We start from the raw sequence: 60,948 nt of genomic DNA on the forward strand, positions 1-60,948 counted from the left end.
TAGAAATTTGCTAAAAATCCAAATTGTCTTCAAATCCATCAAAACTTATGCCTTTCAAAGCTCAGCTTACCAAGCTCAGTGCTTCCAAAATTTCAATTGAATCCAATCATAAGGCACTAAGAAATGCCTTTCCAAACTTGACTAATTCCAATTATGAAGGCAGTTGACTCCCTCATAGTCGAAATTTCACTAAAAATTCATTTCAACTTCGTATTGAGCAAGATTCATCTTGTTGAAAAGCTAAAAAAAAAAGCTATAATCACAAGAAATTTCACATTGAAAAGAAAATAAACTAATTGACTGATCGAAGGAAATCTGAGGCTATTGAAATCCTTGGAGTACTTGGGAGGCCAAGGGAGCCATCTACGACAATGAAGCATGTTTTAAAACTCCATGATTATCATTTACAACTAAAAATCCATGCACACCTGCCCACAAAGTTCATAATGAGAACTAAAAATCTAAATGAAATTAAGATTAGGATTTTTGGCCAAATTTTGGCATGGCTTTGTCCTTCACCAAAAGAGGAGAGAAAGAGGGTTTGGAAAACCAAGCCTCTCTTATACAATTGAGTGGAGGCTCATAGAAGGGTGGCTACATCTCTACCCTTGATTTCTAAGATCCCTAATCTAGATTTAGGGCCTTCATTCACCCAAAAGCTAATTTCGTTACCAAGGCTGATGGCTATTGTAAGTGGTCAAAAAAGAAATTTTTGGTAAATGTAACTTCACCATTGTATTCAAAACACCTTTTTATGCTAAGATTGACTATTCACATGCCTCCATCTATGTTTATTTGCAATTTTTATGAAAGTTTTTATTTTTTAAGCTTTTAGCAATTATTGTGAAATCCTTCAAAAATGAAAATTTCAGTGCTCCACTTGTATGTTCGAGGAGAAGGTGCTGATCTTGTTTTCTTCACTCCATGAGGTGAATCCAATGCTACCATCACATTTGAGAGCCTCCATTAATTGAAAAAAACTACTTTGTTGCTTGGATTTATTGAAGTTGAAGAAAAAGCTTCAAAATCATCATTGCTAAACTTCACTAAATCTTTTAAAAAGTTCTAATTCTAATTTACTCTAAATCATATGAGATGATTGTAGGTAAATTCATAGGCTCACAATCAACCCTTGTAGCGTTGACTAACAACCTCTAAATTATTAAAACTAACCAAATTATTATTCTAATTTCTAATTCTTATCATTTTGGTCTTAATTAACCTAATTCAAGGAATCAAGCTAGGATTTATACCATCAAAGGTTATAATCCTAAAAATTTAATAAAACCAAATTCTACTTATATAAATCCTAATCTAACATGCTCAATTATTATAAAATAAGAAAAATTTAAAAAATAAAATTTTGGAGCATAAATAAGAATTCACATATACTAAGATAATAAAGTATATATTCTATACTATTGAAGTTAAATTTTTAGAATACATTATTTTCAATGAAGGTATAATGATAGATCCAAAAAAGATCTAAACTATCATAGATTAGAAGATTTCAAGAATAATGTATAATAATTATTACAAGACCATCATTAAAAAAAATTTTGAAATTGTGGTTTTTTTAGATGTCTGACATATAAATATAAACTTGAGTAGAGAAAAGAAGCAAAAGCAACTTTTGAAGCTTTAAAGATATCATTTATTTCTACACTAATCTTATATCATGTTAATTTTTTCAAGGTATTCTTTATGGAAATGAATGCATCAATCTTTGCTATACATGTAATTTTTTAACAAATGGGAGCAAATGACAAGCTCTACCTAATAGTTTTCTATTCTAAGAAATTTTTAGCAATCAAAATTAACTATGAAATTCATCACAAAGAGTTTCTTGCAATAATGAATTTATTTCAAGAATGGCATCATTATTCAATGGACACATGTCAAGGATAAGAATTTGATAAAAATAAATAAACAAGTGATAATTTTCTCAAAGAAAGATGACAAAATAGAAATAACTAAATATATATATTAAGAAAGAAACTCAAATGGCTATTTCCAAAAGATAAGAAAATTAGAGATCCTTGAAACTAGACTAGAAGCAAGAAAGGAATTGACAAGAGTAAAGAAGGCTTCACTCTTGCCTTTATATATACTATCTATCTAGAAGCTACATGGAGACATTTTATAGAACCTCCAAAAATGTGTTGACTTTGCACAACACATATTTTAACTTGCAAAGTAAGTTTTCAACGTAGGTACCACATAGTAAGCTTGTTCTGCAAGTTACCAATATGTGTCACACATGGTTAACTTGTTGACCAAGTTTCTAACCTACCAATCAAGTATAAACATATGTAAAGTTAAAGCAATATCTATGAAGCTTCTAGGAAGCTCATCTAGAAGATATTATAAAATAAATCTACTTTTACATATTTCTACCTATTCATATCACCTAAACAATAATTACAATAAATAAATGTCCATGACATTATCTCCCCTTCTAGAGACGAGTTCCATGATAAGCGATGATCATATGTCAAGGAAGTCTAAGATGCGATGTCGTATTGTAATTTATTCGTAAAGTAAAAATAATGATTATTATATTGATTTGATTCGTTTCACAAGGATGGAATCAACATTCAATGTTGATTTCATTATTCGGAGATGATAATGCTCTAGTTTCAAGAAAATTATTCTTTGTTGATCAAAAGATGCATCTCTTTTAATCTTGAATGGACAAGTCTTATTTGTATAATTAAATTCTTTTGGTTATGGTTTTGATTAATGTTGTTGTTGTTGTTGTTGTTGTTTTATTTTTTATTTTTTTATTTTTTTTATTTCATATTTAGTATATCAAGTTGATTGTTAATCTTTATTCTATTATATGTTATCTTTCTATCTTGCATGTAATTGTTAAATTTCTATTATATTATCTTATAAGTTATTTAAATTTTTTCTAATATTATAATTAGCTTATTTATTTTTTTATACCTAGTAATTTTATACATTGCTGTTGGATTGCAATATTAACTTTAGTTGTTAGATGATTTAAATCTTCAAAATGTTTTATTACTTTTAGTTCATATATGTGGTTTGTTGATCACATTTTAAAATAAGTTTATGTATTATTTTATTAATATTATGATATAAATAGAATCATAGTAAATAAATAAATAAAAAAAACCATCACATTATTATTTTATATGTATATATTTATATATTTTTTTAATTTAATGTTTTAATAAATAATATTCTAAGCTAAAATAAAATTTTAATAAAATAAAGATAGAATTTGAAAGTATATTTTTGTATCATATTTGTATTTTATAAATATGTATAAGAATTTTTTTAATAATTATAAAATAAGAGATGTATTTTGATAATTTTTTAATTTAGAAATTAATTAAAGCATTGTATTATTTTTATAAATTTGTTTGTTATTTTTGTTTTTTTACTTAATAAGTATTTTATTTTATTTTATTTTTTACTAAATACTAACCACATTAATATTGTCACTATTTTTTCTTATGAGACTAAAAATATAAGTACAATTTGTTTTTTTAAAACTACAAGTCAATTTGATGATTCACACTCTTGTTGTTTGAGTTTTATGTATCTTCTTTCTTAATCACTATTCACATGGTGTATTCTTTATTACCTTGATTTACAGCCATATTATTAATAATTAGAAGTAATAAAAAGAATTCTAATAGTTATTTTTTTTATTTTTTTTATTTTTTTTTCCTTTTGTACGATAGAGGTCTAAGTTCAAAACTTTTTTCCTTTTTTTTTGTCATTTTTTTTAATGCTGAGCAATATTGCTGACAAATTATCAGTCAACTTCCAATTAACTATGGAAAATGTACCTTGTCTTCTATCATTGTCAATTGTGGTGATTGTTGCATTATTTTTGAATTGGATTATTCTTCCTATTAACCACAAAAAAATAACAACACATAGTATTTTTTCTATTTTTAATGATTTGAATGGTATTACAAATTTTTGATTCTTATGTTTGATATTATTTGATTAGAGAATCAAAATTCATGGCTGGTTGTTATAGACATATATATTTATTTTATATATTTATCTATATGATTAAATAGAAGTAAATAAAAGTTAATTTATTTCATGATATTTTTTTAGAATAGCTTCTGAGAAGTTTTATAGACACTAATTTGATTTTATATATATTTATAGTTAATTAGTAGGTTAGAAACTTCGTCAACAAGTTAACCACATATTGATAGCTTGCGAAATAAGCTAATTATGTAGTGCACATATAAAAAACTTGCCTTCCAAGTTAAGATATGTGTCTTGAAAAGTCAACACGTTTTGGAGATCCTATAGGATACTATGATAAGAACATGAACTAGAAGATGATGCACAAATCAATGAAATCCGTGTCAAGAAAAAAGTAACAAAACAGAAATAAGGAAGTAGGTATATTAAAAAGAAACTAGATTGGCTTATTGCCAAAAGACAAGAAAACTTGAGACTCTTGAAATTAGACTAGAAGTAGGAAAAGAATTGACAAGAGTGAAGAGGGCTTCACTCTTGCTTCTATATATACTATCTAACTAGAAGCTATGTGGCAATGTTCTATAGGACCTCTAATATGTGTTGACTGTACAAGCTACATGCTTTAGCTTACAAGATAAGTTTTCTACGTGTGGGCTACATACTTAGCTTATTCTTCAAGCTATCAACATGTGTGGCACATGGCCAACTTATTGACCACGTTTCTAACCTAGAAAATCAATTAAAGACACCTATAAAGTCAAAGCAACGTCTATGAAGCTTTTAGGAAGCTTCTTTAAAGGATATTATGGAATTGACCTACTTTTATCTACTATCATCTAAATCATATAAATAATTATTAGTTTACATGTGTATGTTCGTGACATTACTCTCCCTTCTAGGAATGAGGTCCACGAGGAGTGGTTTTCATATGTTGAGGAAATCTAAGATGCGGCAATTGTATTTGCCACATACTCCGATCTTTATTCTCTTTGAAGATAATTGATAGGCTCTCTCAGCCATTAATAGTGTCCTATATTAAGGCTGAAAGACCACCTTGTTATTTGATCATTTTTAAGGCCTTAATAATTTCTTTCAATTAAAATATTTTGAATACTGTCAGGAATTGTTTTTATTTCTAATAAAATTATCAAACATCAAGAGTGTCTTCCAAGGCTGTTATATCAAACGCGTTGTATCTCACCATTTATTTGAGAGAGAACATGTCGATCTTGAGGATCTTCATGTCAATTGCATCATCTTGAAGGTTAAAACAATCGCAATGTCTTAACCAGCAGGTGAGCAAACAAAGGCTCTTCAGTCAAATCCATTGGTTTTTGATACTCCATCTTTTCACGCATCACAAATTCAAAGAAGCTACAAACAAGGATTGAAAGTAAAATATTATCTTGTCTAGATCTTATTTCTTTTATAGCTAAGATTTTCATCTTGATTTTGATAGACCTCATCGATAAAAATCCTCCTCCTTCTTTGTTGCATTTATAATATTCTTTTTTGGCTCCCATATATATATTCACTAATATTATATCCGTGCCAATGAATAAAATATTTCAACTTATTTTGGTACTACCTTGAATCTAAGACTTTTTTCACTTCAAATTCTCCATTATTGTCTACTTTTGCCAATGGCAAAAAAATTGTCCAATCATCTTGTTTGTAGTTGATGGTACATCTTAAATACTGCTCGAAAACTTAATTAACACACTCTGTTTGTCCATTAGTTTGAGGATGGAATACCAAAGATAGTTTTATATCCACTTTTAGAATCTTGAAAAAGAATCCACCAAATTCTTGATAGAAACTAAGTTCTCATATTCAATATAATATCTTTGGATAATCCATAATAGTGTTAGATGTTGTGAAGAAAGAATTTAACTATTTCTTCATCTATAATAGATTTTATACATGGTACAAAATGTGCCATCTTGGTAAAATGATCTACTACTATGAATATAGAGTCATAAGAACATGAGATTGGAAGATCCATGATAAAATCCATAGAAACAAAAGACCTTGGTTGTTTTGAAATGCATAATGATTGAAGAAGTCTATAAAGTTGATGATGGAGAGTTTTTGATCTTGAACAAATGTTTCATGGTTGAACAAAGTCTTTTACACCCTTCTATATTTGTGGCCACTAAAAATCTTTGGATATAAGTTCCAAAGTCTTATTGTATCTAAAATGCCGTGCTCCTGAATACATGTGACGTGCTTGAAAAACACGTAATTATGCTTCTCCTTTTAGAACATATAATCAACCTTTGAAATAGAGTAGGTTGTTTTTGAACTCAAACTTAGAAGTATCTAGAGACTTAGAAGAAAGATTCTTGATATTATAAATAAGAGGATCTGAAGACATACTTGATTTGATTCATTTCATAAGCATGGAATCAACATTCAATGTTGATTTCATTATTCGGAAATGATAATGCTCTAGTTTCAAGAGAATTATTCTTTGTTGATCAAAAGATGCATCTCTTTTAATAATAAACTTAAAAAATAATGAATTATTTTCTATAGAATTTCATGGTTTATAGAAACTTTGATCTGGTACCATCAAAATTCTTGGGTAGGACAATTCTTGGCTCTTTAACATTTAGAAGGTGTTCCACTATAGGAGAAGAGTCATGATTTAGTACAAATATTGAAGCAGCTCTAATCATTTCTATATCTTCACTTCCTACCAATCTTGTTACTCCTTGTAGTGGTAAATTGAGTTAATGCATCACAAGCATTAACTCCCTCAATTGTTCTAGTCTTTGTACCATTGCACTCTTTATTTCAGCAAGTTCTGCCATGATAATACTTAGAAAAGAAAAGATGTCTAATATCGCTCAAGACAAATAGAAAAGAGGACTTGAAAACAAAAAAAATACTAAGAACAATATCAGTTTAGAAGATGGTAATCCGCAACTACTAATATGCTTATATCTTATCAAGAAAAAGGAATAATCCATTCTTAATCAAGATTAAACAAAGCTCTTATATTGTAAGTGCATTCTTATCAATCTGTCAAGGACAAGAATTTGATAAAAATAAATAAATAAGTGAGACTTTTTTCAAAGAAAGATGAAAAAATAGAAATAACTAAATATGTATATTAAGAAAGAAACTTGAATGGCTATTGCCAAAAGACAAGAAAACTACAGACCCTTGAAACTACACTAGAAGCAAGAAAGGAGTTGATAAGAGTGAAGAAGGCTTCACTCTTGCTTCTATATATATTATCTACCTAAGAGCTATGTGGAGACATTCTATAGGACTTCTAAAAATATGTTGACTTTACATAATATGTATCTTAACTTATAAGGCAAATTTTTTATGTAGGCGCCACATAGATAGCATGTTCTAGAAGCTACCAACATATGTGGCACATGGTTAACTTGTTGACCAAGTTTTTAACCTACCAATCAAGTATAAACACATGTAAAGTCAAAGGAGAATCTATGAAGCTTCTAAAAAGCTTCTCTAGAAGATATTATAAAATTAATCTATTTTTATCTACTTCTACTTATTTATATCATCTAAATAATAATTATAGTAAATATATGTCTCTGACTATATTTCAATTCTAGTGGCCTCAAATATAGAAGGCATCAAAGACTTTGTAGAATCACGTTGCTGTATTATGTGATTTTATATATAGAAATATATTGGATACTTAGCTGTAGAGAGTTTAGTTTTAACTTATTGGCCAAGCTCTAATAAGTTATTTAATCTTTAAAGTAGAAGACAAATAAATACTACAATATCAAAAAGATATTGTACTAGTAAAACTTTTTAAATTTAAGGAGGTTTGTACATAAGGCTTTCAAAAATATCTAAAAAGTCCCTAACATTCTTGGTTGTATCAAATCATAACTAATCATTTCCTGATAAGTTAGATTTTTAATAATTTCAAAAAAAATCTATAATCTCTTTTCAAAAGTTTACTTTTATATCAAAATTTAATCATAGCTCCATATATCCATTTTTAATATATATATATATATATATATATATATATATATAAAGTCTTAACTTCTAAAAATCCCTTTACTTTATATAAAATATTCAAATTATAATAAAATTCCTTCAAAAATATAATATTTTTGTAAAAGATTTTTTCTTCTCAAATTTTAGAAATTTATATTTTTTAATTCAACTATTCAGCTTTTGTCAAATTTACAAGAATTATAGAATTTATCCTTAAGCTTTACTTTAAAAAAAATCAACTGTAAATTTTCTACCAATCGTATGGCATCTTAAAAAGTCTAGTAGATTCTTTAAAACCATAATTTATAAGCATCTAAGTACTATTGTCTTCATATCTCACAAGTCCAAAATCCAAATGCCACAAGACTTTTGTATAAAATTTAGTAATATAAAAATACACATTCTTAAAAACTTTTAGCCAAAATTTTGTCAAATTGCATAAGATATAGCTCAAAACACAACCTATAGCAATTTGAGTTATTTACTATTATTTAGATTCGAAGTATTGACTTCAACTTCTAATATCTCCTTCATTCTAGCTTAAAATTCATCAAGTAGTATATATAAAGTATAGTCAAAAAAATTTCATCTCCAATCCTAGTTGCCAATCCTTAATTGCTTTTTATATATGTGTGTTATATCCAAAGAAGTGACAATAGGTACAAAATCAATACCTTGACTTTGAGCTCCTATATCTCTTTCATAAAAATAACAAATGACTCAAAATTTATACCAAAATCATAGCCAAATACTTGAACTTGCGAACTCTAGCCTTTGATATTCAAATCCCTACTAAATGATTAATCCTAATTTCTAATATGGGCTCGGGCAGCCTCCTTAAAGGCCATTGGTTATGATTTTTGACCAATAGGAATGGAGATTTATATCATCCATCTCCATTCATTCATATGGGTGCCCTAACTACTTTTTTTGCTACCAAAATCCTTCTTCAATCCCTTTTCATATAATATTTACATATTATATGCCTTAAATATCAAATAAAAGAATCAAAATAAAACTTCAAGGATCACCAATGTCTAACAAAGGTGACTCTAAATGTATAAATTTACTACCAATAAAACCAACTTCAAAAGTCACTATCAAAAGAAAATAAAGTTATACAAATTTTAATAGTAATCCTTTTAAATAACCTTTTTTTAAAGTAGTAATTTAACCACACTCTACAATCAATTAAAATTCAGTAATATGGCTCTCACTATGTTGCTAAGTAAATTATATATTAAATATATAAACACATTATTTTTACATGATAGCCAAACCACAACACGACAACGTGATATTTATTCAAGATTCAAAACTCTTAGTCATTGACCTTGTGGACTTCTTTAATTGTTACCTATTCCAAAACAACCATGATCTTCTATTTCTATAGATTTTATCACAAATCTTCTAATCTAATGTCCATTTGGTTTTATATTCATGATACTAGATTATTTTATCAAAATAGTATATTTTTTATTATGTATAAAATCTATTATAAGTAAAAAAATGACTAAATGTTTTTTTGATAATATCTATTACTATTATAGATTTTTAAAGATATATCAAATAGAGAGACTCAATTTATATCAAGATTTTGAAAAATACTTTTGAAGATTTTAAAGATAGATATAAAGCTCTCTTTTGCTTTTCATCCATAAATTGATGGACAAATAGAATGGATGAATCAAGTTTTGGAGTACTATTTGAGGTATACTATCAATTATCATCAAGATGATTCGACTATTTTTTTGCCATTGACAAAGTTTATGCACAATAATTTGATCCATTCTTCTATTCAACAAATATCTTTCTTTATCAGTTGTGATTATCACCTATGACTTGATACTTTTGAGTTTTCAAAAGTTGATAATCTTATGATAAAAGATTTAAAAAATTATTTGTCAAAGCTATATGCAATAATGAAGGCATAATTAAAAGAAATTCAAGAACAACAAAAGATCAATGTAGATGCCAATTGCAATTAACTATAATTTAATGTAGATGATAAAGTATGATTATTTTGTTACAATATTAATACTATTCATTCTTGTCATAAGCTGGATTATTATAGGCTAAGATCTTTTTTTATGTATAAATAAGTCAATCTTATTTCTTATCAATTACATCTATCAAAGCCTATAAAGATTCATCTTAAATTCCACGTATCTCTTTTTGAGCCATATAAGACAATGAATGTTTCGAGAAGAAGACAAATGCCACATCTTTCTATAGAAGTAAATAACAATTTAGAATTTGTTGTGGAAGAAGTCTTAGATTCAAAATGACATTGAAATAGATTGGAATATCTTATTAATTGTTGCATATATGATATTAATGAATATACATGGAAGACATCAAAAAATCTTACAAATGCAATGAAGAAAGTTGAAGCTTTTCATTAATAACATCTATCAAAAGTAAGATAATAAATAATAAGATTCATGAAAAATGATGACTGTTCTTTATGAAATCTTTACTTTATCTAAAAGATGAAGTAATATTATTAACATATATATGTATTCTAATAATTACTTATAAATAAAAAATTATAATAATTTCATAATATATTTTAGACAAGCTTCTTAGAAGCTTTATAGATACTGCTTTGATATTATATGTGTTTATGGTTAATTGATAGGCTTAAAACTTGGTCAAAAAATTAGCCACATAATACACGTATTAATAGCTTGTAAAATGAGATAATTATGTGGTGCATACATAAATAACTTATCTTGTAAGTTAAGTCATATGTCTAATAAAGTCAACACAAGTTGGTGGTTTTATAGAATATAATCACATAGCTCCTAGTTAGAGAATATATATGGAGGCAAAAGTGAAGTTTTTTTCACTCTTATCACTACCTTTCTAGTCTTAGGTCTTATTTTAAGACTTTTTAATCTTCTTATCTTTTGCAATAGCTATTCTAATTCAATATATTATCATCTTTGAGTGATTTTCTAGTCTTTTTGAATAACACAAGAATATATTGAAATTTTATTTTTTTAAAATTTATATCCTTGATGCAAGCTTTAGAACAAAAAAAGACTATTATAGATGCTTATAACAAGAACCACCCTCAATTAAATGTTAGAAATAATATATATTTACTTCAACACAATATTAAGAAATTTGATGTTTTTTATTGATGACATCCATCAAAATTAAGATAAAGAATAGCAAATCTTTGTGACAAGGAAAAAAAAATCAATTAAAATAAATAAACAAGTAAGATTTTTTTATATAAATATGAAAAATAGAAATAAAATATATATTAAAAAGAAATTAGAATGGCTATTGCCAAAAGACAAGAAAACTAAAGATTTTTGAATCTAGACTAGAACAAGAAAAGAATTAATAAGAGTGAAGAAGGCTTTACTCTTGTCTTTATATACACTATCCACCTAAGAGCTAAATGGCAATATTTTACATGACCTCCAACATGTGTTGACTTTGCAAGCCACATGTCTTAACTTGTAAGGCAAATTTTCTATGTATGCGCCATAAATTTAGCTTGTTCCACAAGCTATGCAAACATGTGATATGTGATTAACTTATTGACCAAGTTTCTAATCTAAAAGTCAACAATAAATATGTATAAATTCAAAATCATATCTATAAAGCTTCTGAAAAACTTTTCTAAAAGATATTATAAAATTAATCTATTTTTATTTATTTTTACATATTTTTTTTAATCATATAGATAATTATTAGAATAAGTATCTATGTCTATGATACTTTGCTATAAAAAATAAGATACATGAAAGATAATATTCCACCTTCTATCTTTATTTATAGTTTTTATATATTTTTGGCACCAAAGAGATGGAAAACCATTAACCAATAGATTTAACTCAAAAACTATCATTTATTGACTTATTAAACAAGGCATTGTCATTGTCATTGTCATTGTTATAACCTTTGAGGCAATAGAATATAGATAAAGATCATCAAAAATAATATATTCTTCTTCAAATAAATAGCAAGTTTCAATACATTTGATATCACAATCTTAGAAGAAAGTCTCAATGTTTGATGATTTTATTAAAAGTAAGAACAATTCTTGATGGTATTTCTAATATTTTATTTAAAAAGAGTTACAAAAGCATCAACAATGATCAAATAATGAGATAATATTTTTGCTATAGTATGAATTATTGTTAATGGCTGAGAAGAACTATCAACTACTTTCAAAAGAAATAAAGATCAAAGTATATAATAAATATAATTTGGCATATCTTGAATTTCTTTAACATATAATAACTATTCTTTGTAGAACTCGTCTCTAAAAAAAAAAATAATGTTATAGACATATATATTTATTCAAATAAGAAGTGTTAGATAGAAGATAAATGTAGGTAGATTTGATATTATTTTATAGTGAAGCTTCTTAAAAACTCTATTAACATATATTTGATTTTATATATGTTTATAATTGATTGGTAGGTTAAAAACTTGGTCAATAAGTTAACCATATATTACACATTTGGATAGTTATTGCACAAATTAATAATGTAGTACGCATATAAGAAACTTATCTAATGAATTAAAATATGTATCTTGCAAATTGGACATGTATTGGAATTCCTATAGCAATATATATATATATATGGAGGCAAGAGTAAAGTCTTTTTTACTTTTATTAATACTTTTTTAGTTTTTAGTCTTGTTTCAAGACTTTTTAGTCTTTTTGTCTTTAACGATAGCTATTTTAGTTTAATATTATACCATCTTTAAGTGATTATTTAGTTTTTTCAAGTAACAAAAAAATGTATTGATCTTTTAGTTCTTTAAGATTTATATCCTTGAGAATAAAGAAAATACAAATAAATATGCTAAAAAAGTTTAATAGAATAAGATTAAAATTTTAAAGATTTTTACAAAAAATAAAGATTTTTTTAAAGTTGCATCTTTTCCAATATCATGATGGATTTACTTAAGTAAAATTTATACGTGCATTTTTAACTAAAAGTGCTTTTTTAAAATTTATATATTTGATAGAAGAGATTCATAATTTTTTTATAATCTAAATTTATTCTTTGAATTATTTTAATATATTAAAAAAAATAATTGAAAAAATAAAGTAGAGACAAAATTCCTATCTTTGCAATAAGAATCACATTTAGCCACCATTTATACTATTAAATTCTAAAACCTTACTTGTAATGTGGATTGAAATAATAAAACCTTATTCAATCAATTTTGATATAGATTGAAAGATAATATCAAAGATTTATTGTTGAAAATGCCAAAAGAAAATTCATCAAAATAATTTTATTTGTTCAAGCGATTGTATGTAATAATTGACTTTTTAAATGATGTTAAAAAAAAAGTTTTGGTTGGAGAGGTATAAATCAAGTTATGACAATAATTTTTAAGTTTTTAGAAGCTTATTTATCAAGGCCAAAATATATAAAAATTAATATGATATGTATCAAACTTCTTACTGAGCAAAAAAAAGTTGTGACATCATTAAAAATATTAATAATATAAAAAACTAAAATATTATACTCAACATTATTCAAAAAGGCAATATAAACATAAAATGAAGAGCATGGTTATTAAAAAAAATGTTGTATTGAAAGGCAAGTTTTTCCAACTACAATAGGGACTATGTAACTAGGATCTTGTGTAATGACTAATAAAGATTCTATCCTTTCTTTAGATCTCTTATCCTTTTTGTAATAGAAATTTTTATAGGATCAAAAAATCACAAAGTTTTTGCCTTTTTAGATTTAAGAGCCTTAGCTTGTTTTATAAATAAAGAATTTGTTAAAAAATAAGAAATACCTTTAATCAAAAAAAATAAATCTATTCATGTAAAAATCATAGATGATTATTTTTTATATTTTGAAGATATTACCTATAAAATTGTTCTTTTAAATATAATAATTAAAGATTATAATAGCTTTATAGAATTTAATGTGATTAAATCTTTCTTTAACCAAGTTATTTTAGAATTATTGTAGCTAAAGAAGTATAATTCTTAGATAGACTAAATTTCTTATAACTTCAATTATTCTTGTAGTTTTTTTTTAAAATTTTGTTAGTCAAGTAGAAATCTATAAATCCAATATAACTAAATCCTTAATGATAGGTATAAGAGCTTTCATGCATGATATAAAAAAAATATATCTTTTGATATATATGCCACATCTATTTCTAAAAATAGAAAGACTTTAAGACTTTTAAATTAATTCAATCAAATAAAGATTTATATAAAAATAGATCTACAAAGAAAATATAACCTAATACATATCAAATAAGAAGATAAATAGAAGATTATTATTTAAATAAGGTATGGACATTTCAAATATAATGTCATATCTTTTTGACTCATAAATATATTAATTACTTTTCAACATTTAATAAATGATATTTTTTGAAATTTTCTTGATTATTTTTTTATTTTTTATTTAAATAATATTTTGATCTATTTTAAAAATATAAAAGAATTTTAGAACAATATTTGAGAGATACCATTAATTACCATCAAGATATCAAACATGTGATGTAAGAGTAGATTTCACCGATCAATTTAAATTACAAGGAAGCATTAATTAAGAGTTGCTTATAATTAGTGGTGTAAAGAAAAAGAAGCATATAACAAGAACAAAAAGAAAAATAAAAAATAAGTAAAATAAATAAAATTGAAGAATTATACTTTAAAACTTTATCACAATTTGTTCACTAATTTTTTAATTAATAAAAAATAAATATAAAAAATAAAAATATATATTTAAAATGATAATTTTTTATCTTTTTAGAATATAAGAAAAATAAAAATTCGAATTAATATGAATAAATTATGATAATTATTATAAATAAGTTATAAAATTGAATTACTACAAGTAAATAAATAAAAAATTAAATAAAAATATATTACCTCAAAAGTAATTTAATTATAGATCAAGTATTTGAACCTCATTAAGGCTCACATGTACTATATTTGGATTTCTTAGACAAGCTATGAAGCCTTACTCTTATCTTCTATACTACATTCAAGGTATAACAAATCATATGAAACTTGTGTACTTTCCTTCTTACAAAGAATAGACTAGCTACTAGTAAAACTAAATAAAACTATAATTTTTGAACTTTATAGTTTTAAAATTTATAGTTTTTATTTTTTAAAATTTAAATATAAACATAAAAAATAATAATTTTATAATATTAATCTTTAAAATTCATTTAATATAACTTCATTGATTTAGAATTTCATTATTTTTTGCCAAATTATTCAATAAAAATAAGGATTTGTAATATAATCTTTTTAATTTAGTATCAATATATTTGTAACATTCAAATTTTTCTAATTTGCAATATTTTGAAGACTTAGGCTATAATCACATTCCAAATTATTATATGTACATCTATTATATCTATACATACATCCAAAGCCTTTGATTGGCTTATCTAGATCTTATTTTCTTTGTCTTAATAGGTCTCAATAATTTTTTTTCTTCCTTGTTCTAGCAAGAATTCTAATCTCCTTCCATCTTTTCTTCTTTATCCTGGTGCATATTCTACACTTCCTTTCTTTCTTCTATATTGTAATACAGGTATCAATCTTGGTCTTAGCTCCCTCTTCTCTTTCTCTCTTGTCATGGCAATGAGACCAATGCCAAGGTAAAGAAAAGAGGGAAGAGATTTGGGATCCATGTTGAGATAAGAAATTAAATTAGCTAATTGAATTAGCTAATAATATGCCTTAGATATAGATATAAATATAATAGATGTGAATATATTAATTTGAGGTGTGCTTATAGCGTAAGCCTATTTTGAATTGTTATTGTTGAATTTTAAGCTTGGTTTAAGTTATTGTAATATCAATAATTTATTTTAAGTCTATTTAGTTAATTAATTTTATAAATTTATAAATTGAGTTATTTAATTTTATAATTTAGAATTTTAATTTTTCTAGCTTATATTTTTAAAATTATTTTAGATATTTATCTTTCATATTTTTTTATTATAGTTGATAATTATTTATTTTATTTTTATTATTTATTCTTTGATTAATTAACATACATCTATGTATTCTTTGATATTAATATAGATTATTATATTTTTTTGGATTTTAATGAAATTTTGTCATGTTTATTTTCACAAATCTATATATTTTTAATTTTTGATTAATTAATTAAAGATTCTTAATATAAAATTATATAAAAAAATTGATACAATATCTTATTTTAAAAAAAATACTAAGTGTGCCACAAAATAAATCAGTTTATTTTTATTTTTATATTGATTTATTACAAATAAATAATATATTTTAACTTGGATTTTTAATTTTTTTTCTTCTTCTACTATAATATAAGATAATTTTAAAATATATTATTATCTAAAATTTAATCAAATGTTCAAATTATACATTGATTCATTGTTATCTATGACTTATTAATTCAATCAATTTTACAGATTCTCCAATTTATTAGAAAAAAAAAACATATTTAAAAACATTATGATCCATACATATAAAAATGTTACTAGAATACACCACTAAGATAGCATGATAAAAAAGACTTTCGTGAGTTAAAAAGGGATTGCACACAAGTTTGGTGCTTGAAGAATTAGTATCCTATAAAGGTGTATATAGCAAAGATCTTCCTATCACAACTACTTTGCTCAACCACAATGCATATATGAATTGAACACTAGCAATGATGACACCAATTAGCCACCACCACTGAAATGCTTTTATACTGCAAAAACTTTGCATTAATTGAGATGATTCCAAGATTTCCAAATCATCATTCAAATTCCATAACCAAAAGGATGAAAATTTAACACATAAATTATTGACAATAACACTCTTTTGCTCAAGAATTGGGAGTAAGGAAAGAATAATAAGAGAGCATTTTATCACATTACAATCCATTGCAACCATCCAAATAGAATCCATAATCTTTGTTGCTTTGAAGCAAAATCAATGCCATAGATCCACTAACTAAAAAATTGTAGAAGGCCAGATTAAATCATTTAATTCCATAATAATCCCATCATCAACTATCATCTTTAAGCCAACACTGTACAAGGAGATGGAACAATATACCTAGAGAAAGATGAGATGGCTTCTTGACTACAATTGTAGTTTGAAAATTGATGGCAAAAACTTTACCAAATCGCCTTTCCAATTTTTTATTTTTATTTTTATTTTTTATTAGATATTTTAAATCAAGGATTCTACTTCCACTTTTAACTTAATTTGAATATTTTAATAATAATAAAAACTACTACTATCAAATCAAGATTTATATTAAATAAATTGAAGAGAAATTATCTACTTTGGAATTCTTTCTTTAAAAAATTTATAAGAGATCCATTCTAGCCATTGACATTCTATTAATTGCTAATTATTTCAAAATTCTTACATTAACTTCCTAAACTAGTGAAGTAAAGTACCATAAGTATTTTTTTTGTATTTAAACATACTAGTAAAGTAATTTGATGACCCACACATGGCAACCATCTGGATTTACTTGTAAAAGAGAAGAAAATAGAATTAATTGTGTAAAATCTATTACTTGAAAAGCAACTTGACTAAAGAAGTTATTGAATTTTTTTATTTTATTTTATTTTATTTTTTGACTAGAATGAATGAACTATTGTACTTGACATTTTAAACTAAAGTTAGATTGTTTTAGAGCACTATCAAAGAAAGGCAAAGGAAATAGATATCTATCTTTTAATTAAGATTTTAAAGAAAGAAAATAACTAAAAAATTAAAAAGATAATTCTCTAGAATCTTCTTCAATGTGAGAAGATTATAGAATCAAGCCTTATAAGGCCTACATATCCATTGAATATTCAATGTTGATCTTTATTACTTTAAGACTAGCTCATTGGAATAACTTAACGTTTTTTTTTAACCAAATTTAAATCCAAAATACTCAATCAAAAATCTCTTATTTTACCAATACTTTTGCAATCCATAGATGGCTAACCTTGACTTATATTAATAAATCCTAATATACACAATTTTATTTTATTTTTTATTCAAAATCATGAGAGTCAAATCAAGTACTTTTTTCCTTTACTTAGAATATCTATGATAGTTTGGTGAAGGAAAGTAAATAGAGAAGAATTTAAGACTAATAAATAATTCTATCACTTAGTCTAATATTTACTTCTTAGAATGCATCTAGTTTTGATGATTTTTTCATCTTAAAGAATTAAGTAAGAATGAATACAAGGATGAAATAATTAACCTTGTGTGTGATAAAAATCACACTTGATATTTATTACATTGATTTCTAGAAGTTCTGGGAGAAAAATCTTCTTTATTGAGGATTTGTAAACAAACTAAATTTTTTAAAAAGACTTCTTTAACTAGTTAAAGATCAAACCAAATGGCATCAAATTTGCTTAAGAAATCTAATTTTCTAGTATCTTGTAAGAAGACCAATATGCCATGCCTAAGGATTCTAACCTTCTATTGTTTGTCAAAGGTAATTTTTTTTCTTCTTTGAATTACTTTTGTATATTGAGTTTTTTATCTTTTGGTTTTATTTAAATCTTCTGATCATTCTAATTTATCAATTAAAGATTTTTTACTTAAAAATCTTTTTGTCAAGGCAATTTGAAGGAAAATAAATTCAAACTTGATTGATAAAATAGTTTTTATGCCAAAAATCAAGGAAAATAGAGTTTCCTAGGTCGTCACCTTAAAAATCGTCTTATAAGCCTATAAGACTGTAAAAAGCTTTATATCTTAATTCCATTTGGATATTTTTACTATTTTCTTTTGAATATTAATGAAAATTTGGTTGACTCTTTTGGTATACTTATTAATTTGAAAGTAATAGGGAGTAGTATTCCTATGATCAATTTTAAATTGATTGGTCAAGTCTTCTATCACCTCATTTAAAAAATACTTGTTCCTATCACTAATTAGGATTTTTAGACATCCAAATCTAGTGATAATCTACTCATTGAGGAATTTGATAGCTTACTTGGTATTGTTAGCTTTAATTGTCTTTGTCTCAACTTACTTAGTCAAGTATTCAATTGCTATGACTATATGTTTATTCTACTTCATGTCAAATTTTTTATTACTATTCTAGAATTTGTGATATTATTAGCCAAATAAAATATTATATCTTCACTTCATTAATATCTTTATTTTTGAGTTGATTAGCAAAGTCCATCATTGAAGATGGAAGAGAGCAGCCATTGATGGAGTTTCTACACACAATTGTCCATGTCTAAGAGTATTTGGATATGTAAATAGATATTACAAATAAGGTGACATGAGTATAGATTTAAAAGCTTCATTCAATTGTAAAAAATATTAACATAATACAATTAGAAGTGATGGTTGAAAACTAAGTCTATGTATTTATAAATTTTTTATGCCAAGGTCCTAATACAACAAATTTTTGTACTTATTTGTCTATTACGTGATTGTAGAGACATACCTTATAATGAAGATAGTGTCCTTCAAGACATAAGTATTAGATTTATTCATGTTTATTTGTTTATAAATAGATTTATTACTACATTATTTGTAGTATTCTTAATATCACTAATTTTTTTGTGGATTTTAGAAATCGTAATAATCCTCTTGTAAGAATCAAAGTTTCAAGAGCAAAAACAAACCATCTCAAGAATTCATGTTTTTGGAAACAAATCAAACAACCAATATGACTATTCATTTGATGAGGTGTATTGATACATAAATTGATACATGAAAAATAATAATTCTAATCATTCACTTGTTCAACTCTTCTGAATAATACAAAAAACATATAAAATTTGTAATTAATTCACTATGTTATTGATTTGTCTTATTTTTCAAAAGTCAACATAATTTTCTTACAATTAGAAATCATCAATAGTCATTAGTGTGTAAAATAAAGGTCATTAATATGTAAAATAAAAATCATGTATTCATAGTAGATATTTTTGTAGTTTCTCTCGGTTTTGTATTATTGGTATTATTATTTTGATGAAATATTCCATATTTTCCATTAAAGCTGTGTATAATAGATGAATGACATGAAGTTTTGCTGTTTGTCAAACCAAACTCATATTAGCTAGGAAGTAAAAACTAGTAGTTTGAAATACATTCTATTTTTTTCCGAGTTTGTTATCATGTGAATTAAGCACTAAAAAACCATGGCTTTACATTTTAGGGTTCTCCTAAGATCTTTAAGATGTCAAGCATTTTAATCATAACGGTGTCTTATTGCTTTTTAATATTTGTTGTTAATTAATAATAGAAGTTATGTAAGGATTTTTGGCTTATTTCTATCTTTTTGTTATTAATAGACTAAGCAAAAATTAAATTGGGTTTAGAATTGGCTTTATAAACCTATGATGATGGTTAAGAGAATGTTTGATATTTCATCAACTATACATGAATACTTCCATTCATTAAAATCGTAAAATTGGTGTGTTGAAGTTTATGACACATTCTTGAATAAGGAATTTTCAACCATTAAGTAGTATGTGAAGCTTCTCTATATTTGAGTAAATATTGAAAATCACTTTAAACATACTCTCTTGTTGGCTATTTTGGCTATTTTATAAGAAATGAAATATTACTTTGAAAGACTTTGAATTCTAGTTTATGCCTATGAATTGTATTAGGATTAATTGTAATTTGAAATGATTAAAGAAGTAAAAACTACAATCTCTTGATATTGTAGTGGTTTGTAGAAGTTATTTGATTTTTTGGATTATGATATAAGATGATTAATTTTTATATCAAAGTTGTAGATTGAAGTGAGGTTATTAAATATATAAAAAACTGAGTATTGATTTTAATATTATTCAAGATTGATGATTTGATTTTAAAATTATAAATTCAACTTGTGGAATGGAAGATTATATGGTTTGTGTGACAATGTACAAAAAAGAATGTTTGATAAATATTCTTGAAATATTAAATAAATCTAATGTATAATTTTTAATAGGTGGTGAAAAGGTGAAATTAGAAATTATTTTTATTAATCCATTATGAAATATCTATTGGAATTATTCAAGTAATATGTATTCATAGTTTAGAGCTATTTACAAGGTTTTGTCATATCAAGGTCTTCAAGCACTATAAAACAACATAAAAAAAATATCAAATATGCAAGGTATTTGTAGAGCTACTTGGGAAGGATCTGAAATCTATATTAGAGCATTTGAACTTTTATTGAAGAAAGGTAACCTTTTGAATAGAAACTAATGTATTAATTTGTGTAAGAGAATTAAACATGTTACAAAGATTTTTGACCAGCTAATGACTTGCACCAATGATGGATTAGAATTTGAAACTTTATTGATTGAATTATTTTTTATATTAATTAAATCTTATTTTTTAGTAGAAAATTGTGAAAAAAAATTGGTATGAAAAAGCTATCTTCTAATTGAATAATAAAGAAACTTTTAGAAAATTATTTTTGGATTTAAAATATTGTAGTAATATAGTAAGTGATGTGGTTTTGAAACATTATTCCAACAAAGTTGAAGACTATACCTTGGCAACTTTTAATGTTATAACACATGATGAACTAAAAGAAGATATTGAATTTTTATAAAAGAGGTTTATCCATGTAAATAAAGAAGAATATTTTGAATACTTTGAAATAGAAAATCATCTACTACAAAGATTGGAAGACTTACTTTATACAAAAGATGGAGAGTTGAGTAATTTAAAACTATTATTAGATATAAAGGATCTTAAAATTACTAAATGCATAAGTAAAAGAAGTCATGGAAAAGTTTATAAATCAAAGTGGTTGGAACTTGTGTGTGCAATTAAAAAGATGGATGTTAAATTTGATAAAATATTCATCAAAGAAGTGAACATTCTAGCAAATTTGAGCCATCGTAACTTGATAATATATTATTATGCAATGAAAGGAAGTACCAATGAAAGTATAGAATCTTTTGAAAGAAAAGATAAAAAATTGATGCAAAAAAAATTTAAAGCAATATATTAGAAGAAGAAAATGAGATATCATATATTTTTTTTATTGATGTTTTGGATCAAATTGCAAAAGAGATGGATTACTTACATGACATGCATATTGTACATCAAGATTTAAAGCCTGAGAATATTTTGGTTGATATTGTAGAATTAAAGATTATAAGTTAGAATGTTCTATATATTATTGTAAAAGTGATTGATTTTGGAGTGTCCAAGATTGAAGTTGGAAGAAATCCAAAAGCTACAAAGAATAATTTTATTGATAGTAGTCTTGGATATATGGCTCCATTGGCATTGAAAAATGAATTTCAAATAATGACAATGTGTCCTTTTGAAAGTGATGTTTATTCATTTGCAATGATATATTCTAAGATCCTTTCAAAAAAAGATCCATTTCATGATATTCTTGAAATAAAGAGATATTAGAAAGAATTGAAAAAGGTAAAAGACCAAAGTTACCTACAAATTGTAATGACCTAATTGAGCTTATCCAAGAATGTTAGAAGTTGAATCCTTTGCATTGGCCAAAATTTGAAAATATTTGTGAAAGATTGAGATTACTAAAAAAAAAGATGTTTAATTGGAATTGATGTAGAAAATGCTCAATGTTTTATCGCATCAAAAAACATTTGATATCAAAATTTAGAATTTCAGCAAATACACAAAGCAATGCCATAAGTAAGACTTGTACTAAAAATCATAGAGAGTATGTATAGATTTAATTCTATTATAAACTTATACACACTCTTCTATATCATAATGATGTGTAGATGCCTTATTGTGAGCTCAAGTTAAAAAGATTGGATTAAAATGTATTATATACAATATTTTGATTTTTTATTTATATATGGATGAATCTTCTAATTATAGGTTGATTTATATGAGGAAGAAATATTTGATAGAGCACAATATTTATCAAAAATAAGAGAAAAATGTACAAATAAAGTAAAGACATTATATCTTGTTGGAATGGATGGAATAAGTAAGATCAAAATAGCAAAGGCTATATTAATTAGTATAAAAGATATGAATAACACCTCATGCTTTGTTAAGTGCATTCAAAGTGGTGGTGATTATTATACAACTTCTTGTATTATTTCAAAATAACTTAAAGTGAAATCAAAACCCAAGGATATAAAAGAAGTTCAAGCAATGTTGAGATCATTCTTCATAGAGAACAAAATCATCTTGGTCTTTAATAATGTGAAGAATCAATATCAAATTGAAGATGTTGTACCTATAGATGGCATATTTGCTAGCAATGGTAGCACATTAATTACAATAATATAAGATTTAGAAGCAACAAAGCATGGTGGTGAAGAAAGTTGTAAAATAATTATTAAAGAACTTAATGAAAAAATAAGAATGAAGTTGTTTTTGTTGACTCATTTAACAATCATTAGTCAAAGTAGACAAAGATAGAATTATAAGAATACATGATCAACTATGAGATATGGGTAGAAATATTCTTGAAAAAGAGATAAAGTATAAATATATAAGAATATAGAATTTGAATATAGATCCATTTCATGGATTTATCACATAAGATAATTTTACTTAATCATTATTAAATAGAATGTAAAAAAATAATAATAATAAAAAAAATAGTATTTAAAGATTAAATTTTTATTAGTTTTATATATAATATAATATTTATTATATTTTTGAGATGTATATTCATATAAAGTTATTATATATAATTAATTAAACTTATATTATATTTAGATTTGTATATATATTAAGAACATCATTTATATAGAAATCTTAATATGATTGTATTGATTTATAGTTGGAAGGATTGTTTTGCAACAACATATAAAACAAAAATATTACTGAAATAAAAAAATAAAAAAAAACTTTTTTTCCATCACTTCAATTTTTAAGTTTTGATGTTGGTGTTTTTGTTCTTAAAATTGTGGTAAGGATATTAAGCATATTCTTTGTGTTGGTTCATAGTTGAAGGGATTATTTTGTAAAAACATATATGATAATATTATTGAAATAAGAAATATTTTTTTTCCATCACTTCAATTTTTAAATTTTAATGTTGGTATTTTTGCTCCTAAAATTGTGATAAGAATACTAAGCATAGTTTTTATATTGATAAAATATTCTCTTATTTTAAAATAATTTTTATTAGATATGTCACAAGAATACAATTTAAAAGAAGAATTAACAAAGAAAGCATTGCAAATGCTACATGTTGAAGATGTTTGAAAAAAAATTTGACAGTTTGAATGTCTTGTAATTGAGAAATTATTTTTTTATAGAAAAATTTCCAAATTAATTTTTTAGCATTACTACATTATTGGAACTTGATTTAGAAGAACACTCAAACTTAATTGTATTATGAAATGAAATGGAATATATGACTTCTTTAAAGATACTCAATTTAAGATATTATAAAAAATTAAAATTATTGCCAACATCAATAAGAAGTCTTCTTGCTTTAGAAGACTTTAATATAGGTGGGTGCTCAAACTTGACATTATTGCCAAATGAATTGAGCAACCTCACATCTTTTACTACCTTGAATACAAAAAGGTGTTGAAGCTTGATATCAATGCCAAATGAATTAAGCAACCTCACATCTTTGATTACATTAAATATGAGTAGTTGCTTAAAATTGATATCATTGCCAAATGAATTAAGAAACCTCACATCTTTTACTACCTTTGACATAAGTTGGTATTCAAGCTTCATACTATTATCAAATAAATTAAGAAACCTCACATCTTTGACTACTTTTGATATAAGTAGATGTTCAAGCTTTATATCATTATCAAATGAATTAAACAACTTTACATCTTTGTCTACCTTAAATATAGGAGGTTACTCAAGATTGAAATTGTTGCCAAATGAATTAGGCAATTTCACATCTTTGATTATATTTGATATAAGTTGGTGCTCAAATTTGACATCATTGCCAAATGAATTGGGCAACCTTACATCTTTGACTATCTTGAATACAAAGGGGTACTCAAGCTTGACATCATTAGCAAATGAATTGGGCAATTTCACATCTTTCACTACGTTTGATATATTTTGGTACTCAATCTTGATATCATTTCCAAATGAATTAACCAACTTCACATCTTTAACTACCTTTGATATAAATAGGCACTTAAATTTGACATCATTTCCAAATAAATTAAGCAACCTCACATCTTCAACTACCTTTGATATAAGTGAGTGCTCAAACTTGACATCATTGTCAAATAAATTATTCAACTTCACATCTTTGTCAATTATTCTAAAAATATATATATTTATAAATATTGAGAGTTTGATCATTTTAAATTTGTATTGACTTTGCAAATAGATAAGATTTTATAAGTTTTTACTAAATATGCTTATTTATTTTGATATTCTATAAATATAGTAGTAGATCTAAAATACTCTATAGATTTTTTAATTTCTATATATAAGATCTTAAACTTGGTACTTTTTTTTGATTGATTTTGTTTTTTTATTATTAATAAAAGTCATATTTTTGTATTTTTTACTTAACCATGGTATTGAAAAATATTCAATTAGCCTCAAAAACTTGTATGGTTTTTAATTTTTCAATTTTTTTATTTTATTTTTTATAATAGCTCCTAAGATGGTAAAAATTTAATTTTATGAAAGTCTTGAAATTTTCTCTAAATTTTTTTATAATTTTTTTATAACAATAATATCAAATTAAAGCCATATTTTTTTACCTTTGTAATTTTTAATACTAATAAAATTAATTTAAATCAACTTAAAATCTTAAATGAAATAAATCCTAAATAAAATCCTTAATAAAATCCTAAATAAATAATAAAAAAATAATGAGTATTTTTTTATACTTCTTCTAATTACTAACTAATATTTACAAAAAAATTGATGAACAAAAAATATAGATAGAAGGCCAATGTAGACATTGGTATTTATTATTAATCCTTAATATTTAATAATAAGTAAAAATACTAAGCCAATTAAATTAATTACCTTCAAGACTTATTAAGATTTTATTTTTATACTTTTTTTAATAAGAATTCTATATCTTATAAATATTGATAAATTTTAATAATATAGCTAAATCATCAAAAAAAACTTTCTAATCCTAATTTTTTTATATTTAAATAATTAAAATCTATATTTTCAATAGTTCTATCAATTAAGATCTATTGGTGGAACTCACATATGAATCAAGTTTTGAAGTTTTATTTGACATGTATTATCAATTAGTATTAAGATAATTAAATGATTCTTTTTTTTTCTAATAAATTTTATTTATAATAATGTAAGATATTCTTCAATCTAATAAATATCTATTTTAGTTAATTATAGTTATCATCTATAACTTTATATTTTTGATATTTTAAAAATTGATAATCCTACAACTAAAGATTTGACAAATTATTTATCAAAGCTACATCCAAAAATAAAGGTACAATTAAACAAAGCTTAAGAACAACAAAAGATCAACATGTATGGCTATTACAAAAAAACAACTTTAATTCCATGTAGAAAATAAAGAAGTTTTAGACTCAAGGCAATGCAAAAATAGGTTGGATTTTTTTTTATTGGCACAAATATGAATTTTAATAAATGTATATGAGAGCCAACAAAAAATCTTCTAAGTATAACAAAAAAATTTAATATTTTTCATCAATAATATTTTTTTAAATTAAGATGAAGAAAAAAGATCTTTGCTATAAAAAAAATAAGATTAAAAAAAATGTATTTTATATTTTATTTATTTTTATAATTTTTATATATTTGTAGTATCAAAAAGAAATAAAAAATCAACAACTAGTAGAATCAATTGAAGATCTATCATTTGCTAAATTATCAAATAAGATGTTATAATTTTTATAACCTTTAAGACCACATAATAGAAATAAAGGTTCTCAAAAATAACATATTTTTCTTCAAATAGATGATGAAATATTATGTATTTGATATCACAATTTTAGAAGAGAGTCTTAATGTATGGTGATGTTATTAGAGGTAAAAACCACCCCTAATGGTGTTCCAAATATTTTATTTGAATGAAGTTACAAAGACCTCAATAATAATTAAATATCAAGGTAATCTTTTTGGCTTGATATGAGATACTATTAATGGCTAAAAAGATCTATCAATTATCTTCAAAAGAAATAAAGATCAAATATTTAATAAATATAATTTGTTGTATGTTAGACTTTTTCAATATATGATTATTACTCTTTATGGAATTTGACTTTAGAAAGGAGAATAATTTCTAAGACATAAATATTTACTTAAATAAAAAATATTAGATAGAAGATAAATGTGGATAGATTTGATGATATTTTATGGTATAGCCCTTTAAAAGCTTTATAGATGTAGAATTGAATTTAGATGTATTTTTACTTGATTAATAGATTATAAAACTTGACCAAAAAATTAAATACATGTTACATATGTTGATATCTTACTATACAAGCCAATCATGAAGTACACATGTAGAAAACTTGTCTTGCAAGTTAAACATGTATTTCACAAGTTGGAAGTCTTATAGAACGATATCATGTAGTTTCTGGTTAGATAGTATATATAGAGGCAAGAATAAAGACTTTTTTATTCTTGATAATTCTTTTTTAGTCTTTAGTCTTATTTCAAGAGTTTATAGTTTCTTTATCTTTAACTATAGTCATTCTATTTTGAATATTATACTAATTTTGTATGAATATATATCCTTTTTGAAAGTCATAATAAAATATTACTATTTTATTTGTTGTAATTCATGTCTATGACACATTATTTAGATTCAACATAGTATGATGTTGCACCAACAAACTTATTTTAAAAAAATGATAGCTAATATTGAAATAAAGGATTGTAGCCTTGCTTATAGTCCTCTATTAAAAAGATTTTCAATTCAATTTAAGATGGATACTACAAATGTTGACATTAGTGATAATTACATGATTGTGGTAAAACTTCTCTTTTTTACAAATACATATTTCAAATTATTCTATGCTATAGAAATAATAGCAAGGTTTATAGCTAAGCTCCAATAATAATATTTAGATGCAATTAAGCATATATTGTATAATATCAAGAAAAATAGTGACAATGGAATTTTTTTCAAGCACAATTCTCATCTTGACTTTAAAAGGTCCACAGATGCAGACTATCTAAGTTGTATAGAGACTTAAAGTTTAACAAGATGATATATCATTTAATTTTCTTCACAATTAATTATCTAGTCTAATAAAAAATAATCTATAATATTTTATGGTACTATAGAAGCATAATAGAAAACTCTCTTAAAATTTGCAATAGTAATTGTATACTTATATTGATTGCTATAAGAACTTAAAATATTCTTTTTACTTAAAAACTTACTTGGATGATCTAACACATCATTATATTTTGATTTATCAGAGGACCATATTTCCACAAGCCTAATTATGCACTTGCATTATAACAATCAAAGATCAATTTAACTTATGCAAAATTCGATCTTCTATGCCTAAATAAGAAGCAATGGCACAAAGCATCATTTTATATAAGAACAAGTTTTAAAAAGAGAGATTTTATTTATACATATCCTAATAATAAAGTCAACATGCATATATATTCACTAAGCAAGTGCCATGCCAAATCTATGAGTATCACTATTCTTCTATTGGCATACTAATATGGTTCCTACTCTAATATTATTTTTTTATGTCTGCTCTATTCTTAGATCTAATTTGTAGGTAGTTGTCTTCATTCTACCTTTTGTTAACTAATCAATAAGATATCTCTTTGCTTCCTCCCTTGTGCTAAACATCTCATGATGATTATCAAAGAAACTAATCACTTAATAATTAGCTTCTTTCTAAATAATATAGAAGCATGGTCTCCTCCCAATCGCTATAGCATTGTAGCATTGTTTCCAATCGATAGTTTAAATCTTCATGCAATTTCAAAGATGGTACTATTTTGACTTCCCTCGTTAGAAGTGTTGTAATGTAATACGACTATATATTAAAAACATAATCAAAATTAAATTTTTAATTAATATTTAATTATCTTGGTTTAATAATAATTTAAGATATTTAAACGTGGATTTTACAGAAGCCTCTTTGTTTATTTTCTTGTCTTAATAGTTAGTAGGTTGAAGGTTGGTTAGGAATTTTATCTTTTAGGCTATAGAAACTCTTTTATTACCTTAAAAAGATCGTAGATTAGTAAAATCAAGTTAAAAGAGATAAATAATTAGTATGGTTGATACTAAGATTAAATTGAAGATAGGCTTGGATTAAAAAATCTTTAGGATAGATTAGATTGATACCCAAGGATCAACCATTTGTAAGATAGGATCAAAATCAAACCTCTAATCACTAAAACAATTGCCTAGGATAAAATAGGATTTTATTTGAAGATCAAAGATTAGAATTTAAGAGCTAGCTAGGAGCTTCTTTCAAAGATATCAAGCTTATTTTAGTAGAATTTATTTGGACTTAAAAAATTTTGTTCAAAATTAGAATTTGTATTGGCAACTTGGAATTCATACAATATAATTAGAACTAGTATTCTTTGCTAATTCATAAAATTGGTATCACATCTATAATTAAAAATTTAAAAGTGCTTGATTAATTAATTGTACTAAGTATGTATAAAAATTTGTAAAAATCTAATGGTGCTATTAGGAGATATTTGAATTTTGGTACAAGAAGGTATCTGAAGTTGGTAATTTGGGATTAAATAGAATTTCTATGATATCTAAAGATCTATTAGTTGGATCAAGATGAAATTTGGCACGATATTAGAAGTCTTAAAGATCAAGCTACATACTAATTTTGAGTTGAAGTTAATTGTTGGAAAAGGAGAAAATATTGTTGGAATATTTGCATCAACTTTCAAGTTGGTGCCCGAGTAACATCAATGTAATTTTTAGGCATTTTCTCACAATCTATAATTTGGATTGGAATAAATTATTTTTGAACACATAGAAGACTTATAGTGGCATTTTTATGTAAAATTTTCCTCTAAGTGGACAATTAGATTAGGAGCTATAGCTCACTAAAGCTTGTTTATTAGGATTAAGATTTGTAAAGATTTAAAATTACCTAATTATGAAAGTAACAAGGCAATTGGAGTTTATATATGGTTGAGATTACTAAAAAGAGTGTTTTTAAGTAATTTTTAATTAAAATTAAAATTTAATTATTATTATAAAGATAAAATATATTAGGATTCTTGGATATTTGTAAAACACAATCCCACCTTCTACAGCCATATGCCTAGTGCATTTCCAAACAAGAAGACATGTAATATAATAGCAGTTGCCATTATTTTATACCATGGGCCTCTTGTTCACCACCTAACATTACCAATAAGATTCCTTGGTCCATCCTAATTGAGCTCATGAGAGCTCTCAAAAGCATAGCTATTGCTAATAAAAAAAAGCCTATGATACTTGCTTCTAGGACTAGTTGTTTGCCATTACTTTAATACTACTCTTTATATCGGTTGTTTTGGACAAGAGAGAGTCTTGGATATTATGTTGAGAATGATACCTAAGTGTCTTTTAGAGAAGAATTATTAGGACGTGGCTAATCAATTTAGATCACTACATAGTTAGTTGACCATTGGATATACTCGTTCAAACCATCCACAATCAACTCTATGAATAATGGTCATTATGATTAGACCTATAGCCAGTATGGCAGTACTTCATCAGCTTTGTGTGGAAGCCACGACTTTAGTTTAGTATAAGTTTTTAATTAGTGTAGACCAATTTTTCAATGCAAACTTCTTGATTTGTTTTGGTGTGAACACTCGACTGTGAGCTATGATGGCTGATCTGCAATCACTAGTAATAAGAATTGTCTCGTGTAGTTCAAGCTACAACATCATGCTCATAAACTGCACCATACATGAAAAGAAACTATGACTTTGTTCAAAAACAGTCACCCTCACTCTAAAATCATATAATCCCAAATCCCCTTCTTTTCACCACACCACATTACAGCTCTAATCTTTCCCTACAACCCACCCTAGTTTATAACTCACACTCTACTACTCCCTCTCAACATGTCTCTGTTTACATCCAGTTTGGCTCCTCTGGATCTCCCCTTGCTGATACTTTCCTTTCTTCTGAGCTCCTACAAGTCTCTCCTTCTAGATCTTCACACGTTTTGTTAGTTAAAAATGAGCATGTGGAGAGTACGACTTCTTTTGTAATTGCTTCTCACACCTCTCTACTTGGCTTATGAAACGATCAATAGCAATGCCCAAAGCCTTCAGCGTTTTAAGTATGAGGACTACCTGCAAATTCTAAAAAAATTGGGACACCATAGTTTATTGATGTTTGCTAAAAGTTTTGGTGGCAATCTCATTATCTACATAACTTAAAGAATCATGTCTATTATTTATAATAATAGGTTGCTAATGCATCAATTATAATTACTTTGGAATTCCAAAATTGATAGTATAATCTATAAGAATTTTTATTTATCTTACAAGAAAAGAAAAAAAATGTTGCTTATTTTGAACAACTTTATAGATTTATCTATAGCAATTACATTCTCTTATAGTACTATTTGTTACTTAAAGTCATGCAACCTCAATTGTAGTCAATTGTTCCATCAATTTTTTTATTGTTGCTACTTTTTACTTAGTAATTGTATTGTTATTTCTTCTATTAATATTCATTGTGGTCTATCTTTTGGTCTTTATTGTCTTATTATTAATACAAAGCTATTTTAATAAAGTAATTATTACAGCAATTTTTGTAGTGGGTGAAATGATATAACTTATAAATAATATATGCTCAATATAGGTTGTGTAATTTCTTTTGTAGTATTTAGTAGACTTTTATAGTAAATATATTTGAAATAGTATCAATAATACAAATCTTGATATAATTTAAAATTTAAGTTCATATTTTATTTTATTTTGTATATATATTCTTTGTAGTGATGGATTTGAATTCTATTCAAAATTCTAATTTTCAATATCTTACTTTTACTAAGCTAAAGTGTAAGTTGCACACCCTACAAGCATATAGAGTTGCTTCATTTATTACATAGTAAGTTTAAGTTAGTATTATTATTATTGCAACCATGTAGCAAGTTTTAGGATGCAAGTTTAAAGTTTTGGTGTAAGAATATTAAAATTCACTTAGATTTGAAGGCCAACAAGTAAAGACTTACAACAATTGTAGGTATTTTTATAGATTATTGCTTATATTATATAAGATAATATCACTTTTTAAGAAGAAATCAAATTTTTAGTAGCACATAGAAACTTATTTTACTTTAAAAATAACAAGATATCTTTACTACATACTAATTCTTTATTATTTTATTAAGTATTAAAGAAAAATTAACTTGTAGTTTTAAATTTGTAATAGAAATGATATATTAATTATTTAAAAAATTAAAGTTTGCATATTTTTTTTGAAATATATAAATCATTGAAAGAAAATTTTATTTCTAACTCCAAATATTGACCAACAAAGAATTTAATAAAAAAAACTCCAATATCTTATATTAAATAAAAATATTATTACAAAGCAAAACTTATCTTGGTAAATTTGATTGAGAATAAGTTTGTAAAACATTACAAAGTAGAAACAAATGTATCATAACTCCAAAATCTAAATAAAAATATTACTAAAATAATTAGAAGTAGTAGCATTAAATAAATATAAAGATGTATTAATAACATAAGCTTTTTATTTTAATTTTTAATTTTTAATTTTTTTCTTTTTTTCTTTTTTTTTTTACAATATGCAAGAGATTTATGTTGTAGTTTGCAACAATAATTATATATTACAAGAGTTTGTGTAGTTTATAATATTGTGTCATGAGATGGAGGCCTTCGATGTTATAATCTTAAAGGAACTCTATTAAGTGTAGTGTTGTTCACTAATTTAGGATGTTTAATCAAAAAAATTCATACACAAAAACATTAATTTAAAAAATAATAAATAAAAATATTTCTAAAAATATTCAAAGCTTCAATTCAATCTTGTATAGTAAAAAATGTACTTCATGACTCTAAAAGAGTTGTTATTCATAAATTCACTTGTTGTGCTTTTATATAAATACAATTAATTGACAATTATTAATAAATTTGTAAAATTGTTTAATTTTCTTCTATAGTTAAATGACAGCGATTACCTACTCTGCAATTCTTTTGGCAGTCCTCATTTACACACCTTTGCCACTCTCCGCAGGTCGCTTCCTGTCACACAAGACTTGATTTTTCTTTATATCTTTCAATTGTGCTGGCCTCACCGCAGTCTTCCCGTCCAGCCATACCTTGCCGCTTGCACTATTCTTCTTCACGGTCCTCTCGCTTCCAAAACCCGTCAAAACTTGCGTTCCATCACTGTGTCTGACAACAATCATTGGTTGTAGTGGCTCTCTTTGTTTTTCATGCCTCATCTTCGTGTATTCAATACCCAAGTCTTAAATTCTTTCGGAAACCCTCGTTACTTGTGTCCCCTCTAGCATTTCTAACCTTGTGCTGCGCCTTCACGTGTTGGGTTCTCTTTCTATATCATCTTTCGATTTAGGTCGCTCTCTTTCACGGGTTGCTTGAGTCCTACCTACGTTCTCAGTTGATGGTTTCCTGTGTGCACTAACCTTGGCTTTCAGTTGAGGAGTCGCCTCCAGAGACATCGATTTTACTCCTGCAGCAGTACAATTGATGGTACATGAAGATGGGCGTACCTTTGAAACTATGGCGAACTGTGAGGAAAATTCTGGAACAAAATAATTCAACATGATTTCGAGGCTGCAGAAGAATAAACATCTTACGTAGTACAAAAAGCCTTTGCTGAGTTTAACAATTGCATTCGTCACTGTTATTGATTAGAGTCTTCTAATCTTGGTGTGTAAGTTAATAGATGTTGTAGAACTCAATCTATGAGATTATGAAAAACATTGTTTTTCATGTTGTAGTGGCTCTCTTTGTTTTTTTCAAAGTGGACTGCAATACTAGACCAAAACACTATGATACAAATATTGGAAGAATTATATTGTATAGTACACTAGTCTCCTAACTAGAATACTATCTACTCTATATTGACCTTACACCAAGAGTTGTGACTCTTGGTGTCATAGTGGAACACAATATATATATATATATATATATATTGTGTATCAATTGATCATATTAATAATAATGACGTTTTCAACATGGTATCAAAGCTATAGAAATATTCGATCCTCAAAATAAGCTTTAGTGAATGCTTTATTAAGAAAATAATTGCTGAAATTATAAAAATAGTTTATAATGAAAATAATATCAATACAATTCATTATAACAGCAAAGGTTGATGAAGAATATCAAGTTCATCAAACCATGAAAAGCAATTCGAGACCTAAAAATGGCAACATACAAACCATAAGCAAAGATAAAATTGAATTGATCAAAAAAAAAATTATAAATAATTACAATTCAATTTCAAATTAAGAATATTGAAGATGACACAAAAAGTGGACATTAATCATGTTCCAAAATTTGATGATTCATATTTTAACACATAGAAACATAGACTAATATTAGTTTTCAAGGCTGAAAAGTTATGACCCATAGTAAGTGGTGAAGAACTCTTACTAGTGGAACCAACGGAAGCTGAAATTACTGCCAGAATCCCAGCTTTACTTGCCACAGGAGTAGGAAGTATAAGCGCATGGATAGACATGGATACCTTGTCTTTAACTTTAATTAATAATTACCTAGAAAATAATATTATTTCACATATTCAATCTTGCATATCAACAAATTAATGCATGGCAAGAATTAGTAAAAATATTTGAATCACATGATGCACTAACTAAGATGTATTTAAAAGACAAATTATACACCTTAAAAATGAGAGAAGGTGATAGTGTTATTAAATACATACATACCTTTAGAGCACATATGGAACAATTATTGGCAGCAGGATCAGCAGTTCTAAATGATGAAACGATTCTCACTTTAATGAGAAGTTTGCCTCTAAATTATAGATCCTTCATTAGCTCCTTAAGAAAACAGCTTGAGATTACATTAACATCCTTGATAACAGACTTGATCCAAGAAGAAATACTCATGAAAAACATGAATTTAACATCTGATAATAATTCAGCCTTGTTTGTAGGTAAGAAATTTCAGAATAATAAGAAATCTTATTTTAATAAGAATTTCAGGAGGAGTTCAGAAGAAGAGAGTAGTATCTCCAAACCACATGAAAAGAGCAATTTTGCTATTAAGAAATACTTTTTCTGTAAGAAAACAGGTCACTTGATCAAAGATTGCAGAACAAGAATAGCAACTAAAAATTAGGTACAACTATACTTTCAAATAAGCCTCAAATTACTATTCCAGCAACAATACAATTAAATAAAGCTGATTTGTGGCACCTAAGACTAGAACACATAAATCCTCAAAGACTCAAACAAATACAAACCATTGAAAAGGGGATTGATCCCTTTGATGAAAGAAAAATTATCTTATGCCAACCTTGCATAGAAGGTAAACAACATAAAGAAAAGTTTCCTACTTAAGGTGTACAAAGAGCTACCCAATTATTAGAACTTATACACTCTAACATTTGTGGACCTATGCAAGTAGGCATACATTCAAGATGTACTTACTTCATCACATTTATTGATGATCTAATAAGATATTGCCAAGTATATTTAATGAAATATAAATTTGAAGCATTTGAGAAATTCATCTCATACAAAAAATTTGTAGAAAAACAAACAAGTTTCAAAATTAAAACCTTAAGATCTGATCGTGGAGGTGAATATATGTTTGATGATTTTAAAGATTTTTGTAACAAAAAAAATATTTAACAAGAATATACTGCTGCTTATATACCACAAAAAAATGGTATTTTTGAAAGAAAAAATAGAATATTAATAAGAATAGTATTTGCAATGCTATCCTATTCAAACTTATCTAAAACTTTTTGGAGTGAAGCACTCCAAACAAAAAATTACCTCCAAAATAGAAGTCCTACAAAATCTATACAAATTACCAAAATACCATTTGAATTATAGTACAAATAAACAACCAAATTTATCTTACCTTAAAATATTTGGTTGCAAAGCTCATGTATTCATTCCTAAAGAAACAAGAAAGAAGTTAGACTCTCCTTCACAAGAGGCTATCTTTCTAGGCTATAGTAAAAAATCTAAAGCCTATAGACTTATGGATATACAAAGTCAGCAAATTCTTATTTCAAGAGATGTTCTTTTCAATGAGAATCTACATGATCCACAAACAATCCCATACTTACAAAAGGAAAATGAAGAACTCTTATTAGATTTAGAATTATTAAAACATCCTTCAATAACTAAAAGGACCAATGAACAAATCCTCCCTTTTGTTCAAGGCATGTCTTCTATATCAATATCACTACCATAAGAAATACATCTATTTGACCAATCTTCAATATATAGTATTCCTTCAAATGTAGGAGAACAACCTCCTTCTCATATTAATGTCATAGAAGACTTCTCTCAACTATCATTACAAAACAATCAAGAGATCTTACCTCTTGCAAATGATGAAGTACATTCTCCATTGAAGGCTCTAAATCTTCCTACTAATTCTACACCAACAAGAATTATTCAACCAACCATAAGATTATTAGAGTCTATATAAGGTAGAAAAGAATATAAACGATATTGTAATCAACATCACCAAGGCCACCTTGTTTCTACTCACATAGAAGCTCCAAACTCCATTCAAGAAGCAATAGAGAATGTTAATACTCAAGAATGGCAACAAGCAATCAATGCTAAAATTACATCTTTAAATAAGAATAATACATGGCACATGACAAATTTACCTCCTAATCAAAAACCAATCAGTTCAAAGTAGAATTTTAAAATCAAAACTAAAGCTGATGGAAGTGTTGACAAATATAAAGCAAGACTAGTTACTAGAGGTTTCACCCAAGTTCAAGGTATTGATTACAGAGAGACATACTCTCTTACAGTCAAACTTAACTCTATCAAAGTTCTTCTTGCTTTAACCACTCAACATAATCTGGAAATATATTAACTAGATATTAAAATAGCCTTTTTAAATGGTTTTATAGAAGAAGACATCTATATGACTATTCTTGAAGGATTACCCTCTATACATACTAATAAGGTATGTAAATTAAATAAATTCCTATATGGTCTTAAAAAATTATCTAGAGTATGCTATCAATGATTAGATCAATATTTAATCCTTCACAAATACCAATGTCTTGAATCAGATGTAAACATATACATCAAAAGAGAACATAATCAAGATTTTACCATAATTACAGTCTATGTTGATGACTATATTCTTGTTAGCAACAAGCTTCTTTTAATTCAGTAAGTTAAAGACATTCTCTAGCAAGAATTTGACATGTCCGATGAAAGAGAAATCCATTACACTTTAGGTAATGCCATATTAAGAAATCAAAAAGAAGGATGGATCATCCTCCATCAAGCCAAATACTTAACAAATAAACTTAATGAATTCAATATGTTGAATTTCAATTTATTAAGTATGCCAATTTAGTCAAGGATTTGTTTTAGTAATGAAGACCATATTACTTTATTTGATTATTCCTATTTTCAAATTTTTGGTGGTTTAATGCATTCCATTGTTAATTCTAGACCCAATTGTGCTTATGCTATTAGTAATTTAGCACAATATCTTTCTAAACCAGGACCTACACATATTCAAACTTTAAAAAGAACTATGAGATATATAAAAGGCACATTATCCTTTGGAATAAAATATCAACACTTATCTCAACACTTATTTCAAGGTGATATTTTCCATGGTTATTTTGATGCTGATTGGACAAGTAATAAATACACCCGTTGCTCCACCTCTGGCTTTTACTTCTTACTAGCTAGAGGAGTTATCTCTTGGGGCAGCAAGAAACAATAATTTGTTGCTTTGTAATCCACAGAATCAAAATACATGGCTTTAACAATCTACTGAATCCATATGGTTGAGAAAATTATTACATGAACTTGGATTCCCTCAACATGGACCAACCATCATATACTCAGACAGTCAAACTACAATTTCTCTCAGTAAAAATCCAAAATATCACTCCAGAAGCAAACATGTCGATAGACAATACCATTTCACAAGAGAAAAGATACTTGTCAAGGAAATTAAATTATAATATGTGCCAACTACATATATGACAAAAAATGTATTTATAAAATCTCTTTCCAAAGAGAAACATTTTTAGTACCTATCTCAACTAGGCATGTATCTTATTCCTCTCAATTCAAAACAAGAAACCTATTCTATAACAACTAAAGCATTCTTGGTCTACTCAAAATCACCAGACCTTCTACAACAATAATATTTTGATACATCATAGAGTGGAAGAACACACAATAAGCCACCTCACTCTAAATCCATGAAATATCAAAATACAGAGATTGAGGCCACTGTAGTAGCGGAGCCTGCCATAGTAGCAACGGAGCTTGCCACAACCAATCTCGCATCGGCTGGCAATTCTACTGCAATAATAGGGCCCGCTATGGCCGACTCTGCATTGACGGTCGACTCCACTGCAGCAGCGGAGCCTACCATGGCCAACCTCGCATCAGCGGTCAATCCCACCGCAAAACTCGTCAAGGTGCCTACATCGACAACTGACCTCCCATCAATATATACGCAAGTAGCGGAGCCGATCTTCACGACGACAGCAATCTTCAATAACAGCAGCGTCGCCAATAACAATAGCAAAAATAGCTTTGCAACAAAAAAGGAATGTGGACAAAGCAATCATGAAATACAATCTAACAACAGTTCAAAATCAACAAAGAAACACATATCTTCTCAAATTTGAAGAAGCAATGGAAGAGTTGCAAGAGAACTCTACATCAACGTAACATCCAAAAAGAAAATTGAAACCCTATATTTCTCACACATATTTCTCATAATGGATGAACTTCCACAATAGATGAAATCCAATTCAAGAATAAAGATTAGTGTACTAGTGGGAGTATTGGAGGAATTATATTGTGTAGTACACTAGACTCCTATATAGAATACTATCTACTCTATATTGACCTTACACCAAGAGTTGTGACTCTTGGTGTTACCGTGGTACACACAATATGTATATATATATATATATATATTATGTATCAATTAATCATATTAATAATAATGACGTTTTCAAGAACAAAGAATATATTACTGCTGTAGTACTACAAACCGGCATTACAACGGATTTAGACTAGTATACATCCCAAGATTGGAATACTACCAATCCGAGCTTCATCTTACTTGTTCGAAATAATTGATACAAGAACATTAATTTCAAAGCCATTTCAATAAATCTAGTTCTAGTTATTTTCGAATTTAGAAGTAGGCACACTAGTAATACACACTCTCCACAATTTCTAACACCAAGTACCTCATTGATTCTGAGGTTTCAGAAGCTTTCAAGCCAAATTTCAACATCTAGTCAACCACTCACAAGCGTATCTGAATAACTCTTGAAAGTTAATATCTATACTTTATTTAAAATTGGTGGTCTTTTGAATTGGATCCTATGTCTTGTTCTTGCCAACATCCCATGCAAAAGAGGAAAGGATCTAGCTCGACAAGTTACCACTTAGTAGTAGACTTGTGAACAGTAAAGTAGAATTTCCTAGTATTGATGATAAGTTGCTAACTTGTAATGGCTACATCTATAAATATGCTTGTCCGTGGTCTTCCTCAACTCATACAATAAAGAAGCAAAAATGAAAAAGAAGAAGAAGGTACTCTCCAACATCTTTAGATTGTCTTGGACGTTTCTTCTAACAACACCAATTGATGTTATTTGTTTTTCTCGATACAAATGGGATTTATCAAATGCTTGGATTGATAGTTTGATATAAAGTGGAAAGAGCAACAATAAACCAAACACCTAACAAATGAAAGTAGATTGATAAGTATGACTAGTTATTAGTCTATGATAATTATTATTAGTGATGTTTTAAGGATATTAATTTTTTTGTGATTATGTCTATTTTAAGGATAATATTGAAGAGTTTATTGTGGTTCTCTAGAATAGAGGTATAATTTTTCTTTTTAGCATCAAATTTTCTTATACAATGTAGAGAATTTAGAACATCAATTTGCATACATTTCATTTTGAATATATTTCTTAATTTGTGGAAGTAATTATAATAGAAATATAAAAGCACTAAGGTTCATAATTATTATTTTGTGAGATTTAAAGATAATCTATGAAAAAATTAATTTCTTGGTGTAATATTATTTCACTTGACATCAATTGCTAATTGTCAATATTGTGATGCATACATAGATACAAATTATTTTTTTGGTAAAAAAATTAGATTATTTTAATTCATATATAAAATATATTATAATCTCTATATTTATAAAAAAAAATAGTAAAAATACATCTAAATTACCTCATAGAGAATCTTATTATTCTAAAAATAATAAAAATAAAAAAAGTTGATCTATTGAATAAATTTTTAATAAATTTAATTTGAGATGTTTAGGTTGAATAAGTGCAAGATTAGATTAAAAGTTGTACTTGATTGATAAATCTCAACAATAATTCTAAACCCAATTCCTTTCAACTTAATTGATAATAAAAAATCTTGTACCTTACTATGCCTAAAAATTCTTTTCCATTGCCTTTTTTTCAATAGTAGACTGTCCAAAATGTATAAAAACATTGATAGTACATATCTATGATAGTTGTTGTGAGTCACACAATTGAATCACTAGTTGTTTTAATACAAAAAAAACACTTATGGCACCTAAAGTCACTAGTTTAGGGAGTTGATGTAGGAATTTGAAGACAAATAGCAACTAATAGATTGTCAATGGTTAGAATGGATCTCTTAAAGATTTTTAGAGAGAGAATTTCAAAATAGATAGTCTCTCTTCAATTTACCTTATATAAATCTTGATGTGATAGTAGTCGTTTTTATTGTCAATAAAATATTTAAATTAAATTAAAAAGGGAGGTGAAATCTTTGATTGAAAACATCCAACAAGAACAGTAAAAGGTTGAGAAAAAAAAAGTAGAAAAACAGGAAAAAAAAAAAAAAAAAAAAAAAAGGATTGGAGTGCGAGAGGTTGCCCCCAAATTCCGGCAGCCTCTCTGCCGTTAAGGGTCCAGTCCGCCCCAGATCCGAACTCTCTTGCTTCGTTTTTTCCTCTCTTCACGTCTTCATGAGCTCCGGGCACTCCAGAACATTATTTTTCCTGTCTCATTTGCATTGTGCAAGTGCTGCGGTGCAGCACTTGTAGGTTTCTTTTTTTTATATTTTTTATTGTGAAGCACTTTTTTTTTTTTTTTTTTTTTTTTTTTTTAATTGTACAAGGGGAAACTCCGTATCAATTGAGGTTGTGGTTGGAAATTCCCATCTCCTCTTATGTAGTGTGAGCGAGCGGCTCGATGGTTTGAGTTTTTTTGTTGCAACATCAAGGGGCTGTGTGGCGACAGTCTGTACTATGTTGAACAGAGCAGCATTTGGCAAGTAGGAGCGGCAGTGCTGAATTTCGGGCTCCGCCTGTTACAAGACTCTTCATACTGTTTTCCTTCTTGTTGTTACAAGACTCTTCATACTGTTTTCCTTCTTGTGTGTGGCGTGGAGCTCCGAGGAAACGGGGACATGCATGTTGGATGTTTTTGTTAGTGTTCTTGTCTAGACGTGTTTACGGTAAAGGTCAGGCTACGGCTATGCAATACATGGTCGTGGTGCTTTGGTGACGATTACAACTAGGCAGTGCAGTTACAACGGAGTTGGGTTGTTCTTCTTTTCCCCGAGCTGGTGTTGGGTCTAGCCTTGCGACATTGAGTGGTGGCTATGCAGCGTTTGAAGGTCTAGTGACGTTGCGGTGGAAGTCATTGCCGATTTTGGTATTCTACTGTCATATAGTGGCACCATCTTGATTTTGTAACAATAATTGATTGTAGTTGTAATTGCAACTTCGACTGCGTCACCGACTGCATTCTGTGAAGTCATGGCTGCTGCTGCAAGTTCTTGAAGAGATTAGTGGAGGTTTGATCGTGATTGGTAGCAATCAGAAAAATTGCAATATTTGCTATCTATCCATCCACGGTTTTGTCGAATCGGATGCAAAAGAATTAAGTTTTGTGGTGCAGTGCCGTCAACTATTGGTGATCAACTTAAGTCGGCTCTTGTCAATATTTTCTCTCTTGTTGTTGTGCTCGTCCCTCTCCGACTGTTGATTGAGCTCCGTCCTCCGACTATTGTTGAGTTTTCTAATCATCATCGTTGCATTCAGCCGGCACCCTCAGTGTCCTATTTCAGAAGCTTTGATGTGCATGCTTTTTATCCTCATTTGCTGCCACCGTCGGATTACAAGAGAAAAACTAGAGAACATTGTCTTTGATTGGATTATGTTCTTACTGTTGTTTATCAGATCACTTGCAAGTTGAACCATTGAAGGTTACAAGAAAGTAGAGAAAACTCACACTAGGGCATGGGAAAAACGCATCTTCCATTTGTCTAGAATCAGCTTTTCTATTTCCTAGTTTTATTAGGACTTCATGGTGTCTTTATTTCAGGAGTTCAAGTGTACACATCGTCTCTTGTCTCTACAAGGCATCTCGATGTTGAGGTGGAACAAATTAACATAGCAGGAGACACTGTATCAGTGGAATTCCTTCTGAGACATGCATTGAAGTTTACAGCTTAGCGAAAATTCATACAAGAAGTTGGGTGTCGGTAAAACCGTCAACTTTACAAAAGAATTTTACATGAGTAGCTAGTAATTAGGGTTTGGATAGCTTCCTGTGATATGCTTTTGTAACAATTATGAGACCATTATCATTCATTAGCCCTCTCTCCACTTTTCAAGTTCTTGTTGCAAATTGTTTTCACCTATCCACTCTCATTCAAGATTGAAGTACTGGAAGCTACAATTGCATCGACAAACAATTCCAATTCTTTTAGCACAACTGCTAATATATCTACTCTAGGCTCGTTTTTAACACCCTCTACATTCCAGTGAACAGGCAAGTGGTACAGCTCGGCTGGAGCAACCCGAACCACAAGGAAAAGGCTCAAAGACTAGGCAACACAAAGGGGAGCATTTCACATGGGTCATTTCTACAGTGGTGCAAAGGTGTTGAATTTTAAGAACTGAAGATCAACATTAAAAGTAGGCAAGTTCACAAAAAAATTATGTTTGAATATATGTTGAATATAATTGATTGTATGAATTTAAATCAACTTGGATGATGTAGCTAAGGTTTGAATCAATGAGTTCTTGTAGATGAACATTGATTAAACTTAGATGATTTCTCATTTATAGATGAAAAATCATTAGTGGATGAAAACTCATTTGCGAATGAGAAATTTGATTATGACTGTAATTTTTAATAGACAATTAAATCAAATAAAAATCATATCAAAATTTTTCTTTTAATTGTGCTGGTTTTGAGTTGTTTAAGTGGCTTGTATCCTTGTAGAGTTGTATAAAGATGAATTTAGCTAGTTAAAGACTTAAGTTCCTTTATGTAAGAAGTAGAAGGAGATTTAATTAATTACTGATAAGTTAATTAGTAGTGATGAGCTGGAGTAAACCACCTATTGAGGTTTTATTTAACTCTTAATTAGATAGCTATTAGAAGTATTGAACTTAAATCAAATGCTTAGACAATTAAAATTGTTTTGAATTGCATTAAACTTCCAACTAGTAGGAGGTTTATTTTAGTTCATAGTTATTTAATAATAAAAAAATCCATTGAAGATTATTTTCTTACTTTTTCTTAATTCTAAAACCTCAAGTATATTTAGAATCTATTTTTTTTGAGTTATACAACATAAAGCTCATGCTTCTCAATCCATGATGAAGAAAATTATATTCCCTAAAGACAGAGAGATCTACATCCATTGTATCTCTTTTCTTTATAAATGCATTAAATTTAACATTGTACTTCTTATTCTTGCCAATTCAACTATTGTATTAATTATATTTAGACCAATATATTGAAAAAAACTTAAAATTTTAAATTTTTATGTCTTTCTTGTAATTTAAGACATGATACCAAAAAGATTGAGGATCAATATTATAATACCTATGTTGATAATATAGTTAGATTTGTCAAAGTTTACGATTTTCATTTACAAGCCACATTGCTTATATGACAACATAGACACCTTGACACAACTCAAGTCTATGGAATGCAATCCCTATACTATCTTTGAAGATCTAAACTCTATCCAATAGCTTCAATACTTTACAACTATTTTTACAACCAATAGATTTTAGCTTCTTATCTTTCCTTTTTAATCATATATTTTCCTTGATAGGACAAAAGGAAGGGGAGGAGGTGTTATCCTTCATCATGGATTACTTAGCTATCACCTATTTTATAATCATATTTTAATTCTTATTATTCTAAGGATATTCAAGCATATATATTTATTCTATAAGTGTTAGAAATTTTAAGGATACAACTCCACACTACAAGAAATTAGGCCTATATCTTATTTCTAGAAATCATCAAGATCATAACTAATGTATAATTTTTTCATACAGCAAAGACGTTGGAATATTTTGTAGTACAAAGAATACTCAAATGACTTTAAGAAGTATATTACTAGATCAATATGGTAGGTGATGTCATTAGCTTCATTTTCCAATGTTCAATATTTCAAGTGAAGTGTAATCACAATAAGAGTATTACATTTGTATGTACTAACTTTTGTTTTTAATTTTGAGCCATTTGTATGAGTAGAGATGGATTTTATTGGACCTTTAATAATGGCCACTACAAGATACAAGTACATCATAGTTGCTACATGCTACTTCACCATATGAGTAGAGGTCCAAGCATAAGAGTTGAAGGACTGCAAAAGGATTGCTCAACTCTTCTTTGACTGAATTATGATGAGATAGAGTAGTTTCATGGAGATTTTGACATATAATAGGCCTAAGTTTTGCAATGCTTTGATAGATGTGTTGGTCATCTACTTATGCATGAAGCATATGACCACTTCTTCTCATCACATGTAATGCAATAAATTGATAAAAAGATTCAATTATACAATATGTTTATTTATGATAAACAATAGTAAATATGATGCACATTGGTACACCATATTATTGGCAATCATCTTTGTAGATTGCATAAGCATGCATTCTAATATGGGTTCTTCTACTTTTAAGACAATCTACAGTTGCAAATCAAGGTTGTCCATTATATCTTTAGACTTGGCCTTGATAATACAAGATGCAACTTAATCTATATGCATGGCTAGACAAGCCACTTCAACATTGCAATAATTTATACACACAAGCTTGTAATAATATCAACAAGGCTCATTGATTGCAAAATGAAGGCCATAATAAAAAAATAAAAGAAGGTAATATATACAAGGGAATTCATTATTGACAATGTTGTTTTATATTACAACAAAAAAAACTTTGCAAGAAACATTGCAATTTTTGAGCCAAATTCACAAGATTGTATCAACATAAATATCAATTATTTTTTCAAGCAATTTGACTTGAACAATCCATTGCATTTCTGGTATTGGAATTTGACTTAGTTTATTGCAATTTACATTTTAATCTAATCAATATCACCTCAATTGGCGGTGAAATGCAATATACATAGAACCATGTTGCAATTATTGCCTATATACTTCAATTTCATCAAAGGAAAGGTCTCTCTACATGTGTAGAGATAAGAAATGGACTTAGCACAAATCTTGTGATAACCTATAGAATCATAGCAAAGTCCAATTTGTAGGGCTAGCGGGAAAGTTGCCCTCCCAATATTTTAATATAAAAGCCGCTTGTGACAACAACCTAAGCGGTAATTGGTAACACGTTTATTCAATACATTTGTTGAGTCTACACTGTATTTGGATGGCTTTCATCTCATCGCAGGGTCGACCCCTATTTGGAACCTCAGGATCAACTCTGGGATAACCCTTCCCCTCGTCTACCGACAGCTTGCCCCTCGCCAGTTGCACCGGATTGGCTGTGACAACAATCACTTCCAACCGGTTCCTCCCTCTACATCTCCAATGCTCTTCTGTGTTCACCGTTGCCAAACTTGTCCTGGTGCACATGAGGAAGTTGCTAAATTGCTCGGCTGCTGACGCCGCGATGACCTCATCCTCCACCAGCGATGGAGAAGGGCGAATAGACAAGAATTAGATATTGTCGAGAATGGACAAGTATAAAAAGTGGCGCGACTGCGAGTCTTTGGGTGGAAACGACGAGTGAGTGCATCTCACAAGTGCACCAGGGGCCAGCCAGCAGGTTGACCTTGAGGTGGGCGACGGGACCAAACATTTCCACCCAGTGTGAGGTGGATCGCAGCACTGGATTTTCACTTGCATGGCGGTAATGCGAGGTCATCTACGGCGTCGTGGTGCTCGCGTTTCTGTTTGAGAATAGAAAGGGAGAAGGATTATTTCTGCGCGTCGTCTCACAAAGAAAATATCTTACTGTTCAGGACAGAGTGGGAAACCCAGTTGATTAGATCGTGGACGGGACTGCATGGCTGTAGGTCAACTCTTGATTGGCCACCCACGATGATCCAAGGGAATATTTTACGCATTTTCCCCGAGTCTCATCACAACACCCTTGGAGAAAACCGATCAACAGTGCGATGTTGTCTGAGCTGGAATCCCAAATTGTTGATACTGAGTCGAATGAGAGGCGAAATACAACACGAAATAGCAAATTTATTCTTTGATACAATGAGATCCAAGACTGTAACCCAGTCAAAGCAGTGGGCAACTGGCTGTTTATTGAAACCCAAGTATCTTGTCGGGTTCTACGTAAATAGTTTCCCATTCCGAGCACCGCAACAACTGAAATCACCCGGCGAAGTGGTAGGGGTGCTGGGCCCGCTAAACCCACGTTGTGCTACTGCGGGTAGGATAGGATAGGGGTTATAGTGCTAGAGCTTTTTCTGGTGTGATATTAATCCTGGTATTACTAGGCCTTGGATTACGCCGGCATCTCGCAACCAGCTCACACTGCTGTCCACAGTTGTCAGCTGGTATGGCTTTTGGCGCACTCGCGTTGATATTACCCCATGCTCTCCCCCGCAGATCAGCACACAGACTCGATTCGAGTCTCAGTCCTAACTGGAAGTAGCAGCTCCGAAGCTGCCTTCCATATTCTCTACTTCAACTGTTCCACTCTCAGGTACACAGCACCGGGCCGTAGATTTTCACTCTGCAGCCAGGAGCTGCACATTTCCTGATGCTTGGGGTGTGGATAGTGGTAACTCATTCTTTGGAGTTGTGAGTGCGGGTGTTCGTGTTGTTTCTTGATCATGTTACAGTGTTCCCGTGTGCGGCTGGATGATGTTGGTGCCAAGACTTCGTTTCACCGATGTTGTGTTCGCAGGATTAGACAATTGAAGGAGCGATTACGCGGGCACCGAATGGTGCAGCGCACCTGGTGTTGAATCGGGTGGGAAGGGTGGAGTGTTGCAGCGGGTTTCAAAAGATTGTGCGTAGCAGCAGACAGTGCAGTTATTAGAGTGAGAACCCGCAAACAGGTAGGGTTCAGTTTCGACTGATGTAATTCAGATTGCTGAGCTAGGTCAATCTAGCAGCTTATTTCGGTGGCCGTGTTGTGTGTCTTCGAGACTGGACTTACGGTAGCTGTCTCCGATTGATGCAGGCACAATGACGCGCTTTACTCTGCCGAGGATGGAAGCGAGTGCTACTACCATGCTGGTCACAGCACTCTTGGTCTCTCTATTCATGCTGCAAGCAGCAGCTATCAGTGCACCTGTCGCTCCTGCAACCTCGGCTGTCCCTGCACGTACGTCTCTTACTCATCTCTCCTGTATATTAAATTTTTACGTGAAACTAGTCATGAGCTTCATCACATGTTTGGTGTTTGGACCCTGACAGAATCAACTAGGTTTCAGAAATCATATCCTGCGAACCTAATGCCAATTTTTATGTATGGAGATTAAGAATGTACAATGTGGGGAACAGGCAACAAGTACCCTGTGCTCTTTTCTTAAAATTATAATGTTGACATATTGTGTTTAGTATCGTGTTACACATGAAGATTTTAGGTATCTTAATTGAAAGAACCAGCGACAGTGCTCATGTATCCATGACATGGGACATAAATTTTATGCATCGAATTCGTCCCAATCAGAGGCACTGATATGAGGTTCTTGTTGATAAGCAGACCCTTTCTCAGGAACTCAAACGATTGAAAACCATCCTCTGGGGTACGGCCGCCGTCTTCAAGCAACTGGACGCAATGGATTTGCATGGAGCCAGTGGAGAGCTTACATCGCTTTGCGAGCCTGGAAGAAGGCCATCACCGATGATCCCAAAAATGTCACAAGGAGTTGGAAGGGAAAGTATGTCTGCAGATACGAAGGAGTATTTTGTCAACATCCACCTGGTCAGAAGTACTCCAGCATCAAGGTTGTAGCCGCAATCGACTTGAACGGTGCGCATCTGAAGGGTACTTTGGTGCCTGAGTTGGGCTTGCTTCGAGAGATTGCTGTCTTCCACTTGAATAGCAATCGTTTCTGCGGAGGAGTGCCAGATTCATTCCGAAACATGAAGTTGTTGTATGAACTCGATCTTAGCAACAACCAGTTTAGCGGGAGATTTCCGATGGTCACCTTGGCCATCCCCAAGTTGGTTTTCTTGGATCTCCGCTTTAACAAGTTCTATGGCAGGTTGCCAAGTGAGCTGTTCGCAAAGCGTACTTTGAAAATAATCTTTGTGAACAACAATAAATTTGAAGGTACCATACCTAGCAACTTCGGACAGTCCCGCGTCGCTGCCATTACGCTTGCCAACAACAAGTTTCGAGGAACCATCCCCAGGAGTATCAGTGATATGAGCAACACCCTGTTCGAGATTCTTGCTTTGGGCAACAAATTCGAAGGAAGAATTCCCTCTGATATTGGCAAGTTGAAAAACATCCTGCTCTTCGACTTCAGCACCAACAAAATCAAAGGAGATTTGCCAGAGAGCATCCGAAATTTGACTGATCTCGAGGTGTTCAACATGAGTAACAACTTATTGGGTGGAACAGTGACTGCCGAGCTCTGTCGGCTGAAAAATTTGGCAACTCTTGATCTCAGCGACAACTTCTTCACTAAACTTGAGTCTGCATGTAGAGCGCTCAATCGAAGGGTGTTGGATATCTCTGGAAATTGTCTTCTTACCCGTAGTTATTATAACCAGAAGAGTGAGGCTACATGCGCAAGCTTTTATGGGTGGAGTCCTCCACCTCCACTCTCCTCTCCTCCTCCACCCTCCCCTCCTCCTCCACCCACACCCTCCCCTCCTCCTCCACCCACACCCACACCCTCCCCTCCTCCTCCACCCACACCCACACCCTCCCCTCCTCCTCCACCCACACTCTCCCCTCCTCCTCCTCCCACACCCTCCACCTACACCCCTCCTCCACCTACATCGCGGTGATATCCAGCTTCAGTTTGTTTGCACCTTGATGTGCTGAGGGATTATGGATGTGGCTTGTCCGAAACTTGCAAGACTGTAGGCGACAACGATTCTACGTGTAGCTGGGACGATACTGGGTACAAGTGCCACTGCAGTGCAGGTTACGTATCGGATAGTTCTGGTATTTGTACCTTAAATCTCTTGTAGGGACTACATGGTTTTTGAAGTTTAGTGCTGATACCATCCAGCTGTTTGAGGGTACCGAAGCTGCATAAAATGCACCGAGTGAACACAATAATTCCATTCAGGGTGATTCACATACCTTTATCTTTCTGTTCCTTGTTTTTTATAAGAAATTGAAAAACATTCTTCATTTTTTTCCACACAATGCTACCCCATACAAGCGGCCACTGTTCAACTCCGTATTGGATATACTGTTTCTCATTGTTTTAAACAATAATTGTGTATCCAGAAATCAAATTCACTTCAATTCAATGCGAAGTTCTGATTTGGTATTCTTGTTTAGACCACGTTCTTTGGAAACAGAGAAAGTGGTATCAATACATGATTACAAACTTTTTGCCTTCGGAAGCACCCAGTAGGCATAATACTTATATTATATGAAAAACCTCTAATTAAATCACGTATATGTACACACACACACACACACAAACAGAGAGATATATGTACACAAACATAATACACAACATAAAATATCATGTTTAGTGTGTGAGAGAATGAAGAGGCAGTGATCAGAACAGTCTACAAGATGTGCAGGCATTTCTCTTGTTAGCTTCACAACTTCTGCCGCTTATCCTAGAGGCCTCATATTTAGCCACAAGCATGTCGATGTCTCAGCGATGAGACTGTCTCTGAGGAGAACTTCAGTCAATTTCACCATGTCTCCCCATCAATATCCTGGCTAGGCGATGAACCCGACAGATGAGATGGTAACGCAGAGACGGAGCACCAAGGCTCTGTTTCTCTTGATGGAGCGATGAACTCGGCCATGGAGTAATATGCTCGGAGAGACTGAAATGTGGCGGAATGAAACGTTAATAGCGATCCTACGAAAGCTGACGTGTAGAGCTTTGGTACTGGGTGTGCGTGGATAGGTCCAGATGAAAACCGTACTGGAAGTTGGGTTGTGAGGATCACCTCACCATGCACAGGAGCACTACAAGCAGTGTGCTCGTACGATCTGAATTATCACTGCTAACTTTCCATCTCCAGCGTCCTCGGTTTCACCGGTTCCTTACATTAATTGACTAAGGTTTGTTTTGCAACGCGCTACTATCTATGTCGACGGAGTACTATTTGGATTTGGCTCTACCGGCCCCGCCTGAGCAATGCCATTGTTTCATGTTGTGAAGTTCCGAATCAGTACACAGACAGAGGTATACGGTCCACCGTACATGTGCCTACAGGCTAATAGCGAATTTCTGCATGACGACAGCAGCGGAAACAGCCATTGGAGCTTACTGGAGGAACTGATGTTTAATTGGATGAAGCAGTGGAGCGCCGATAGCTTCTCCCTCTCTGGAACCTCCGGCGCCATCACTCAATGTCTAACACAAACTATAGTGTCACTAATCATGGAGCTGCTTCACACCATTAACTCTACAACAGGGAGAACGAAACGACCTATTGTAGGGTACAACCTACAGATTGACGGCTTCTAGGCCTCCTGCTCCAGTATTCCTAACAAGCTTGAACAAATGATATCAACGCTCAAGACAGACTGCCAATGGGATGAACATGCGTTTAAAACATTTTGACTCTACTCCCAAAGGCTCCTGCAGCTAGCTCTGCTGCACACAACCAAGCATACTCGCAAACTGAATACAAAAATTTGCATCGGACGAGCATCGAACAAAGCTGGCCCAACCCATCTGTCTTGCTCTTTCTCACTCCCTACCTCACTCGAAAACAGTCACCACATTCCTTAACCCGATGATACGTCAGTGTAGCATCATACCGGTAGCTCGTGCAGTCGGCGATTCTAATGATGCAATAGATTGTGGTTTTCTATAACTCTATTAGCATTGTCCTTCCTATCGAGTGTTCGTGAGCGAGATAGTCCTCTGCGGCGTTTCCCAGTGGAGTTTCTTGATCGAGAGATTTGCAGCCAATTGTCGGTGGTGAGTGATTTTTCCTCAGTGATATATTAGGCTCAAGGTGACTGGATTTGTTTCAAGAGTTTTATGTTTCTTTTTCTCTTGCAGTGGGAGTCGTTCTTGTTACGACTCTGGTTGGTGTTTACACTTTTACGTCAAATTGTTGATCGTTTAGGAGTGGCGGTTGGGGACAGACTTCTGCGATCCATTGATGAACGTCGACCTTCATCAGTGAAGCTCCGCCCCTTTTGTGATTCTGAATCAAATCTTCTTCCTCCTGTTCCTTGATTGTCTTGTGGAGCAATTTCCCTGGCCGAAGTTGAATTCTCCCGCCATTGGGAGAATTATTCTGTATAGTACACTAGTCTTCTATATAGAATACTAATTATTGACCTTACACCAAGAGTTGTCACTCTTCTACACACAATGTATTGTGTAACATTGATCATTGATTATATGTATTAATTTTTCCAACATAGTATTAGAGCTATAGAAATATTTGATCCCTCAAATAAAAAAATAAAAACTATTAGAGTAGATGAATGTTTCAATCTAAAAAAGAATTGCTGAAATTACAAATAAAATTGTAATGATAACAATAAAGCAATCTATTGTAATAGGAAAGATTGATGAAGAGCTTGAAGTTCTTCAAACCATGAGAAGCAATTCTAAACTTGAAAATAGCAACAAATAAACCATAAATAAAGATAAAATTAAATTAATCAAGAATAAATTTATAAATAATTTCAATTCAACTTCAAATTAAGAATATTGAAGATGACAAATATTGGACATCAATCATATTCCAAAATTTGATGGTTCATATTTTAATATATGAAAACATAGATAAACATTACTTTTTAAGGCTAAAAAGTTATAGTTCATAGTAAGTGGTGAAGAATGTTTACCAATGGAACCAACAGTAGCTAAAATTGTTACTAGAATCCTAGCTTTACTTTCTATAGGAATAGGGAGTATAAGCACATAGATAGATAAAGATACCTTGTCTTTAACCATAATCAATAATTTCCTAGAAAATAACATTATTTCATATATACAATCTTACACATCAACAAATTTAGCATCAGAAGAATTAGTAAAAGTATTTGAACCACATAATATAGTAATTAAGATGTATTTAAAAGACAAATTATACATCATAAAAATGAGAAAAGAAAATAGTATTATTAAATACAAACAAAACTTTAGAGTATATTTGGAACAATTGTTAGCAATACCATCACCAGTTCTAGATAGTGAAGCAATTTTCACCTTAATGAGAAGTTTTCCTCTAAGTTATAGATCCTTCATTAGCTCTTTAAGAAAGCAACTTGAGATCACATTTGCATCTTTCATAACAAATTTCATCCAAGAAGAAATATTCATAAAAAAAATATGAGTTTAATATCTAATAATAATTCAAATCCTATATATAAGAAAAAATTATAAAATAATAAAAAAAATCTTATTTTAATAAGAATTTCAGAAAGAATTCACAAGGAGAGAGTAGTACCTTCAAGCCACATGAAAAGAACAATTTTGCTATTAACAAGTATTTTTTTGTAAGAAACCATGTCACTTGATTAAAGATTGCAAAATAAGAATACCAATTAAAAATTTTAATAAAAGAAAAGAAACAAGTGTTGTTACAAAATCAAATAAATTATATGTGACAACACTTATAATTAAAGAAAACTCAAATTCAATGTCGTATGTAGACTTAGGAGCAATTCAACATATGTGTCATGAGTTAAAAGCATTTTGCAAATACATCAAAAGTGAAGTCAAATAAGTTGTTTATTTAAGAATTTATACTACATCACAAAAAATAAAAGGATATGGTAATGCAAATATCAAACTTATAAATAACAATGAAAAGATCATATATGATATATTATATATACCAAGACTTGCAAAGAATTTTTTCTTTGCCAAAAAATTAGATAAGGAAGGAGGAGAAATTTGCATAAGAGCTGAAACAACAACATTTATAAATAAATTTGAACAAATCATTATAATATGCCGAATTAAATCCTAATTTATATGAATTACATACAACAATCCTTTCAAACAAGCCTCAAATTGCTATTCTAGTAAGAATACAATTAAACAAAGTTGATTTGTGGCATCTAAGACTTTAACACATAAATTTGTAAAGTCTCAAATGAATACAAACAATGGCAAAGGAAATTGACTTCTTTAATAAAAAAAAAATTATCTTATGTCAACCTTAGATAGAATGTAAATAACATAAAGAAAAGTTTTGTATACAAGGTACATAAAGAGCTATTTAATTGTTAGAACTTATATATTCTAACATTTGTCGACTTATGTAAGTATTTACATATTTAAGATATATTTACTTAAACATATTTATTATTGATCTAATAAGATATTGCCATGTGTATTTGATGAAACAAAAATCTAAAGCATTTGAAAAATTCACCTTATATTAAAAAAAAATTAAATAAACAAAGAAGTTTCAAAATCAAAATCTTAAGATGTGATTGTAGAGGTGAATATAAATCAAATGAATTTAAAGATTTATATAATAAATAAAGAATCAAACAAGATTATACTATAGCTTATACACCACAACGAAATGGTATTTTTGAAAGAAAAAATAGAACATCAATAGAAGCAATTCTTACAATACTATCTTATTTAAATTTATCTAAATTTTTTTGAAGTGAAGTATTCCATACAACTAATTACCTCCAAAATAGGAGTCCTACAAAATTTGTAAAAGGACCAAAATAATATTTGAATTATAGTACAAAATACAACCAAATTTATCTTACCTTAAAATATTTGGTTGCAAAGCTCGTGTATTTATTCTAAAGAAACAAAAAAGAAGTTAAATTCTCATTCACAAGAGGCTATATTTCTAGGCTATAGTAAAGAATCTAAATCCTATAGAATTATGACTATACAAAATCAAAAAATTCTCATTTCAAGAAATGTTCTCTTCAATGAAAATCTATATGATCAAAAAACAACGACATACTTACAAAAAGATAATGAAGAACTCTTAATAGACTTATAATTATTTAAGCACCCTTCAACAACTATAAGGTCCAATGAACAAAACATACCTCATATTCAAAGAATGTCTTTACTACAAATGCTACCACTATAAGAGACTTATGTATTTGATCAAAAACAAATATATAATACTTTTTAAAATATAAAGGAACAACCTCTTTCATACATTGATGTCATTGAAGCTTTCTCTCAACTATCATTACTAAATGATTAAGAGATCTTATCTCTTGAATATGATGAAGTCTATTCCACATTGCAAGATCCAAATCTTTTTTCTAGTTTTTAACCAACAAGAATTATTAAACCAACTATAAGATTGCTAGAATCTATATAAGAAAAAAAAAAAATATATATATATATATATATATAAATGACATTGTAATCAACATCACTAAGCCTACCTTATTTCTACCAATACAGAAGATTTAAACTCTATTCATGAAGTAATAGAGAGGGTTAATGATCAAGAATAGTAAAAAAAAATCAATGCTAAAATTAAATCCTTATATAAAAATAATACATGGAAAATAACAAATTTACCTTCTAATAGAAAATCAATCAATTCAGAGTGGATTTTTAAAATCAAAACTCAAGTTGATAGAAGTATTAACAAGTATAAAAGCAAGGCTAGTTGCAAGAGGTTTCATCCAAGTTCAAGGTATTTATTATATGGAGATATATTCTCCTGTACTCAAACTTAAGTCCATCAAAGTTCTTCTTGTCTTGATTACTCAACATAATCTAGAAATATATCAATTAGATGTTAAAACAAAATTTTAAAATGACTTTATAGAAGAAGACATTCATAAGACTATTTCTAAAGGATTACCTCTTACTTATACTAATAAGGTATGTAAGTTAAATAAATTTCTATATGGTCTTAAATAATCATCTAGAGCATGGTATCAAAGATTAGATCAATATGTAATTCTTTATAAATATCAATGTTTAGAATCAAATACAAAAATATACACTAAAAGAAAAAAATGGCAAATATTTTATCTTAAATAAAATCTATATTGATAATTATATTATTATCAATAATAAGATTCCATTAATTCAGCAAGTAAAAGACATTCTACAATAAAAATTTGACATGTTAGATGAAAGAAAATCCATTATATTCTATGCAATGCTATCTTAAAAATATAAAAGAAGGATAGATAATCCTCTATCAAGAAAATAAACTTAATAAATTTAATATATTGAATTTCAATCCATTAGGAATCCAAATTCAACTAAGATTTTTTTTAAGTAATGATGACCATATTACTTCATAAGATTATCCATATTTTCAAGTTGTTGGTAATTTAATACATGCCATTATTAATTCCAAACTAGATTATGCTTATGCTATTAGCAATTTAATACAATCTAGAATCTATATATATTTAAATTTAAAAAAAAATTATGAGATATATAAAAGGCATATTAAATTTTGGAATAAATATCAACACTTATCTCAAGGTGATATTCTACATGGTTATTTTGATGTTGATTGGACAAGTTACAAGGACACCTATTGTTCTATCTCTAGATTTTGCTTTGTACTGGCTAGAGGAGTTATTTTTCGGGCTAGCAAAAAATAATGTTTTTTTGCTTTATCATCCACAAAATCAAAATACATGGCTTTAATAAAAGCAAAAGCTAAAGGAATATGGTTGAAAAAATTATTACATAAACTTAGATTTCTCAACATGAATCAACCACCATATATTCAAATAATCAAAGTGCCATTGCTCGTAATAAAAATCCCAAATATCACTCTTAAAACAAACATGTAGATACAAAATATCATTTAATTAGAGAAAAGATCCTTGCCAAAGAAATCAAATTGTAATATGTGCCAACCATACATATGATAAAAAATGTATTTACAAAATATCTTCTCAAAAACAAAAAAAAAAAAAAAAAAAAAAAAAAAAAAATCTTATCTATCCAAACTGCCAGGAGAAAATTAAAGTAAGGCATGCCTCAACAGCTACCACCACTTTGTTGCCGAGCTCGTCATCAAGGTGATTGCATCTATAGCCGACCCCACGTAGACATGTGCTCCAAAGTCCATAGTTGCACTTGTATTTGAAATGCCTCCTCCAACAACAAAACAAGAAATAATAAAAAAGAAACAAAAAATATACAAACAATAAACAGGAAGCAATAAACAAACACAAATTAATAAAAGAAATCACGTACCTTTTCAAAATTGAAGTAGCAATGGAAGAACTACGAGAAAGCTTTGTAACATTGCAACACCAAAAAAGGGATTGAAATCCTACATTTCTTTCACAAATGAATGAAATTGAATTTGAGGATGAAGATTAGTATACTAGTGGGAATATTGGGAGAATTATTTTGTATAATATACTCATCTTCTGTATATAATACCTTACACCAAGAATTGTGACTCTTGGTATCACTCTTATACACAATATATTATATAACATTCATCATATTAATACATATAATGTTTCTAACAACTTCTCCCCGATTTAGGAGGATTAATAGATTTTGGTAGTCATTTGTCATTGGAACGATCAAATGGCAGGCTTTTGAGATGGTAAGGGTGGATGGTGCAAGATGGTCATGGGTTTCTGAAAGTTGATGTTGGTGCTAAAAAAGAGTCACTCACTCCTAGACTAGGATATGAGATAGAACATCTAGGTATTCTGATTGCTGAAGTTCTGTCTAAACTGGATTATTGCAATTCACTAGGTAGTCTCCTAACGAGGTAGTTTATTCTGTGTCAGGTGGTTCTCTCTAAGAGAATCAGTTATCTTTGATTTAGTTTCTAGCAGCAAGGTCAATCGATCTTAGGATTCCTATGCCATCACGATGCTTGAGGAACTTTATGTGCCCCAGAGCTTTAGTTAGTAAGTCTGCTAGTTGATCATGTGAAGCTAGACTGACTAGATTTACCACTCCAGTTAGTTCATTCTCACAGATGAAGTGTTGCCATACCTCCACATGTTTTGATCGAGCATGACTCACCGGATTTTTAGCAGATTTTAACAAACTGTGATTATCACAGTATAATGTAATGGTTTCGGGCTCCTTGCCTGTAATTCGATGAGTAAGTGTGCAAAGCCAGATCTGCTCTTTGATTCCTTCAGCAATGGCCTTAGTTTTTGCGTCTGTGGAGGAGGTTGCCATTGTTTGTTTCTTTGAGGACCAAGTAATTGGGCCATCAGCAGATTTGAACACATATGTTGAGATGAACTTGCGATCATGAATGTTGTTTGCCCAGTCTACATCAGTAAAACCAATAATTGCTGTGCTACTTCCTTGGTGATACGTAATTCCAAGGTCGATTGTTCCTTTGAGGTAGCGCAGAATGTGCTTTGCTGCATCTAGGTGTGGAACTCATGGATCATTCATAAAGCGGCTGATGGAGCAGACAGCAAACATGATGTCAACTTAGGATGGCCTCAATATAGTATTTTTGGTTGAAGAAGATACCATTTTCTTTGATGAAGAATGTGACTCCAAGATAGAATTAGAGAGGACCTAGATCCGCCATTTCAAATCGGTTTAAGAGCTCTGATTTTAGCCAGTTTAGTGTTGCTTGGTTATCTCCTGTTAGAATTGAAAAGGAGATCGTCCACACAAGGGATGAGGAGAGCTACCCCTCCTTTATCTCTGATGAAGTATAGCGAGTAGTTTGTCTCTATGCGTGTCATTCCGCAAGATTGTAGGAATTCATCGATTTTTTGGAACCAAATCCTTGGGGCTTGTTTCAAACCATACAGCAATTTTAGCAGCTTGCACACTTTTTGTGTATCATGCTGTTCGAAGCCTTTTGGTATAATCATATATACAGGTTCGGTGAGGTCTCCATTTAAAAACGCCGTCTAAACGTCTAGATGGGAGATTGGCCAATGATTGCTGGCCGTCATAGAGAGCATTGTTCGAATAGAATTCCATTTCGCCACAAGGGCAAAAATCTCAGAATAGTCTAAACCTGCTACTTGCTGGTATCCTCGGGCAATAAGCCTAGTTTTATGCTTGGTGGATTGTCCGATTGAATCTAATTTGGTTTTGTAAACCCACTTGACAGTGACAGGATTGGCACCATCGAGAAGATCGCAGATCTTCGAGATCCTGTTTTTATGTACTGAAAGTCGTTCCTACTCCATCGCTAAGCGCTAGCTTGGGTGTCGTTCAGCTTTGGCATAGGAGAGTGGATCTGCGATTTCTGCTGCCAGTCCGTAGAAGCTTTTGATGTCCATTATATTTACATCCTCCGAATGTTCCATGATGTAAGCCAGGTTGTCGCGTAGTTTGGATGACGGCCGGCGCGTTCTTTGTGGGAGCATGTGATTGATTAATGGTTTGGGGATCATGTGATGTGGTAGCAACATAATTGGATCTGGGGCAGCCAAGGGCTCAGTGGACATGCAGTGTGGTGTTGATAGGGTCGAATCTGAAGAAGTCAGCAGATCAGAGGACGCGCGATGCGGTGGCGAGAGAGTTGGATCTGGAGAGGAATCACAAGGCAAGGAATCTAAATCGCGACTGTCATTTTGCAGTGGTAATTGAGTTGGCAAGGGTGAGACGAGGTTGTCAAGTGGAGAGTCGTTGTGTAATGGTACGGGTCCAAGATGTTCATTGAACAGCAGGCTGCTTTCATCAAATCGCACATTGCGAGTTATTTTCAGTTTCCGTAGTTCTGGAATATAGCATCAAAATCTTTTTGACTCTTCGTCGTAGTCGATCAGATATGTATACTCGATAGCCATATATTCAAATATGATCAGTACTTGATTGTTTTTGGAAGATCATTTGATATGGACTGATGCTAGGATTTACTCGAGTGGGTATCACATTCAAGATAAATGCTGCTATGTTTACCGCTTCGGTCCAAAAGTACTGCGGCGTTCCAGCTGCGAGATGTATGGTTCTAGCTTGCTCCAGTAGCTTTTGATTGGTTCGCTTAGCGACCCCATTTTGTTTGGAGGTTGCAGCACAAGTTGACGAGTTATTCTAGAGGCTGTGAATAGCTCGGTGAATTCTTCGTTTAAGAACTCACCGCCCTTGTTTGACCTCACTGTGTGAATTTGTTTATTAAGTATACAGTGATCCTCCCAAGGATTGTGTCGGGAGAGGTCCACAGAGGTCAACATGTAAAAGCTCCAATGGTTGGCTTGCTCTACTTCGGCTAGCTAATGGAAACGAGGTCCTGGATTGTTTACCCATCTTTCAAATTCTGCACACTTCGTTATTGGCTGGAATGTAGGGAAGATCCAAGACTGTTTTCTCTGAGCTTATCTGGTGCAGTGTTTGTAAATTGACATGCCCCAGGCGCTTATGCCACAGCCGTGCTAAGTTCACTGCAAAAGTGGTGATGTTAGCTTGGATGTCAACTTTCCTTGTCAAGAGCTGATATAATCTATTTTTTGGATTTCGTTTTCCTTTTGCAATAATGGTTTTTGACCCTTTGTTGTATAAAATACACTTGTCTTCGTCAAAGCAGGCGATGCATTCTTTGTTGGCTATAGAGCCCACTAAAATGAGATTTTTCTTGAGGCTTGGGACGTACAAAACGTCAGATATGCTCTTTATTTTCCCAGAGGACAAAGTGAATTTTACAAATCCACAATCAGCAATGGCGTGATTTTGCCCTCTTGTAGTCTTGGTATTTCCTCTGCATTTGTCTAGACTATCGAAAGAATCCCGCTTACGTGCTTTGTAGCACCTAATTCGAGATACCATCCACTGTCATCGACTTGGATATCCAGTGCAGAAATGGTTGCCTCAAAAACGTCCTCTTGATCAGAAAGATCCACGTTTTCAGTAAGTGTGTGAGTTGATGCGGGAAGGTTCCATGTACTCTCTTCCTGCACAAAGTTGGCAAAGCCAGGTTTGCTCCTGCTCTGGAGTTTGTTGCGCCTATCTGCTTATAACTTGCGTATGTCAGCAAGCCTTTCTAGGCACACGTCTTTCCATTGTCCATATCTTTCACAATAGTTACACGAGTTAGAACTGGATGAGCGTGCTGTAATGTTTGGAGGTTATCCTAGTAAATTCACCAGGTTATGAACTGGCTAAGATGGCTTGCCAGTTCATTTGATCCATATTTCGTATCTTTTGCCTTAGACTTCATGGCACATCTACTTTCTTCTAACATGAGATTGGTTTGGAGCTCGTTGAACTGTGGGTACTTACCTGCACTTGTGTAATATTATAAAAAATGATCATAGATGTCTGGCATATTTTTTATCATAATCTGAACAAGATCAGCGTCTGCAATTGTGACTTCAATGGCTGAGAGCTGAGATAGTATATTCCTAATTTGTTGAAGTAGAGTTTGAATCCAGTCTCTTCATTCATAGTGACAAGAGGGAGTTAATTCTTCTGATGATACTTCTTGCCATTAGTGTTGATTTCAGAAGTTTCTTTGAGGAAGTTCCAAAGATTCTTCGGATCGTGGAAGCTAGTCAAGTTGCCGATCAGATTTGGGCAAATGGAAAAAACGAGAATATTGAGCACTGCCTCCTTCTCTTAGTGGTCGAGATCT

At 29.7% G+C, this 60,948-nt stretch overlaps 1 protein-coding gene and 2 long non-coding RNA genes across 4 annotated transcripts; 2 read left to right on the forward strand and 1 right to left on the reverse strand.

The window, feature by feature from the left end:
• The first annotated feature begins 33,863 nt into the window (after positions 1 to 33,863).
• Positions 33,864 to 40,113, forward strand: LOC141045262 (uncharacterized). Its single transcript, XR_012217272.2, has 2 exons — positions 33,864 to 37,649; positions 37,797 to 40,113. It is a non-coding gene; the product is annotated as an uncharacterized LOC141045262 (long non-coding RNA).
• Positions 37,646 to 38,836, reverse strand: LOC149988423 (uncharacterized). Its single transcript, XR_016504380.1, has 2 exons — positions 38,776 to 38,836; positions 37,646 to 38,487 (listed from the first exon to the last, which is right to left on the reverse strand). It is a non-coding gene; the product is annotated as an uncharacterized LOC149988423 (long non-coding RNA).
• Positions 40,114 to 46,898: 6,785 nt separating the features above from the next.
• LOC112289046 (uncharacterized) lies at positions 46,899 to 49,655 on the forward strand. 2 transcript variants are annotated; one of them, XM_024534016.3, is made up of 4 exons: positions 46,899 to 47,026; positions 47,231 to 47,384; positions 47,510 to 47,653; positions 48,035 to 49,655. In XM_024534016.3, the coding sequence occupies exons 3-4, from the start codon at positions 47,515 to 47,517 to the stop codon at positions 49,291 to 49,293; spliced, it is 1,398 nt and encodes a 465-aa protein (XP_024389784.1). In that variant the 5' UTR covers positions 46,899 to 47,026; positions 47,231 to 47,384; positions 47,510 to 47,514; the 3' UTR covers positions 49,294 to 49,655. The 2 variants fall into 2 exon arrangements, with proteins under 2 accessions (XP_024389784.1, XP_024389849.1); XM_024534081.3 differs by having other exon boundaries at positions 47,022 to 47,104.
• Positions 49,656 to 60,948: the final 11,293 nt, after the last annotated feature.

Source organism: Physcomitrium patens, chromosome 8 (assembly GCF_059467195.1).
Source record: "Physcomitrium patens ecotype Gransden chromosome 8, ASM5946719v1, whole genome shotgun sequence".
Taxonomy (NCBI): domain Eukaryota; kingdom Viridiplantae; phylum Streptophyta; class Bryopsida; order Funariales; family Funariaceae; genus Physcomitrium; species Physcomitrium patens.

Coding starts and splice junctions, on each gene's coding strand:
- LOC112289046 (XM_024534016.3), top strand. CDS start 47,515: ATGACGCGCTTTACTCTGCCGAGGATGGAAGCGAGTGCTACTACCATG. Junction 47,654..48,034: donor AACCTCGGCTGTCCCTGCAC/GTACGTCTCTTA, acceptor GTTGATAAGCAG/ACCCTTTCTCAGGAACTCAA.